Source organism: Tinamus guttatus, unplaced genomic scaffold, assembly GCF_059628265.1.
Source record: "Tinamus guttatus ecotype Peru unplaced genomic scaffold, ASM5962826v1 Tinamus_guttatus_pri_ptg000659l, whole genome shotgun sequence".
Classification (NCBI taxonomy): Eukaryota; Metazoa; Chordata; class Aves; order Tinamiformes; family Tinamidae; genus Tinamus; species Tinamus guttatus.
In genome coordinates, this window is record NW_028289193.1 from 2,932,945 (window position 1) to 3,005,033 (window position 72,089).

Here is a 72,089-nt window from a genome sequence, read left to right on the forward strand (position 1 = left end):
CATGAATGTACAAATATGGTCCAAATCCTTACTTATTGCTTAATGAGAACTCTTTAAAGTGGCTGGCAGTGCAGTACTTGTGTGTGCCACACAGTGTCAGACTCGCCCGCTGCTGCACATGAAACCTGTGCTGGGGCTGCCAAGGCTGATGGATGAGGCCCGGGATCTCACCAGGGCTCCAGACACCACGTCTGTCTCTGCCAGTCCCATCAAGGCTCTGTCCCAACGAGGAGCTGCTTTAATTGAGCTGCCGCTATCCCATTATGCAGCATGAACCATCATTCTTCGTGAATATGGGGTCAGCGAGGCAGGTCTCTAGTGCTGGGTTCCCAGGGGATTAGTGCAAACGGAGAGCAGAAGGAAACAAATGAGTTGACACTGGCAGAAGGTCTGGCAGAGCCCCAAAGAGTTGCATATATATTGGCTAATCTTATTTGTTTAACTACAGCTCTGTGCGTGAGGGAAATACGCGGCAGGTTAAGAACATAAATGCACAGAGGCTAGATAGTCTCTGCTCCTAGAAAATGAAGCAAAAGCCCTTCAAGACTCAGCTCATCTGAAAGACAAGAGGCATTTTTATCGCTCAAAAAGACTGGATTAATCAGTGGAATAGTATTTATCCCTTTGTTAACAGAGTGTGGAACTGCCCTAGAGATGAGTTTGGCCCTCTAGCACACAGATCACAGAGTCACAGAATGGCTGAGGTTGGAAGAGGCCTCTAGAGATCACCCAGTCCAAGCCCTGCTCCAGCAGGGACACCCAGAGCAGGGGCACAGGGTCCATCCAGGCGGGTTTGAAGATCTCCAGAGCAGGAGCCTCCACAGCCTCTCTGGGCAGCCTGTGCCAGGGCTCTGGCACCCTCACACCAAAGAAGTTCTTCCTCACATGGACATGGAGCTGCCTGGGGTTCAACTTCTCCCCTCCCCATTACCCCTTGTCCTGTCACTGGCCACCATCAAGAAGAGCTTAGCCCCATCCTCTTTACATTCTCCCTTCTTTTGTTTATACATATTGATCTGATTCCCTCTCAGTCTTCTCATCTCCAGGCTAAACAGGCCCAGCTCACTTCTTAGTCTTTTCTCACACAATAGATGCTCCAGTCCCTTAATCATCTTTGTGATGCAAAGATGTGATGCAATCTCCGCTGCACCCTCTCTGGAAGCTCAGGGTCCTCCCTGTCCTGGGGAGCCCAGAACTGCCCCCAATACTCCAGGTGCGGCCTCACCAGAGCTGAGGGGCAGGATCCCCTCCCTCCACCTGCTGCCAACGCTCCTCCTCATGCAGCCAGGAGCCCATGGGCCTTCTTGGCCACGAGGGCACATTGCTGCCTCATGGGCAACTTGGTATCAACCAGGACTCCCAAATCCCTCTCTGTGGAGCTGCTTTCTAGCAGGTCAGCCCCTAATCTGTCCTGGTGCCTGGGCTTACTCCTCCCCAGGTGCAGGACCCTGCACTTGTCCTTGTCGAACCTCGTGAGGTTCCTCTCTGCCCAACTCTCCATCCTGTTCAGGTCTCTCTGAATGGCAGCGCAGCCCTTGGGAGTGTCGGCCACGCCACACAGTTTGATATTGTCCACCAACTTGCTGAGGGTGCACTCCGTGCCCTCATCCAAGTCATTGATGACCAAGCTGAAGAGCACTGGGCCCAGTACTGACCGCTGCAGGACACCACTGGCCACAGGCCTTCAGCTAGACTCAGCCCCATTTATCACCACACTCTGAGCTCTGCTATCCAGACAGTTCTCAATCTACCTCAGTGTCCACTCATCCAACCTACACTTCCTGAGCTTCCACATGAGGATGTTATGGGATACAGTGTCAAAAGCCTTGCTGAAGTCAAGGTAGACAACATTCATGGCTCTCCCCTCATCCATCCAGACAGTCATCCCATCGTAGAAGGCTATCATGTTGATCAAACATGACTTCCAAACTCCATACACCTTGATTGGTCTTGCCTTGCTATTTCTTGAATGCTCCTTCTCTTCTGCTTCCTGTAACAAAATGCCAAACAGTCAAGCAATTTTTTCTTACCTATGCAGTCTTCTCACTATTGCCCTTACTTCCTTAAAATATGTCTCTATATCTCTCTACATATATCTTATGGCCCTAATGCTTCTTCCCTCTCAAAGATACTGCTGTCTGGGACAAGGTATTAAGTTCTTCTTTTGCTAAAACTGGTATTTTAGGAGCAAAATGTGAGTCCCCATGTTCATTCTTTTTTGCTTCACAGAATTCAATCTGCGCTCCTTGTGCAACGGTAAAAACTATAACCTGGAAACTGAACCTTCAGTGGGAGTGCAATGGGCTCAGAATAAAAAGCCAGCTAACTGAAAGAGCAATAAGAGGGGAAACGTTTTCCAGCTGGTGATAAAACATTTTTTGCCAATATGCAAATGTTGCTCCAACAGGTTTGGACACTCTTGCCTTGTGCCTGTAGCATTCTGCTATTTTGCCCCCTTCTTGGTGCTGGTGATTTGCTGCAGCCAAGTGGGTGCTCTGGGAGACAACACACTCTTGAACGAGGCAGGAGCCCTTCATGGTTATGTTGCGAGACCATCATCCATTTTGCAGCAGGTTTGCTTTTGGTGGGGAACTACCTGATAACTAGCACATTACTAAAGGTTAAGCAAAGCATGGCAAATGTTAACAAGAAAATCAGGCTCATTTTTGTCCTTAATTTCTATGTTTTTTTTTTTTTTTAAGAGTGACTTTTCTCAGTTTGCTTTTCCTCTGAAAATCTCCAGGAGGAGTCTTCCCAGCCTGCTCTTCACTGCTCTGCTCCAGCCTGTGCTCCACTGGTTGTGGATACCCTTCTAACCCAGTTGGCACAAATGGCTGGCTCAGGGCATCATTTTCTTTTACCACCTCTCGCTGCTACCTGTCAGTGTCCAGAGATGGGTCACATACATTTTCTGTTGGCTTCTTCCTCTCTCGGTAGCGATGGACAGTTGCAGATAGTGCATGGTTTTCGCTGGTACTACACAGAAATCTACTGGTATGTCCAAATACTTTTTTAAGGGAAGCACCAGTAATTTCTTCTCCTCTTCAGGCCCTTTGGAAAGGCAATGCAGCTGTCTCAGAAGTTCTTTGAAAATCCGAAACATCCATGAAATCTTGACAGCAGCCAAAGTCCCTTTCCACTAGCATGTGGGATTGCTGTGCTTGGCCATAGCCAGAAGATTCAGTCGCTGTCTCTGTTAAGTAGTTTTGGTCCAAACACTTCATGAAACTTTTTGGAGCTACAAAGGTACTGATCGCTCGCTCTACTGGACAGCTGCTTAGTCTTTCACAACAAGGTGTTGGGGATATGTCTTTACCTGTCGGAGAGTGCATGCTACCGGTGGGAGGGCTTGCAGGGCCTGTCCCAGACTGTTGCCTACATAGGCAGTGGGATGGCACCAGGGCCCCAAGGTCCTGACCAACCCTCATGTGCCCCTGAGTGGGTGCCAAAGGGAAACAGCCTGCCAGGATGCAGCAGATGTGATTTGGGTCTTGCTTGTGGGTGCTTTCCTTTCCTGATGTGCTTCTGCTGTGTGTATGTTCCCCGTTGTTCCAAGAGCTCCAGTTCCTGAGCTGTAGTTACAGATCAACACACTCTATTTCCCCACCCCAAAACCCCCATTAAAATGTGTCTGCACACAAAGACATGTAGGCTAACATTTATAAAATATCAAAGTATTGATACTGAGCAGCAAGAATCATTTGATGAACTGAAAACCTGCAGTTGACTGAGGTTCCTCTACTTCTTTCATTCTTGTTCCCCATGCATAAAATGAACCCACCGCAAGTCTCATGTATGGAATGATATTTCTCTGACTGCACTGAAAAGGCATTCCATTCTAAGGAGTATTGAGTCATCTTCAGCTAATTTCTAGCTGTATGAAGTTCAACTTTCCAAGCACTTTATTTATATTTGATACTAACAGTTGGAATTTGATTTTATAGCTTCACTGGATATCTTGTGTTTTTATTTCCTTAAGCAGGTGTATCTGGAGGAAAATCAAAATATCAATCTAAAGTAAAACTAAACATATTATCCATGAAAAGTGACATCACCTTATCCCTGTGAATGGTTTTAGACAGAAAAATTTGAAAAGAGGAAAACATGAGTGAAGAGAATTATACTTAGGGCATAGGAGCTTAAACTGAAGATCTCAAGCCTGCCCATGAAACTGCATAGAGTCATAAATTTGCACATACAGTTTGTGGCCATGAAATCTCTTTTGGGATGTCTTACACTTGGACCATGGACAACCAGAGTTGAAGAGTCACTTTCTGAAAGAGAGAGGAGAGGCCTCTCCACCACACCATGAGTTTCATCTCAAGGTGCAAAGGACAGGACACGCAGGAGAAGACTCAATGCAAGAGGAGCCACACTGGGTCAACCCGAGGCTGCACCCCAGAGCAGGTGTCTTGAAAGGACAACAGAAACAGGATACTCCATGATAGTTATTCAGAGTACTCTCCTCATCTGCAACGATTCACCTCTCTGGGGATCCCAGAGTTGCTTTGTCTTCCACAGATTTTGTCTTACAAATTTCATGCTAAAATATGAGTTTTCACTTGCAGCTGGTGTGAGACTTTAATGGGAGATGCTAATCAGGTTTGCAATAACACATGCATTTGAAGACCAGTCATCACCATCATCGCTAAAACAATGTCAGTAGATTGTGTGTACAAAACCACCTAACTCTGTCTCTACTACTTTTGTTTCTTCATGCTTTATAGGGGTGCTACAGCTTTCTCCCAATACTGTCAGAGCTTGAAATTAATATAACAACCTGTAGATCATCTTGAAGTAGGGAACGCTTCCTTCTTACGAGGTGAAAAACACCCCAGTTCTCAAAGGATGCGGTTTGAGTCCTCTGTAGAAGTGTGCCCAAATCTGAAGGAACTAAACCAAAAGACGTACGTGTACTCCTGAAGCTCAATGCCTCTTGGGTTCCTGGTCAACTAACCTCAGCTAGTATCTTTCTGAATTTATTTCTCTGAAAAAACTTGCTCTGAAATAAAAAAGGAATTCTTGAAGATGGTGAGGATTCCAGCCAAGAAATGAAGGTGATATTCATCAACAGAATTTGACCCAAGCCGTTATTGAGCCTCTTCTTAGGTGTAGGTGATACAGCAGGAAAACTTTCCAGAGAGCCATTCTCCATGACACTGTTTTTTCTCTCAGTTTTTCCATTAGCCAACTTCACCAATGCATTTCTATTTGGTGTAATGATTCTTATGGAAAAATCGGATTTTTTCCAAAAAAAAAAAAATTATAATTCTTTCAAATTTACTGAAATATTTCTGAGTTAGTTTTAAAAATTTATAAAATAGGAATATTCCTTTCTGAAGGAATATTTTCGAAAGCTTTCCTTTTATCCTCACCATAAGTTATTTCAGATGAGGGTAATGGAGTGCTCCTAAAACTTGGAACATGCATTTTAAAAGTTGTTTAAAGCAGGCCAGCCTCTGGTTAGTTTTTGCTGTTATTGTTTAATGCATATTAAAACACTCAATGCAAGTGTGTATTTGTGCCCATGTGTACATGTATATATATGCATGTAAGTGAAGCATGAATTAAAAATGCTCCTCGTCTGCTGCTTGCTGGACAACTTAAGTACTTCTGCGATACTGGAAATATAAATTTTCTGAGCATGTGAGAGCAGGAAAGTGAACTTGCCTGATAGAGAGGAAAAGATTCCCTGTTCATGAAGACACTGACATGGGAAAAGGATAATCCACTCTCTCTGTTAAGTTTGCTTAATTATAAGGTTTTCATCTCTTCAAAGAGAATCAAAGGTTATATTCAACAGGTAAAGGTTTTTAAATAGAATATTTTAGTTGATTTTATTTTATACAAATTTCCATTTGATTGAATTTCCATTTAGCATGATAAATACTGTTTAATATCGATTTCTTTATTCATTTTCATGTACAGAAAATAGAGATGAAAGATTAGTTTCTAGCGATCTGTGTCAAAATACAATTTGGCTAGAAGTGAAATGAGTTTGGATTTGGCTGCATCTCTTGGATAATTTTGCCGCAACAACAAATCTTCATAAAGTTAAGCTGTTTGTGTCCAAGGAGTGGAAGAGGAGTGTTTAGCTGAGCTGCAAAAGCTCATGCAGTTTCTGCCCTGTTTGAGTTTGTCTGCCTGGAGTCAGTGCCATCAGATCCTCAAAATGTAAAGGAATTTAGGATTTTAAAGTAAGATTATGGTAGCAGCTTTTCACGGTGTGATTATTTTATATTGGAGGCTGTTGACTGATGCATTTGGTGAGCTGATTGCTTTTCAGAGAGCATTAAAAGATTTAGTTGCTGCTGATTTCAAACATTTGGAAGTTTTAGTGTTGGGTTTGAAGGAAGCTCTGGAGCAGATCGTGTCTCTCCTCGTCTGCTATCAGCTTGTTTCCTTGGTAGCTTGGGCTGTGTGGAAGGAGTTGTGACAGAATGTAATTATTTTGGATTTAAGCTTTATTGTAACCCTGACTATGTTTTGTCTCGCAGATGTATGAAAAGCAATATGCGTTATTTTTCTTTTTTTTTTTAATTTGCAACGGTAAGTATTAATATAACATATTCCCTCTGCTCTGCCAGTGCCGCTTGCAGGGTTGGGTCCCAGCTCTCCACGAAGAAGGGCTAATCCCAAGCACACGGCTGTGGTCCGGAGTCATCCTCGCTGTGACAGTCACAGGGGTTCACCAAGGAGTGGGATCTCTGGTGGAACCACCACTCACAAGAAGGTGTCTAGATCCACCCCAGTGGATCAACAGGTTCTTAGAGGAACACAGGCGTGGAAATAACAACATAGGCAACCTCCATGAGTGCTCCAGCACGTCCCTGTTCCCTTCCTGGTCATCCCATTCTGTGGCAACAGCTGTAGGAGTTGCCGTCTGTCCTCCTCATTTCACTCGGTGAGGAAATATCATCGCATGTCCCAAGAGCAAACACTTCTATTTGCAAGAGAACAAAGATTGCACGAAAGGCATTTACAAAATGTTAACATCTTCTGAGGAGTGCAAAGGAGGACTGAGGCATTGTAAAAATATCTTCGCATCGAGCTGTCTTTGACCGACCCCTCCTTTCCAGAGCGACTGCAAATCGAAACTGCAGACGGGCCTCTCAGCAAATATAGTTTGCGTAGCTTCTGTCAGGACTGGCTTGTAATGAACTTGCTATAAAATAGGCAGGATTGCCTGTTAGTGAATAACTTAAAAATTCTTGTCAGCATTGTTTCCAGAGTTATTAGCTCTTTTACAATTTTCTTCTGTAATTGATACTCCCCCCCCCCCAAAAAAAAATCTATTTGGGGTTACCTCCATATGATATGAGAGCAGAAATTCATTACTGTCTGTGCTTCATGGGATACCTAAATGCAGTGCTCTGAAACAGTTTCCTCCAGGTGTATCCCCCAAAAGGTTGTGCAAAAATTCTGCCATATCTCCAACAAGATTTAGAGCGCTGTGGTAATAAATACCACCAGAGTGTTTCTGGATACCTTTTCCTGGCACAACCTGCTCTAACGTTCTTGCCTTGCTCGGGACGAGGTGAATGGGATCTCAGGATGGGGTGGCTGCATCTCAGCACCCAGGAGGTTCCTGGCGAAGCAGCATCCTTGTGCCAAGGCTCTCAGCATGGATGTGAACTCCTGAGAGCAGGGCACATCTGGAGGTGGCACAGGACACGCTTGGGAAGATCCCACTGTTCTCCTCACACCCAAGCATTTGATGAGGAACTTTGGGAATAAGGGGAAATTTTAAACCATCAGAGCGGTGAGGTCTGGACAGTTTTTCCTTAAAGTTCTGCTTCAGAAGATCCTAGTTTTTTGGATCCAGAAACAGTGCTGGCCTGTGGTTGCTGATGTCTGTCACTCTCAGTGCCCAGTGTGGGTATCTGGGCTGCTTGTGGAGCTCAGACTAACTGTTTCCACCCTAATGTCCCAGCATTTCCGTGTCCTTTTGCCACAATTTTCTTGTTATTTGGCTCTGGATCCTCCCTGTTGAAGGCTCAATTTTCATTGAGTGGTCTCACTACTCTTCCATGACATCCCATACAAAAAGGCTCTTGGTGCGGGGCTGATGCAGATTCTTTGCTTAGTGCAGTTGGCATGACCAAATTCAGAATCAGGGAGAACTTCCCCAGGCAGAGCTTCGACTTATGGAGAAGTTGCTGTATCTGAGACAGACCTTATCAAAACACGAAGGTCCATCAGAAATATCTGGGCCAAAACTGAACAAGATGAGCTGCAATTTGATTAATCTATGAAATGGGAGACAGAGGTGCAGCTCCTTCCAAGCTCAACTCCCATGATTTTCCTTTCAGCATAGTGTGGTGAAGTAGTGATTTATTTTAAGTTCACTTACCTGGGAGACAGGACCATATCATGGGGGCTGGTATTGCTCATACGGAGATTTTGATTGTATTATGCTTTTTTTTCTAGATAATTCATATTAATTTTACTCTCCCCTCTCTAAGGCTTTTTCACAGCGCTTCTGAAGAATCGAATTTCTTGCAAGCATTTCCTGTTGACTTCTGTAGCTAACAAATGATCAAGAGTTTTAGAAGCTGAAAACCAAAGTGTTGTTTCCCTCTTTTCTGTTTTAAAAAAAGTAGTTTCTGATGTGATTACTTCCTCTGACTGTGTGTTGTTTGCAGGAGTTGTCTGTTCTAGAGTGTCCAGAAGAACGTCTGGCAAAGCACAAGTGTCTGATGAGCCTTTTAAGGACAAAGTAAAAAATAGTTGTCCTGTCTATTTTTCTTCAGTTAGAAGTACCCCAACTCCAAAATACACATTTCTTGCTCCACAGGACACAGATAGCCATTCCACCAGTATACAAGGGGATAGAGGAGAGATGAAATTCCAAAACCATTTCTGGTTGTTTTGGATTCTGATGCTGAAACTTCATTAAATCCTCTTTCAGTGGAGATTTCTCTCACCAGGTCATAATAAAATAGTAAATCTAATATTTTCTTTGAATTTGATTCTGCTCGTATTTTCTGTTTCCCAAGTGGCTTTTTATGTTATGAAGACAATAGTCTGGTATGTATTTATAAGTTAATCTATTTACAAGTTAATCTCGTGACATTTCTCTGCATCTGGAGGAAAACACCCAGGACAATAATGCTGGCTAATAATATCAAACTGATGAGCAAAGAAATAGCACCCACATTCTCAGCTGATGATGTGGCAAAGATCAAGAAATTCTGCAAAGCTCAAACTAAAGTAAGTTATAAATTGCATTAATACTGGCTAATGGATAATGAGATTCCATTCTAATGTTGATAATGTGCAATGTAAGTGTTTCCTGTTTCTTAAATAGGATATCTTTGACCATTTAAGCAAGTCTTTAGCACCAAGTGTTCATGGCCATGAGTATATTAAAAAAGCCATTTTGTGTATGCTTCTTCGAGGTAATGAGAAGTTCTCAACAATGGGACACGCATTAAAGGAGACATCAATATCTTATTATTAGGTAAGAGCATGTAGAGTTAATAGCGCATTGATAAGTTATTTTATTATCCCCCCTCCTCATCATGCCAGTGTAATTCTGTTATGCAATATTAGCAAGAAAATAAAAGCCAAACCAGTACAAAGACTCATTTTGTCTTATATAAGAATGTTTGTTAGTGTCTTAGGATCAATTTATTTTATCCTTGGGCACATTTTTACAATTACTTCTGTTTTGTCCCACACTTCCCTATTTACTTGACATCTGTTCTATGTTTTCCAGCTAGTGCAGTCATGATGTGCAGCAGAGTCTAATCCTGCACTGCTTATTGAGGCGAAACACCCACTGATTCCACGAATGGGCTTGGGCACATCGCGCGGGTTGATGAACTATTCCACTTGTGTCACTTGTCGGCACGGTGGCTGCTCGGTTGTGACTTCATTTCTAAATACTTTGTTTTCAGAGCTCATCATTAAGTTACATTAACCTGATAATGCTAACCTGATGCACAAAAGCTCTTGGCAGAGGTATCAGCTTCCTTGCATAAATCGAGCTCTTCATTTCTACACTTCATTTCAGCTCTGTGCTGATCTGATCACATATTTGGTAGCTTGTTTTAGAAATGAGTTAGCCTGAAGCCCATTTCTTTTCAAAACCTTCTGTTTGAATATGTCCCTTTTCTTACGAAGGGGACAGCGTGCAAACTTTTGGGCAGTCCTGAAGCAATGCTTCATCTACACTGCACTATGTGCATATTTGCAAGTCAGATGGGACTTGTCATGATTTGTTACCCCGCAACCTCATGTTGAAAGAGCTTGCACACTAGCTCCAAATACCTTGCTGTGTATCAAAACAGAGTGTGTGAGGAGCCACGAAAATTCAAAGCAGTTGTATAATGGTGCATCAGTGACTTCCTAAGAGATCTGCTGGACTTTGGACCAAAGAGCTATCTGTTAAGTGGATCTTTCAATAGAATTAAAAGCTGGTAAAAGATTTTAAAGAAAAAGAGGGAAAATAAAGGATTCTTAAGAAAAACTCTAATAACGAAAGTATAGTTTGAAAATTTCCACCATATTTATTGAAATAGGAGGATTTCTGAGTATCTCTTTAAAACATACCTATCTTGGAATAACACCTGAAGATTGTCAAGCATGTAAAATACTGTAATTACATAGCTTTTTCTTAAAAAAAAAAAAAACACATATATACTTATATGTGCGTATGATATTTAACACTATTGACTTCAGAAACACCAACTTCTCTGTATCTTGTTTTTAGTTTGGGGCTGAAATGAATGATTGCAACATTTGTTATATACCCCCAACTGTTGGTGTGACCCTATCATGCAGCCAAGTTGTTAGGCAGTGCCTGGTGCTAGATTTTTAAATTTGCTAAGAACAGGGAGCATTCTGGGAGGAAAATGCTGGAATAAGAATTTAAAATTCTAAAATGCAGAGAGTTTCTTGCCAGATGCTGTGAACTCAGGGAACTTTAAAGCTTAAACCCATGTCTATCTGCAATGCTTTGTCTTGTTTCAATAGCTTTAGCTTGGGCTTTCAAATAACTGATCAAGCATGGGCAGTGTCTATACCTGAAATAATGTCAAGTATTAGTTTAATTTCCTCACATTTTTCACCTGCTCCAGAGTTAAATTGCATTTTATATACCTCCTGATAGTTATATGAAAGTTATAGCTCACAACTAGGTAACTTACAGTATAGAGGGACTACTAGAATAAACAGCACCATTGGGCTGCAAAAAGTTGGACTAGTGCAGAGCACTGGTGAATTGTCTGTTCTCCATCTGATTTGACAGCTATTTATTTTGCACTCTTATTCGGGCCTTCTAATAGCTCTGATTTTATTGTGTTTCCAATAAATTGAGGAAACTGATATCCCATGAGCGTTTGGGTGATTAGTTGTAAAAATGCTTTGTAAGGGTGAGAACATTTATTGGATTCAAGTTCATTCCTTCTAGAGACTGAAGGCACCAAGATCTGAGGATTTTTGAGCAATTAGCCCCTGATATTGTCAGCAAATATGTAATGACTGTTCTTAACTTTCAGCTCACGGATCCAGGGCTTCTTCCTGCTGCCGCGTGCTGAATACCATGATAGGAAAAATACAGACAGAACTTCCATATCGGTTACCTGGAATTTTTTTCCACTGCTCTAAGACCAGTCTGCAAGAGGTTTTGACTCTACAGTGGCAACTTGGCAAAGTAAGTGCTCTGCTCTCCCCTTTAAGAAATCTTTATACTGCAAAATACTCCTGGCCTGTTTCTGCTATCAGGAGGGGACTGCCTGCATCTCATCTGAGAGCAGATTAAGAAAGTGGTGCTCGGCCTTGCATTGCCAAGGAGGGTGAACTTGGTGTCCCCCAAGCTCTAAAACGGGGCTGTTGGGCGATGGGCTGGGCGGTGCGATTGGCCTAGTCCGCGTGTCCAAGCCCCTGTGCACTGCTGTGCTCTGCAAAAGATGCTTCTCCCATTTGACCTATGCTGTTAATAGGCTTTACTGCGAATTTAGCATCTCCTAAGCAGCCTGCGATTCATTGAGGCAGGTGACAAGAAGAAAGACCAGACCAGTGCGCTTTAATTAGACTGCAGCTTCATTAATTGAACTCTTCCGTGAGGCCGTTTGTGCTGGTATCTGTGTGCATGGGACAGGAGGACCTTGGCTTGGAGCCCAAAACTGAAGGAGCCCTCACCCTTGTCCCGGCCTCATCGCAGTCGATGTCTTCAGACCGCTCCATTTGCCTCGGGAGCTGCAGTCCCTGCAGAGCAGCATCTCCTGGAGCCTCTGCTCTCACCTGAGCTCATTGCTTGGCCCCGGGCTCTGCCTGGAGAGGCTGAGAGTTGCCCAGTGAGGTGGGTTTGCCTGGGAAATGCTAAACCTTCCCAATGGAAACGCTAAACCTTCCCAATGGAAACTCTCACTGGGGAAGAGTTTGGACGCAGCTGCTGCAAGGACAGGTTTGCATGGCCTAGGAGAACCTCAATAATGAACCTCAATAATATTGAATCTCAATAATATTGAACCTCAATAATATTTGTGGAATGGAAAAAAAAATCATTTTTACCTCAGCCCTGCTGCATCATCTCATCAAGATGCTGTGGGAAACGAGGCAGAAAACTAATATATAGGTCTGGCCTCAGACAATCTGGGCATGATCTGACTTTTCTGTGACATGTTTGTGCAACACAGATCTAAAACAAGGAAAGCAGAAGCCAAGAAACTTTTCTCATAAGAAAAAAAATGGCACCTCCTAATCTGGGTATTGAGACATGATGAAGACGCACATGAAGCATGTGTATGACCTCCCCCATGAGAAGACACTAGTGGTTTCCTCATTGGGATCCCAGCTTGCCCACCTAGTCAAAGACACTTTTGTGATCTTCCCAGTCACTCCAAAACATTGGAGGAAAAACATGAACTATCTGGTCTGCAATGACCTGGGAGCTCCACCAGTTCCTACAGCCAAGGCAAGTGAGAATCTTATTTACTGCCCTAGGCCACAGCTGACGGAGAAATGGGGGCAGTCCCAGGGATGGTGGTAGAGGCAGTGCTGTGGTGGGACCTGGGAAGGGGTGATGGCCACGGGCTTTTCTTCACTCCTTGGGCTTGCAATGACACATTCTGTTTTGTGTGGTGCTCGTGCCACTGCGTCCCTTGTTGTCATCCTAGCTGCAGGATTCCCAGGTTTCCCAAGGGAGAGCATCCCAAAAGGGCCCTGTGGTCGCAGGGAGCTTGCGTTGTTCCCGGCTGGCCTACACGGATGCGCCCGGCACGTTAGCGATGTGCAGTATGGTGCATTCTTACAGGTGGGTTTAAAATTGAGGAAAGAGCAGGGGATCAGTCCTACTGTGAGACCAGAGCCTATGGACAGCAAAGCAAATGGGCAGTGGAGCAAACGGATGGGCTCCTGAGCAGCAGGAATTGTTCACAGTTCCTGTTGGCAAAGGAGCAGCTACAGCAGAGCCTCTAGTCTGCTGTGCAATGAGCTACGGTGGGTATTTGCTATCTCTATTTTTTTTCTGAAAGGCCCCTTTTCTCTTAAGAAAGATAGTATTTTCTTGCCCCAAAGACTCACTTTCCCACTTCATCGCACACACGTTAAAACCTAAGCATGGTCACCCTCCTTTCAACCAAGTCAGACCCGTAGTTGCCCGTAGAGATGGTTCCTTAACCAGCTGAGACACGTTCATTTTCCCTGTACCAATCCCAGTTCCAGTGTTATTTTATGTAGCTTGTAATGCTCCATTCTGCATGAACAAACACCATGTACACGAGTGGTCTGCTTCCAAAACCCGAGTGCTCACAGCATGACAATGAGTAAGAAAAAAATCAATATCGCAGATGAAGAGCAAGACATGCTGCTGACAAGAGTTGATTTTTTTCCTTTTTTTTTGTAGCATAGGCTACATAGATCCAGATGGTGCTAAAAAAATCCCAGGAACGTGCATGTGCATAGAGCTCTGGAAGAAAAAGATGGCTCTTTCTAGTTACATATTAGCGACCTTTAAACAGAACAGCTGTCATTAAAATGCTAATCTAAATGTTCCATCTTTTTTTTTAAAGAGATAACATGTAAGTATGATGAATTGTACTTATCCTGCCCCCTCCCCATGAATACTGCCCTGAAATAGCAGAAATATGTATGTGCTGGGTGAGTCAGCGTTGCGAACTAGGGAAACAGCAAGGTTTGATTTTGTTCTTTTAGGTTCCAGCTATTCAAGTTAAACTTCTTTGACATTGTTCTGTTTTCACAATAGGCCAAGTCAAAGGTAGGGGCTGTTTCACCTCAAACAGAAGGAGTTTAAGGATTTATGAGCAAATGAAAACTGGAATGGAAATCTGTTTGCAGTGTGTATGATATGTGCCCTAGTGTGCTTGTAATTGACTTTGGCTTGAAAAACAAATGAAATGGTTCAAGATTTTTTCATGCATTTTGTGAAAGAAATACAGAAACAAGCAAAGAACAAAAAAAAGAAAGTAGACAATGGTTTTGAAGACATTTGATGCAAAATAAACTGATTCAGGAGTAACCCAGTGACACTCTTCTTTGTAATCCAGCAAATTCCTATTTTGTGGTGTGGGAGGGCTGATCAGTCTGAACTGCTGTTGTAATTTTCATTTTTAATCAGTTCATTCTGTTGGTGATCAGAAAGAGGAACAGACAAGGATAGCAGATGATTTATCATTTATCATGATTTATCAAAAGAATCTGTAATTTTCTTTCACAAAAAAAAAAAATTGAAATTTGGCTTTAGATACACTTTTTGTAATAAGCTAGTAGACATGTAGCTGAAAGAAGTGGGCAAATCAGCACTCTGGATTTAATTTCTTCATAAGTTCATAATGCAATCAGGGTAAAATAAAAATATTTTGCCATTACTGCATCAAAAACTATGGAAGTCTTTAAGCTCCAACTTTAAATTTGAGAAACAACAATTGACTACACGACTCCTCAAAAGCAACATTTCGTTACCTTGGTGGTTGTCTTCTCCTTTGGGCTGTCTGCCTTCCTGGCACTAAAAACAGCCTGAAAGAGCATTCCAAATGGACAGCAGAATAAGGGACAGTTTAAGAGAAACCAAATCTGCTTTGAATGAAGTGTTGCCATCAGACATGTGGTGTCTGTGTCTTAGCAAAGTGCCTGTTCTCTAGTAGTGGAAAATAGGAGATATTAGGAAAACAAGTTGGGCTTCTCTGTTCTGACCTCACAGACTCTTTGCACCTAAAAAATGGCAATTCGTGAGTCCTGCGTTGCACCCTGGAACTTTATTACCTGGTATTTGTAATACTAGACACCCGAAACATTTAGCTGAAACAAAATAGCCATCAATCAAACCAAAATAAGATCAATCCCTTTTCTGCATTTAAACTGAGAATTGCCAGACCGCATATTAGATATGATTTGGTTCTTCACTCCTTGTGCAACAGCTGATGGACAACAAAGTTGTTCTGCGTGATGCAAATAGCAGTGAAATTGTGTGCCTGTATGAGCAGGATGAAGCTGTGTCTACTGTATAGCAGGGACATTTAACGGCACATCTAGAAGACATATCTGCAATACTGAGATCCTTGGAAACAAAGAGAGAAAGAGATAAGAGAAAAACCTACTGTTTTTCCTTTCAAATCTGAGTCATTTCTTGATTGTTTGTTTTTTTTTTTTTAGGAGGGTTAACTCCATGCTGTAACTGCTGATAGAGTCACAGAAATAGACCTAAACACAAATCTGTGTTGCAGCATCTAACTTAAATCACTACAGCTGGGAGAGGAGTGGAAAAGAGGAGGCAGTTGGGGCAGGTTTAACACTGCTGGGGTTTAGTATCATCTTAGTATCTCAGAGATTTCACATACAGATGCTTTCAATAAAGGTTTTTATTAAAGTTTTCTGCAAATAAATCTAATTTAGGAAAGAAAAGCAATCAGCCAGTCTCTTAAATAGGACTACGACCTTCTGCATGGCTTTTAGACAGCCTGTTGTGGTAGCTGGATGTGATGAGAAGCTACCTCTAATGTTTCAAGTCTATGTCTCCCAATTTAAGCTATTTCACTAAAAATAATAGGCTCAGCCCTCACAACCATGTCGGAAAAATCTTCTCAAGGCCTGGTAGCCAGCTCCAGATGGGCGCTTTATGGGAATTTTCAGTGTTATTTTTACAGGAGGTGACCATTACTGAGGTGTTACAGCAGGAATCCAAGCAAAGCATATGCTCAGGAAGAAAACTCCAGAAACACAATGCTTCATTTTCCAAACCACCTATGTATTTTTAATCCCTCACTACATTCCTTGACAGAATAATACCAGTTGCTCTAAGCCAGTTGGGCTACGGCTTTTTGGGATGACCTTGTTTGCTCAGGAATTTGAGCTGGTAGTGTTGCATTTGTGATGTACAATAAAATGCACTCTAAAACCTGCCACAGCACTTCTTGAGTGATTTTTCTGTATTTAAAATTGAAACTAGCATTCCTCTTGAATATTTGTAGATGTTTTTAATGAAAGAAATAGGAGTCTTATTAAATGACCAGGTCGGTTCCTGATATTAATAAAACCTTTTAGCTCTGGGGAATCTGCACATCACTGCAAAGTGAATTGTTCTTATAAGGAAGGACCGTGCAGTTCATTTTGAGGAGCTCTTCACTGATTCCAGTTTGAGATGAGTAAGCAGAGACTTACGTTTTTCCATGGAAATTTTCCTTTTTGGGATACCCTACGGACTTGGTATCTTGGAAAGTATGTTGAAATATATCGTTCTGCATATTAAGCTTTCTCTTAATAACAGCACAAGAGAATTTAGACTTCAGGTAGCATTTACATTTCTGTTCATGCAATCAGGATTCCAGAAAGTATAAAAGTCCCTACAGTCACAAATAGTTAACACTGGAAATTATGAAATGTTCACTGTTTATAATTCCTAAACATTTTAGCCAGATTCAAGTTCATGAAATGGCCTCATTTATCTCTTCTTAACTCCATGTAAATCTATGTGCATATCTTAATAGAGTATTTGGAGGATTATTTGCATGAAAACCACTGATGAAGACATGTCAAAATAGGGAAGTTATTTTAAGACAGCTATCATAGTGTATCTTTCTATCCAGGATGTCTGTCAGCTTTGAAAAAAAAAAACAGTAATTTTGTCTATTTTCACAAATCTCTGGGTTCCAACAAAAGCCGATAAAATGAGCTATGAATGTTTTAAATATATTAACTACATTTCAGAGAATATAAACCAATGGAGTGCTACATATGTGATGTCAGTGCAGAACCACACACAGTTGTGCATTCAGAGGAAACTTGGTTCCTTCACCAAATTGCCATATATTTGCAGGCTCGAAGGACCTCTTGCACTTCTAGCTCCACGTCTCACCCATTCTCAACATCCCACTGGATTACAGCCTTAGTTAAGGGTGTCAAGGAAGCCCATGAAACCAGCGGAGCCCTGAACCTTAGGAAGATTCGTCCTTCCTGGCCTCTGGAGCCCAGCCTTGTGTGCTCTGACCTTCTGGATTGCTAAGGAGAAGGATGCACACGCTGACACATTCATTTCACAGCCCTTCTCCAACCACAGAGCCCTTGGCTATCACCGTGGGCTCTCAGGCCACCTCATAGCCATGCCCAGACCCTAGGGCCCCTACCTGGCCGTGGGGTCAGACCTTGAATCTTTCCAGGTGTGTCTCCTCCAGCTCATGGCTAGTCTAGCTTGGAGTTTCCAAGTACACTTATGCAGACAGAGAATTACATTCACTGGGGCAACATAAGCACACCCAGGTCTCTCCAGTTGCTGACAAATAGACCTAAAGCCCTGTGACCCGTGGTATCTTCTGCAGTTGCTGGTACCTAGACCTTCCAACACACATACAAACACACACCCCAGCACCTCCAGGCACTTGACCTGCAAGCCCCATGGCCCACAGTTCTTCCAGATATTCATCAACAGACTTCTGCACCCCAGCTGCTCTGGTTGCAGGTGCTGAGACCTACCTGCAGCTTCATCTCCACTTGCTGGCCCCCAGACTTATTTTCCACACTGATCTCTCCATTCGTGGGCTCCATTTTCCAATGCTTGTTCTTGTCCGCTCTACCCTGAACCTTCTCTTTCCCCACCTTTAGCCCTTTCCCCACCTTTAGCCCTTTCCCCATAGCTGGCTTTAGCACAGTATTTTATCCAAATGGTGCTTTATTTTGCATACTTTACAAACCTTTAGCATGATGACTGAGATAATGATAACAAGAAGATAACAAGAATGATACAGTTGTGGTCTTCCAGTCATGCCCATCCTGAGTCTTTGGTGCTTATTTTCAGTATCTTCAGAAGGATGTTTGTGTCTAAATGGGGAAGAAAAAATAAATAATATTGAGAGACAGGTGTGTGTGGAAGGGAAATATGTGTATCACATGAGAGCATTGCTTGGAAAGTAATCAAAATAATTCATTGAAAAGACAAAAAGTAACTGTTCTATGTATGTGGCAATGCACATACATATTGCAGACATACTGCATCTCAACAGAGCATCACACACGATTTTAGGACAAAATACAAAAAGGCAGGTAGAGAGGAATGGAAGGCAGCTGCTTTTCAACTCATTTACAAAATTCCTCCTGTGTCTTGCGACTCTACGTTATAACATTCTCGCTCTTCCAGGGATGATTGGAAATCAGAGAATTTAAAATAAGAGTTTGGGTGCCTGACACTTTTTAAAACCTCTTATGAAAAAACTGTCAAAATACATCTTACACTCACTATCTTCTGACTCAGACTCTGGAAGAGTTTTAACCTCTTACCTTCTACCTCTCCTTAGACCTTGATTTTTATGTCTACTTTGTTCCTTGCCAAAAGAATGGCCATTGAACAGAGAAACTGTTTTAAGATTCTATTTTTGTTTGAGGTCTGGGGATTTGTTCTGTTTTGCTTTGTGGGATTTATTTTTTACTGCTCTGCAATGACCCAGATGTCTTAAGGTGTGAGCTATAAAGTGTGAGTAATAGGTGAAATGCAAGTCCACTAAGCAAAACCCAGACTCAGTTAAAAATTGAAAATCAACACCTTGGCTCCCACGCTCCCTTTTAATCTGGGATGCCATCAGGGCAGGTACAATGGTGGAGGCACATTTGAATGGACTGGCTTTTTGTTGTTTTATGTTTAATAGAGTTTTTTAAATTCCTATGCCAGACTCACTCTTTCCTGATTTTGACTGTTCCTAATTTCCTAATACGAGAAATCAGTTCAGGAGGAGGTTGCTTGTATTTTTTTTTTTCAAAAGGACTTTCAGAAACTATCTATATCTTTGATGTAAGAGGCAAAATACTTACTGCTTCTAGAGCCAGGTTCTCTCTTTTTTCCTTTCTTTGGCTGTATTTCCTTTTAAGGCACACTACGCTTGTGATAGTGACAATAAGCATAACAACAAATACAGTCACAGTTGAAGAAACAGCAATTACAGTATTTTGTTGAGTTGAGCCTTTCCTCTCACACTTTTCTCCCATGTACCACCAATTATCACCTGCTGGACACCTACAAAATAAAATAATAAATTAAAAGTTAAAGGAATGAAGAAGTTTTGTTTTACCCCAGCATATTGTTTGCATAGTCTAAGCTACCATGAAATTATCTTAAAATGGACTTCTACTTCAAAATTGTCTTTAGCGACCCCCTCTCCCTATAGATGAGTATCTGGATTTGCTGCTTTCAGCTTCCCCATGGTCTACAGGTTGTCTCTATATAGGGACCCCCTGCAGGAGAACCCAAATCCTGGGTCCTTTTGCTGGTACTGTCACTAGAGCCCCTATCCCTGCAGTGTTTAATTGTATGAATGATTGTATTATTACCTTCTTATCCTGCTGCAGTTCTGCCTTTTATACAATGTCCTTCTATCTCCTCCACTCAGTCAATTTTAAAAAGCCTTTATGGTGAGGTGTTGAATAACATCCTAGTGGAACTGGTCCAGAAGTTTTACACTGCTGTTGTTATCCAGCCAACTCATATTTACCATCCTCTAGCAAAATTCAAACTTCTGTTTGCTCGTGTTTTTGTTAGTTTGTTTTGTTGTTTTTTTATTATTGTAGTTTCTTAAATTCTCAGCTCATCTTATGCAACAATTAAGCCTTTAAGGTAAATAGGATGGAGAGCACAGCCCAAACTCTCAAAGCATCCCTGACCAGGAGCTGCTGAACAGAACATTAGGTGGGAGAACTCCAACACCACCACCTTAATTGAGCTGAGAGGAATGCTGGATACGTTGGAGGAATCACGGTTTGGAGGTCATTTAATCCTGGAAACATCACACAGTGAGCAGTGATGGCCCCAAGGATCTAACTGTGCCATGCAGCTGAGTTCTCACCTATCTCCATCTTTTTAACACTGATTGTGCCTTATGTTACTCTTTTTCTACAGTTCCTGTCTACACCATTTAATCAAAACTGCATTCTCCACTCTGAAAATGAATTTATTATTTGCAGTGCACTCCAAGGCTGTTGGGGGACTTTGTGTGATCGGATTTAAACAAGGAGTTATATACCATATCCCATCTAGTTTTCCCAATAAGAAATCAGAGAGAAAACTGAGGTCAGAACTTCTTAATGAAGGAAAGGGGGGTCACATACGCACTAATGCCCAAAATACTTCAGAGATAGTAGAAAGCAACATTTTGTTTTCATAACTTTGAAATTAAGTATAATGTTCTGCATGGTATTTTGTTCTTCTTGGAAGAGCTTCCTGGCACTTTTATGACCTGTTTCCAGTGGGCAGTCGAAGCCCCCTTACAGAACTGTGTTTAAAGGTTTCTAAATAGGGAGCTATAGCACTTAACGAGTCATACTGAGTCTTGCTCTCTGCTTTTAGACATTTGCCTCGCAACACTGCCACAATCTACCCGCTTTGGCTCAGCTTCACTGTACGTCGTTGCTCTCTTCAGCCTCAGATTTCATCTGAGAGCTGGAAGGATACTATAAGGTATAAGGGAATCCACAGAGAATTAAATAAAAGTTGTTATTCGTTTTGTTGCACACCAAACAATCTTTTTAGTTCTCAGTCTTCATCACTCATTTCAAAGACAAGCAGCAACACTTTGGTAATTTGCTATCAATCATGATTGTCACTATGTGATATTTCTGAATCAAATTCTGAGCTAATGCCTTCGTTGATTTTCTGACTAAGACATGTTATGAAGTATTTTCCACTGATAAAAATGCCAATTCTTTAACTTGCATTTATTTTTAACTCTTATATCTTTTAACTTTGGCTGTAGGGATTTCTATAGTACAGTTTATAATATTGGATTGATACATTACTGAAAATAATAATAAAAAAAAACGAAAATAATGTTTTAGATATAATTTATAGGCAACTAAGCAAAATACTTCAAAACAGTCAAATGTCAAGTCTAGGAACTTCTGTGTTGCCTAGGCTGGTCATAAGCTTAGTCTCCTGTTGTAGTAGTTGGAAATGTTTGCCTTACGTAACTACAGTTTATCTTTCCTTTATTAGGAACAAAGATTCATTCTACTAAAAGCTTTCATTACTTTTCACCAAATCGTTTTTGAGAGGCAATAAAGACAGTTACCTGCACGCAGGTGCTTTATCTACAATAATGCAGATGCCGTCATTTTCACAAGGGTTGTCTGGACAGCGCTCTAGAATACCTGTCTCTGGGGTCAGCACAACAGAGGTTGTTGTGATAGATGATGTGGTGGTGGTAGTGGACTTGGTGGTGGTGGTGGTAGTGGACTTGGTGGTGGTAGTGGAGGTGGTGGTGGACTTGGCGGTGGTGGTGGTCGTAGACTTGGCAGTGGTGGTGGACTTGGCGGTGGTAGATGTGATGGTGGGGGTGATGGTGGAGGTAGGCCCGATGGTGTTGGCAATGGAAGTATTTGCAACAGAGGTGGGTGAAACACTTGACTGAAGAGGTAGTAGATGAGATATATCTGCATGAGAAAAGCAAAAAGATACAAGGTTTTCACTCTGCTATTATGCCTCTTATCCTATTGGTAAATTAGAATAATAAAGAGCAAAAGAACCTGTGAATTACTCTAAATTGTCTTCGCCTAGTATAATGAATATCTAGCATTTTTAGCTTTCAGGAGCATACTGTATAATGAAAATGGACATTTACATTTTTAAGAAATAGACTTTTTTCAGAATATTATATTAAAATACTTCATAGAGGAGTAGCATCACACTACATAGTTAGATTTTGACAGGAGATATTCACATTTCAGGCAACGCACAGATTTAGAAAAATGTGATTTGACTTTAGCATCATGAGAGGTCCTACTGACTCCTCAGGCTGTCCATATATAAATACATCGTGTATATTTGTATCTACAGCGCTAGTGACTTAGCAAGTGTGTCACACTGTGTATTTATTGTGTCACAAACAACAACGGCTGCCATCAAGGTGTTCATACCTTCTATTGTTAAAAGAATAAAAACTCCATCTTCTTTAATAAAGTTACGGCTCCTAAGTCTCTGATGAGTTAAGAACGCATTTGTTCCACTTCCTGGACCTCTCTTGAATGCAGTTCCATTGGGGAAATAAGCTGTTGATCCCACTTTATCTGGTCGATCCCAAGTGTAATTTGAGGTGGACTCTGGAAAAAATGAACTGCACGTGAATGTGGGGCCACTCATGATTTTTTTTAATAGTCCCGCTTTTCATAGATAATCTTTGCTACAGAGTAGAACTAAGACTTTTCTCAACAGCCAAGAAAGCCTGTGCGCTACTTTGCCTGCCTCTGCTTATTTGCTCATTGGTATCATGAACATGGAAAAGTGGACAAATTATGTGAAACACAGAAATTGGGAGCAATATTCCCTGGCACAGACAAGGGGAGGAAACTGCCTGCTCTAGTGTCTGTCCTGGTTAGAGTCGGAAGGTTCCACTTGGGACTCTAGGGCTACAGGAGAGTGAAAATAAACAAGGGAGAAGGAGCAGAGAGCAAACACAGTGCAAAGGCCAGGGTGTGAGGGAAGGGAAAGGGCTGAGCACTGCGGCCACAGCAGCACGGAGCATGGGGAGAACTCCAGCTCTCCGTGGGAGATGTGACCTTTCGCTGACAAGGAGGCCATTTAGTCATGCTACACTTTACCCACACTTTGCTTTTATTTGAAGACTGAGTGTCATAGAAAAATGAATGCAAATCTGCAAATCACAGGCTTTTTTTTTTTTTTTACTCATATAATACCATGACTTGGACATTTTGGTGCCTTCCTTCCTCTCTTAATGTCACTGTCTGAAAGCTTAGGAAACTGATTTAGTGATAGAGTCTGTTTCTTTTGGCAAAACTCTTCTATCAATGCACCAAGTGTTTCTAGCCTAGATCCAGTCTTCATACAGTGCTGAATATGGGGTTTCATTTTAATAAATACACAGATTCCTACCCTGTTCCCAGGGTTATATCTTTACCTGAACTGCCCCTTTCCGTGTTATTGTGGACAATTGCTCCTTATCTTGTCACACCTTGAACAAGTGCAGATTATGTAATGTGAATCAGTACTTTGTCCACGTGAAGATTAGTACTGACACAAGTGTTCCCTCTACCTTGAGCAAGGGAGTTTGTTTAATAACTATATTTTTATTTGGTATCAGCTGAGTATATTGTTAACTCAGTATTTTTATTTTTCAAGACTTCTAGAGAACCTTTATTCTCATTACAGTGCTTATAAATGCACCTTCATAGAGCCCAGGAAATAAATTTTAGGGGGGATGAGCCACCTGTTCCCTATGCAGATTACCTCTAAAATCCTAGCTTAACCTACTTATTGGTTCATTTATTTTCTTGTCCATAGATCAGTTGTATTGTTGCTGTGAGTGTAATTCCCCAGAAATATTAAAAAGCACACTAATTTACACAAACAGAAAATTTGACTGCGTGTCTATTTTGCCGTGTTTTACATATTGGAAGTCACATCTGTTTTTAACTAACCTGATACTTGTTGCAGAGGATCTGTTGTTACACTCCTCTGGTTGGACATGCGTTGACGAATGTCAGGGTGCTGGTCCAGCAGAATCATGGTACCTTGCAGCCATGCACAGGGCCACTGCAACCAGTCATCGTTGGCTCCAGAAATCAAGTGCAAGTAGATTGCTAAATTAGATGGGTTATCTTCAGTACCGTTCACATACAAGCCGACCTGAAAAGCATATCCTTCACGAGAGTAGAAAGGTGGACTATATATTTTTCCTGCGCTTCCTTCAGGACTTGTGTTGAGGAGATGTGTAAAATTTCTGATGTGCCAGGTGTGATGAGGACACTCTGTTTCTGACAAATTGATGTCATCGATCGAGAGGCCTCCGTTTGATAAGCCAATTCCTTTCACGCCTTGAAACACAACCCGAAATTTGCTTGTGACATTCAGAGAAACATGGTGGAGCTGCCAGTAATCCACAGGTGAACCTGAAAGGCAGGGATTGGGATTTCCAAGTCAGCAGCTCAATCAGATACTGTCTACGTCTCCAGAGCCTTTTCCAATGCTGTGTAAGAATTTCCCAGTTCCACCCCGTTTTCTGAGGTGATATTTCTTGAAACATTATAGAATCAGAGAATCATAGAATGCTTAAGGTTGGAAGGGATCTCTAGAGGTCATCTAGTCCAACCCCCTGCACACGCAGGGTCACCTAGAGCACGTGGCACAGGAAATGCAAGCTTGCATTTTTCACTGTTTCTATTTTTTTCTATTAGATTTAATGCTTACACCTAGCAGCTCTAGTTTGACCAAAAACAGCATTAATGGTTTTAAAGACTGTTTTGCATTTTGTAACTTTTAAAGAACATGGCATTAAATAAATCCTAATGCTGTGAAAATTAAACACATAAAGAAAAGATAGCTTTCACCCATGTAATTAAAAAGACAAAAATCAAAACAAGTTATATTCAAATAACTGAATAAACAACACGTCTCAAGAAGAAAAGCTGCAGAGGCTTCCAGGAGACTAGAACTGAAAGATTTGTTCATTCTGCTCTCAGATATTTAAATGGCTTGCTGGAAATTTGCCTTTGCAGAACTGCTACTCACACATTAAATGATTGAAGGTATTATGTTCAATTAAAGGCAGTCATTTACAAAATTTATTTCATACAACATAACCTTAATGCTGTCTCCATAAGGGCCTACACTAGGAAATTCCACTTGACTCTAAGAGTAAGTTTTACAAAAGCAAAGAGCTCTGTATAAGAGCCTTGTAAAGTAAATTAAAGTAGGACATCCTTTGTAAATAATATGTACAGTAAAACAACAGCTTTTGATGTCTAGTTTATGTTCACTTGCATGGAAGACCATCAGGAAGACCATAGAAGTCCATACATTTCTGGAACAAACAATGCCAAATATAGAATTCACATGTAAAGTTCCTAGCAATTCTAAACACAGTATGATGGATCTCTTCTACGAGTCTTAAATTCTGCCTTTTCTTCATTACTGTTTTTATAAACAGGAATAAAAAAAATAAAGTCAAAACCAAGAGCTGAAGCACACCACTATTTTCCGTTTGGAGGGTTCAGACTAAAATTAAATTTACCCTGCCATTAGCTGACCTGACAGCTATATTAAGGATTCCAAATGGCAAATAGGGATAAAAATAAAAAGAAAATAGGGGGAAAAAATAAAAAAGGTGTTAGGAGTAGCTGAGCCTCAAAGGACAAATAGAAGCAGAATCTGTTTTGTAAAAGAACTTGCTCCGATCCTTATGTAACCAGCAGATTGAATTATTTGTAGCTATAATGAAGATCAAGCAATGGTGTCAAGACCATTTAAGAATGTAGTTTGATACTAAGGCACCTTTGGCAATTCTAGCTTAAAGAGCTCTTTTCTACTGACTGACCTCCATGGCTCATTCCATAAACCATAGGCTCCTAACTCACACAGGAATGTAATATTCCTCAGGATCTAACTGAATTCTTCACATATGACAAGGTATATCAGCTAAGTCATATCTAACATTGCCCCAAAAGTAAGATGAGTTTTATTTATCTTTTTCAGGTTGGTATCTTAGGTGGCCCATGGCACTTGTGCTTTTCATTTCTCTTTTATTAATGCCGTATTCATCATAATTTACTCTAATGCCCAGCTAAATCTGTTGCTATTGATACCAGTAATTCTCAAACAGCTAAAATGTCTGCTTATGGAACTCTAGCTATTTTAGTGAGAGAAATATCTTGATAATGCAGGAGTGTGTAATTTGTGGCAATTGTTGGTAGTACAGAAAAATGCCTGACCGAGGATCTATCAAGCATAATTTCACCAAGAGAGAATCAATTGCATAGTTAGATAAGGACTCAAAGAATAAGATTAGGAGAGTCACTTTGGTATAACATATTTCTTCAATGCTTTGGACAGGATATTGAGTACGGATTAAGTCAGAACGCCGTTGCAACCCATACCTCTTATCTCTTCGATGAGTCTCAGGGTGCCATTGGGCTGGTCCTCCGTGTACTCCCGCACCCACACGTGGAGCTGGTCGCTCTCGTGCCCGCTGTTGTACAGGTAGAACTGCAAGCACTGGAAGCCCCTTCGCGGGTACAGAACCCGGCTCTCCAGGAGAGCCGAGCTCCCCTCTCCTGCAGCGCTCGTGTTGAAGTGCATGAAGTAGCCAGAACCTGCCCAAAGTAAAGGAGAAATGAGTGATGAAGGAGAGAGTGAGAGGATACATCTTTTCTCATGCACTTGTATTACTAAGCACTGTATTGAATTAATGCCGGAGGACGTAGTCAGGCTGGGGCTCCAGTAAGCTAGACCTTCTACAAATCCAGCCTCACCAGTTAAGGCCTGTCACCTGCTCACGTTCTTCAGAGGCAACAGTTTTCTCCTTGGACCAATTTTTCTTGTTTGGTGGTTTCAAGCAATTTGTATTCAAAATAAGAACTCCCTGGTTTAACTCCTTCCCTAATACCAATAATTTATATTTGGCATTCACTCTGGTGGACTGTTTTAGGCTCCAGAATTCATGAAGCTTTTTTTGATGACTTCAAAAATAATTTGTATTTATTCCAAAATAATTGTTCTCCTGTGCTCTGATTACATATATAATCTCTAAATTCTAATCCTTTCCAGACACTTACGGAGCAATTATTCAAGAATAAATGTCTTGTTATAGCAACGGTCTTTCTGGTGAAGCTGTACCATAGCTTAGAAAATTTTATGTTCTCGTGATGGTATTACATTAAGAACAGAAAACAGAACAAAAGAGATAAGAACATTCAATCTTCTTAAATAAGCAGAAAATAGAATGTGTCACATGATATGCTTAAGCATGTTTTATGTTGCTTAGTTAAAAAATTAACTGAAAGTTGTGAACAAATAAACTGAGACAAGGCCGAGATCAAAGTCAATTAGCATGCCTTTGCAGAAAATACTTCTCAGAGAGATAAGAACAGTATTTCTCATACCTTCGCATTCTCCCATATTGGTATGATCAGTATTTGGCCCAGCAGGGACCTGAGACAAACGCTGCCAATCGCTGTTATCATCTGAACTTTGAATCATGCCACATATATTTTCAAGTTCAAAACTGCATGTGTCCATGAAGCTTAAAGAGGAGGCTATAAAATACATATTAAAAAAAAAAAAAAGTGAATCCCTGTTAGATGATAGACTTTTAATTCTAGGCATGCAGAGCAAGGAGCAAAGATAGACTAGGAAACACAAACACACACACACACACAAAAGATCAATGGTTTCCAATACCATCAATATACACAGGTATAATGCTCAAGAACTCATCACATTTGGGTCTAACACTGAAGCTCAGTGTCAGAGCCATACCAGAGCACTCAACAGGCATGCAGGGGTGTTATCTAATTATCATATCACATTTTTAATTATTAAAGGAATGGCAATAACAGCCCCAGTCCAGCAGCCAACACACAGCCAAAGGGTTTGAGGGCTTCACATTTGCTCCTCTGCTTTCTTTGAGCTGGCTACAGATTTTGAGTTTCCCCAATAATTCCTCAGCAGCGTGATTTTTTGAAATACAGTAGGGCAGACCTGATTCACTGCAATGCGCAAGCCTTGGTTTTGAAAAGCTTATTTGAAAAAAAAAATAATAAATGTGTATTTGAGAGCAGCGGCTATCTCAGCTTGTACAAATTCTCAAGACCTCCCTTCCAGATAACCAAGAAGAAATTAATTGAAGGAAGGCTCTACAGCTGAGTAGTAAATGGCAAGTACATTGAAAAGGAACATTTTATATAAAATGTTTTATCTGTCTAAAGTTAAGTCTGGACGTGTAAAGGAAGCTACAGTCCAGGTTTGTCTCTATTCTTAGATTTGTCTCCCATGGGAGCCTGTTTGAGCTCTTTGCAACACCAAACATGATTTGAAAACACCTCCACTAACAAAATGCTTCATGGTTATTGCTTTTCAAACTATGTCTAAAATATTGTGGCAGGTTTAAAGGTATCATTGCACTTTACAAAGGGCCTTGACTATCACAAAAATCAACCTCTATGGCATGTCACATGCATTGCTTGCACAGGGAAGTGCTTAAGTATGAACAGCTGCCAAAAATCACTTAAACTGTTGAGATACTTTGTACTGTCTTCATAAAAATCTAACAGTCCTCTAGAGATTGTATGGTTATCCAAAGTGTTTTATAACTGATATATTTCAAGATATACCATTTATATGATTCTGAAAAAAAAATAAACAGGTATGAGGTCAGTGCAGCTTTCACAGTTAAAATGCAGTAAGAAAAAAACAGCTAGTGTCAGTCAGCCTTGCACAAGCAAAATGGTAAGCAAAAACAGAATTGCTAGAAGATAGAAATCAAATCTTTGAAATCAAACGAAATGCATTTTACTTTCTACTTCAATCAAAAAATGTCCTTGGTTATCTAATGTCTAACGATGAATTGAACGACAGAAGCAGAAGAGAAAAACAGGCACTAGTACTATATAGTGCAGTTCTTTGATTAATTAATGAGATAGGGAAAGGCAGCACTGAAGGGAGAACATTTTGAACTCCATCTGCTCTACAAGCCAGATAATTTCTAGGTATTTAGTAAAAGGCTTAAAAAAAAAATCTGGAAGTTGATACACGGTGTTTGAATGTTGCATCCTGACTTCCAATGGCTGAGGGGTATCCCACAGTCAGTTCTACTAAGTAATATGTTAAAAGGGAAAAATATTCGGAGATTACCTTTATCATGGTGAAATGAAAGACAATATTGAAGAAGATAACCATACAGATCTAAAGTTTTGCTCAGAAATGCATATGCACTCTAAGTGCAGTGGAAAAGCTAAGTTTCCAATTTTTAATGTCAATTCCTAACCATACAAGTTTTTAGCAGGAGTTCAGCTTAATCTTCTCTGTGATTAAGGTTTAAGAATAATAATCTGCATTTCTTTTAAGAAATCCTATTATAAATAATAATCTGCATTTCTAGGTCTCCCATTTTCATTCAAATTTTAAAAATAAAACTCACATGAGCAAAGTAATTCTTTTGACCATTGTTGTAAGAAACAGGGTTTGAAACTAAAACCAGATTTTAAAACGCTCATGTTTTCTTCAGAGAAACGTCCATAATCTGTTTGAACAAGCACACAGTCTGCCTCACAGACTGCATGAGATTTGAGTAGATATAACAGCCACACAGAAATATTAATTTCTGTAGTGTCCCCAGCAGGGGAATCGTGGCTGGGGGAGTGAAAGCTTGCACAGAAGTGTGCGTTTTGAACAGCCACCCAAGGGCAGAACAAAAATCAGCTCCTGAGTGAAGTTGGTTTTTAACTAAAGGTCAAATAAAATTGCACAGAAAACTCTGCTACTCAGCAGTGTTTCTGCAGGAGGGCTGTATTATTTCTCAATGCACCATTATTTCGGGTGTTTCTAACACAATTCATTTCTCTGAGCATGTTCTCATACGCTAACATCTCTTTTACTTGTGCCTGCGTGAGTCCAGCATGATGTATGCACCACCCTCGTTTCTTTCAAACACCAAGGGCAAAGAATTTCAAGGCAATGGAGAAACTCACAGCAGTTGTACAGCTTATTCAGTTTCTGGAGATCGTAGTCGCTGAAATCCATTCGCTGTCCGATCACATCCATGAATTCTGGTATGTTAGTTATGATGGTTGGTTCAGTCCCATTTCTGAATGCGGTTTTGCTATAGTGCAGCACAGAAGCGTAGTCATAGGGAACATTGAGGAAGTCTGATGTTTCATCATCATATTTATTGAAGTTATGTTCTCTACCTAAAAAGAAGAAGTCAAGATGACCACGTCTTTACACACAGGCTTTAAATGACAGAGAATCCATCAGATCCCCAAGTATATTTGAGTAATCATGTGCTTGTGCTTACTCCATAAAACTATTCTATTTTAATTTGAATTTATTTAGCTTCCTCTTTCAGCCATTGGAGCCTGATATGACTTCCAGGAGATGAAAGAAAGCATTTTTTGGTGTCAGAAATCTTTTTCCCATGAAACTTCTCATAAACTTTGATCAGCTTTTGATATCTCCTCCTTTTGAAACAAAATAGATGAAACTTCACCTCAGCTTGTTATCATTTCTATTACTCTTCTCTGTTTTTAGCTTGCTAGCATATCTTTGTGGGTATGGATACTCGAGTGGACTGTTTCAGGCCTCTGTTGCATCTGCAGCAAAGCCTCTCTAACTTTGTTTTACTCCCTGACAGACACAGTTGGTCACAAAAAAAATGAAGAAACAGTTTTCAACAGCAGTCCTGAGGAACCCCATGCAAGCCGCCAAGCTTGTGTGAAATACTCTAAGATTTAAATTCAAAAGCTGCATTGCCCAAGTAACTGCTCGTGAGACAGAGACCTTCAGAGAGCCGTTCCACCCTCTGCATCGCGCTTAGAAGCAGGGATCAGCTCTCCGTGGAGATTTTCCAATGGCTTTGGTTGCATTGGCTTTTTCAGGGTGGGATTTTTTGTTTGCTTGTTCTTATTACTTTTGTTTTGTAGAAAGCATCTGCTATAAAACTGCTTTTAGAGACATTTCAAGAAATGAAATTATTCTCTTCTCTTGTTGCACTGCACAACATTTAGTGTAATGGGACTCAGATCTCCAGTTAAGCCTCTGGAAATGGCCATGATACAAGTAATAACAATAGCCACCAAAAAAAAAAAAAAAAAGGGGGGGGCGGGTTTCTGCCCCAAATAGATATCACTTGATATTTAATTTATTGATACACTATGTTGTGGAAAAGTAAGTCAAGGTGAGAGAATATTCTAAACTGTTGAAGTATGGCTGAAATTGGCTCAAGAGTCACAACGAGTAAGAGTGTGAAAGGAAAGGAAGGGGAAGGACTTACCAGACAGAATCCTGTCCCACACTATTGACACGTAGTCGTCCCGGTCGGACCGCGACTGCTCGTGCCAGAACCCCAGGGCGTGCAGGAACTCGTGCTCGATCGTCCCAATTCTGTCACAGTTGGCTCCAATCGAGAGTTGCTGCAGCCCCTGCTGGCGGTTCCCTACTGAGGACCAGCAGCTAATATTGAAATATAATGAAAGACAGACCCGTGAAATGCATACCATCCCCACATGAACTCCAGAATCCATCTATTCAATAGGTATATTTTAAAATTGAATGTTAAAAGTTATGTTTTGCTGCAGAGAGCACTTTTTTATTGATCCATTCCTTACTGGATCTTTTCCTCCTGTGTTTAATGTTGTTCTGATGAATAAGCAGATCATCAGCTCTTGCTTTTAATGGCCTGTCTTTACCAGAAAAATGTTGAACTACATGTGACAGAAATAACTTATGAGGATTTCCACTGATACCCAGTGAAACATCAAAGGCTGCGGATACATAATTTAAGACAACCAAATGACTGTAAATTCACTAAATGCTGCTCCTCACTGGGCCACTTTGAGGTTATCTCCATTTTAAGGCTAAAATAATGTTAGCATAAATTCTCATCTCTGCCATCGTGTCTCTCTATATTTTTTGAACTTTTGTTTAGTGTCTGCTTGGGTCAAACCAAGTACCCTTTTGAGTACCTATGCCCACTTTGTGGATGGTTGCCAGATTTGACGATGCTTTCCATAAGTTCTTTTCTTTCTAGATATTCACAGGTTGTTGTGCTGGAGTGCTTGTTGACCTCTCACTTGCAAGGAAATGGAAAACCACAGCTATGTTGGAAGTTTTATTAAAGAATAATAGCATTCAGTGAGCTATCTGCACAGACTAATAAAATGGCACCCCATGTCCACAAACTAGCAGGCACAGAGAGTTACATTTAAATTGATATTTTATGCAGCAAATAAATCAACACCTACCCAATGAAGTCTATAAAATTAATCAGGCATAAAATATCCCATAGGATTTGCAATCCTATCACCCCAGAAGCTGAAAAAATAAACACACCAGGCACTTCAGAGCCCTGTAACTTATTAGTGCAACATATTCCAAAGTATTTCTCTTGTCACAAAGCCACATGGGCCTTAGCTATTGATTACTCATTAAAATCACAACATGTGGTCTGGAAGGGAACACATCTGGCATTGATATTTTTGCTGGCTTTCCCTGAACAAGGACTTGTATCGATTATTCCGTTCTTTCTGGTTGTGCAACCATGGAAAGATCCCACAAGAGCACTGAGTCCACTTGATACTCAAGTCCTTGCACCTGGCTTCACAGTTGTCATGTAGAGCACGGGATGTCCACAGGGACATCCAGGACACTTGGCCAAATTAGCATCCAGGATGATGGAGGGATGCAGCTTCCCACTGCCCTCCCTCTACCAAATGCTTAGGAAATCATCTTTATGCAACCACGGAGGGAGTAAATGCATATTCTGTGTACCTCAGCACCGAGAATAAAACTATGTAAGAGGGATGCGGCACTCAAAGCACTGGACTTATGTTAGCAATATGGACTCATATGTTAGCAATGTCTTTAGGAGCAGATAAAAGACAGGAAAAAAAAGGCTCACTTTCTCCAAGCACATCAGAGTCATATCTCCTCAGATTCAAGGTTTTCCACATCGGTAGCTGCTCTACCAGACCTTGCAGAAGCAAGAAACAGCATCTGCTCTGGTAACACTCACAAACCTTCTTGGAATGCACACTGTACGTATATACATGGTATCAGTAAATCCCCATGTCCAGAAATCCCCCTTCCTACGTCACCATTATTTCAAGCACTTCTGATATCCTGCAAGTAAATAAAGTCCCCACAAAAGATTTGATGCACTAGCATGAAGCTGGTTAGCCAGGGATCTGTATAGATTCATCTCCATATGGATTCCCTTAACCATGGATCAGAGTGATAAAGAACTGGTGTGATCCCCCAGGAGAGCTCCATGAAAATCCAACTTCCCTTTGAGAAATCCCAGAGCCAAAGTTCGTTTGCCTTGGTATGCCAACTATATGGTTCAACCACGCCATGCTAGTTTTCCTGTTGAATGTGTCCTGCTCTTCATGTGAAGAAGAGGGAGGAAATGACACACACACTGCAGTTTCCCAAACAGTTCCATGTGCTTTGCAGGCACCTGCCACGTCTGATGATCTTGTCATTTCTGTAATCCAAATCATCCCTCATATATATTGTTTAGCCCATAGGCTGAAGTCAAGAAAAGGTCTTTAAATAAATCTGTGGCTTGGCCTCTGCTGCAAGTTCATAGAGCTGGACAGAGAGCTGAAGCAAAAGGCTGAACATAATGGTGGGTAAAGAGAATCTCTGATCTTTTGGGTTATTCAGGAATGACCTCCTCTCTCGTTGGGGCAGATGACACTGGCTATATCAGAGGCTGCACACTTACTTTTACACAGAGTGGTCAACACACACAAAAAATCACAGCTGGCTTCTTTTCTAGGTCACTTCTGAACTCAAAAGGATAACCCAGACAAGGACTGTAGGGCCAACTACAAATCTTCAACATGGGGCATATCCACCTCCCTGTGTATGTTTTACAAATGCTGGCCAAGCTCAAAAAGGCAAAGAGGATTTATTGACTTTTTGTTTGTGTGATAAAACTTTATGAGTCTGTCTAATGTCTGTGGGAACTTTGTGCTTCTGCACACACTGTACTGTCTAGTTTGGGTCCTGCGGTCCTATGAGATTTAGTTGAAACAATTAAAAAAAAAAGTTGGGTAGGGCAGAGTGGAAATTGGCTGGTTTACCCCAGTTTACTTTGTCACATTATATCAGAACACAGCAATGGAGGGAAATGAAAGGCACTTTGTGTGGGATCGGGTCTGAAAATCACACAGAATCACAGAATCACAGAATGGTTGAGGTTGGAAGGGACCTCTAGAAATCATCTAGTCCAACCCCCCTGAAATCCCTTTGTTAAGTTTCAAAACAGGCTCCTGAAACTGGTCACCCGCTCTGGGGACACTGTGGAGAGTTGCTCCAGTCTTCTAGAAACACTCTTGATGATGAAGAGTTTACAGGTATGTCAGCTGGAATAAGAGGAACCCTTGAGTGCAAGCAACATGTTGGGCGGTGGAGGGAAGGTGCCACCCATCTGGAGTGACTCTTGATCACCACGACCCCTCTATTTCTAATAGAGAGACAAAGCGAAACACTCTGTAGAAGCCTCTTAATTAGCACATGCTACTTGTTGGGGTTGTTTTCAAGATACAATTTCTAGTAAATTCAATGAATGCTTTTGTGTGACTATGGGCTCTGGAATTGAGCCCCGTGTGTTTTCCGTTCAGCTCAGAGGGACAACTGCCCTGGTAGGCTCCACATTTGCAGCATTCAGGGCTGCATTTCCATGTCTACTTCAGAAAGAGCAGGATATACAAAAAGCCAGAAACTGAAGACATTTTGAAGCAATTATCTGCTACAGATACCTCAGAACAAGCTAAAGGGAAAGGGGGACATTTCTATTATTCAAAAATCATCTTTCATCTATGCATGCAGCCCTGCCTAGAGAAGGAAATTATTTTCTAGAAGTAAATTTCCCGACCAGACCCACCAAGATATCCTCCATCTCTTTTTCTAACAAGAAAGAAATGGTTCAACATAGAGTGGAGACTATATTTGTTCTTGAGACCCTGGTTTGATGCAAGTTTGACTTCATTACTGAAATATTATTTTGTAAAATTTCAGGTGGAATAACATAACAATTCAACAAAGGAGGCAAATAAATGGAAATCCCTGTAAAATGTCTCAGTGTTGTGCAGCATTTAGGAATATTATGATTACTCAGTGCTGATGTGACACTATTCAGATGAAATTTTATTTGTTGTAGTTCAACAAGTTCATTGTCCCTCAGTTAAAACACATTCCTACTATAGGAACTTAATTTCTAAAAAAAAATGTATGTTCAGAATAGCCATGTGAAAGTAACATTCCACATAGGCAAAGGCCAGGCAGAAGAATTATGTTTTTTTAGAGATATTTTTGCTTACGCTAAGAACATTAATTCTTTAAAGACTTTCTTACATCTCGTAATTAAAAGCAAATGTCAGGAACCAGTAGTTGCCAAGACAATACCTGATTTGGAAGCTACTACAGTTCCTAGGAAAGGAATAATGGACAAAGCAAAATTTAAAATTATAATCAGATATATGAGTTTAAGAGCAAATATAGGCCATGATAATAGTCTGTAGCCAAAGAGAATAAGAGCTATTTTACAGTACTCCTCTTACCCACTTCCTTTGAACACAGATATATAATTCTCCTCTCCATCCCAAGGCTTGAAGTCGATACAGGTTTTTAGTCGATACTGTTCAAATGCCTTGAGGATGAGTCCCTTAGCATTCATTTCTGCAAGAGCAAACAGTTTTCTTGTCAATACCGAGCCAATAGGACTGTGTTGTTACCACTATGGAACAAGTCCTAAGGGTAGGTCTTGCTCCAACAATCTTTAATTAAAATAAGTAGGTTTTTTGCTAGATTAAGACCTGGATAAGTACCTCAAAATCATAAATTAAGTTGTTGTAATATTTTATCTTTGTTTTGTTTCAACGTTTGGTACTTATACATAAAAAATATGAGTTTATGAGCATATAATATATGATAGTGCATGAGTCTTACTTCTCTAAATGCTCTCATTTACTTTACTGAATTTTATCTTAGCGACCATTAGATCAACAATGAAAAAAGAAGGCATCAGATTCCATCTAGTGCAACCTACAAGGTCCAGATCTTTTAGAGATCTTTTCAGGCCTTGAACTGCTAATTCCTGGATTATCTCCTGTAAGAGACAAGCTTGGTTTCAAGTCTTTCAAAGGGTTAGCTCCTAGTCCCACCAGAGCTGCTGGAGGGCAAGGTCAGAAGCACCTGTGAAAGGTGAGACCCCAGCACCATCATGAAGATGATACAGGCTGCTTTTGCAAACCCAGAGCTAATCCTCTGTGCAGAATGTCCTGCTATGGATGCAGAGTGTGGTTGTGGGGAGAGGAAGGGATACCATACGCTCTCGGCATTTTACAAACCTATTTTGCAAAACTTCAATCAAAATGACATATAGATACTCTCAAGGGCAAATACTATACCCAGGCTGTCCTCGAGGACGTAGGGAACAGTGTGGGGCCACCGATACTCGTCGCCGATGATGGAGTTTCGTTCCTGCATCTGGAAAAGAAAACAAGTAGGCAGTCCTCAGTAAAAAATGATGTAGGATCAGGGAGTAAAACAGCTCATCAGTGCTAAGTGTGCTAACCCATATAAGATACATAAAAACACAAAGAGTTCAATATCCCTCAGAGCTAAGGTCTGGGTTGGAAATGCCTGTACTCCCCACTACCAGGGCTTCCCCTTTCCGCAGCACTTTCTCCATGTAGATTAACTAAATTTTGATGGATGGGTGAGGAGAGTTTCCGTTTCAGTAGGAAAGTGAAAACACTTTTCAGTTTAGAACCTAAAGAGTTGAAATGAGCATAGGCATTAACAACTTGGCAGCTTTTCATACATGCAAGGATCTGTTTCTGTGTCCTTAACAACTGTTTTTCTTGTCACCAATATGCCCAAGCAGAAGCAGTTCACCAAAAGAGGGTATAAAACACTATTGGCTTTCAGGGAAATAAGCTGAAACTGCTTTTTTGGATTTCTACTAGGAATCATTGAGTTATAATTTGCTTTGTAAATATTTTATTTTATGGAGTGGATGGGGTACTGGACAGGTGCTCTAAAATGTGATATAATTTGCAGATTTAATTTTCCTTTGGCTTTAGTGAATCTGCTTACACAACAAAGATGTTTTTGCAGCCCTCTTCCGTAAGTTTCATTGGCTGAAAATAAATATTGTTCAGATAAATTAAGAAACTTCAGTATAAATCTCTCTAGATGAGATGAATGCTGCTGAATCTCTTGAAAGTACAAACATAAAAGCCACGGTAAAGGAAACAAGATATTCATAATATTGAACTTAATGGCTGAGCTGATCTTACTCTGGATAATGTTCCTGCAAATGTACCTGACTCCTTCAGTGTCTGTGGCATTTTGTAGAAATCCATATCCAAATATTTCAGTTTATTGTAATAACAATAAACCACATTTATTGTTAGTACAAGCAGGTTGCATTAATCATTTTCATGCCAGTAAGACCTCACATGGCATAAGTCATTTACACAGTTCTGGTTTTATATTTATATTTGCACTTACCCCATCAAGCTTGATGTCTCCCTCAAAAAGGTTCAGTCCTAAAGCTAAAGGGAAAAGGAGATTAATGTTCCACCACAGCCACTATGTGGCTACTGTAATGAAAATTAGGCAACATTTAAAAGAAAAACTGAATTAAAAAAAGAGAAAACCTTCATTGATTTCAAAGATGTCTTGATCAATTCCTCCATCTACGTCTATTTCTGAAAAATAAAAAGACAAATGAGATAGGGCACGAGCCTTTGGTGGTATCTTTATGAAGTGTGAAAATTAATGCAATAACAGTACCAGTAATTATAAATCAGTGCTTGACCTGTGTTTATGAGTAACTGGTTTTGCTGCCTGCCTTCTGTGCATGCAAACCGAACTCCAAGCTGAACTTACCAATTGTCTCTGCAGTAGGCTGGCAATTGGGGAGAAAAAAGAAGGATATTATTAGGAAGCACATAATGAAAAGTGGCTAATACAACTTTCTTCACGGTATTAGAGACACATTTTCCACTCAGCTAACAGGATTTAGTGCGTTGTGTCCTGTCAGTGTGACTGGACCCATTTTTTCTCATTTAACTAGAAATGTTTAGTTGCTTGTGCCCGTTTTTGCCCTCCCACATGAGGCTGCCCAAGTTGGGTACACACTGGTAAAGACCAAGTCCCCCACTGCTGCCTCTGTAAAGCTTTTGCAGTTGTTTTTCTCCCTTAATTTGGGCACTGCCGAGTGCTCTTTTACCAATTGGAAAAAGAAGTTTTGGATTGGAGCAAGACCATAATGAAATACCCATTGCACAGGCTTCCTTGTCTCAACATGCCCATGGAATATAATCTATATTCCTTCATTAGGCTAGACACTTCATGCAACATTAAGCAACTATATCTCATGCAGTGAGTAAAATCATAAAACACCTTTCTAAGCAATTATTTATATATTTTTTCTCCCCTTTCTCACCAGAAGTCCTGTTCTCCTGTATCTGAAAAGAAGCACACGAACTGAAGGTTTTTTAAAAAAAAAACTCAGATTTTAAGCTCTGGCAATAGAAGGTACAGATCTATTAAATGGTAGCATATAGCAGCAATTCTGCAAAGTAGGATTGGATTTTTAGTTTTATTTTTACTCTAGGGCGCTTTTTTTTCTCTCCCAAGTTGTTTTTCTTTCTCCTCATAAATAATTTCTTATCTTTCCTACATGCAGTTTTGTGTGCAATATTTCTGAGACCTTTTTTTAATCAGGTGAACCATATGCAACAACAATTAGCAGTGATAAACATTAGAAGATCACCATATTCAAAAACCTTAAAAATAAAGTCAACGCACTCCACAACAATATTGATTTTTGTCAGTTCTACCATCCGCATAATGGATAAGAAAATATGTGGCCAAAAATTTCAACAGAGACTAAGAACATATAAGGTAAAGGTGGATATCTCTAGAGGTAGATATCTCTAGATATCTCACCCAGCCTGGACATTTATATTTGAGGATGTGATAAATCATCCAACGAAAATTTCCCTCTTTCACCAGAGGCTTCAGTCAATCAGCCTAGGTGCCCTGGGTGAGATACCCTAATTTAGCAGTATTTTCTCTAGACCATACCACTTCTGGTCTCAGCATCCAGAAACACAAAAGAAATTCTTCCTGGCAATAATGCATGGACACTAAGTGACTAGTCCTGGTGACCAAGAGCCACTTTATCACCCATGGGCTAGTTGATAGGAGTCAGCTCAAGGGTGACACCTTGTAGATGTTGGCAGCCTACCACGTGCTTTACAAACGCCTTGCAGAGGAAAGGAAACAAAGTGGAGACCAGAGTTTCCAAGAAGCTGGAGAGAATTCCCGAGAAGACAGGAACAGGGAGCTGTGGCAGGCAGCAGCCACGGAGAAAAATAGGATATTGGGGAATGAGGATATAGGAGAACTATGGGAAAGCTGGAGATACAGGATTGCACTCTTGACTGTGGATGAGTATCTGCAGGTGCAGAGGAGGAGGAGATGTCTGCCACATCATTACTGGAGCTGGATTCATAGGATTAAGTTGCATAAATTAAAATAGATAAGGCTATTCCATTTAAAGTAATGACACAATATGTAATACCTTACTCTGCAAATTATCCTAAAGCTATTAACAGCAGAAATGAACTTTCAACAATCTACTGAGTTTTGTTCTACAAGTTAATTATATTGTATAATAACACCCAAATTCCTGGCAACTACAGTGAATTACTACATCAGCAAAATACTACATTTCCCCACAAAAGATAAGAAATATAAATTCTCAAAATTCTCATTGTTACTTTTCATAACCCAATAGCTCAGCTGGATTGGAGGAACAGAGAGTAGATTCATGAAAAAGCATATGCAGTAGCTATAAAGATGCAAATTTCAATATCAGATATACCTAAAAAATATACAAATCTTTGTGGGAAACTTTACTCTGAATACTAGGAGAAATTTTGCTTAGATGGAAATGCAAGATGAGGTCTCCTGAGGTACAGCTGAACCTATTAAAACAACAGCGCTAAGATTTCCTTTGTCTTCCACCCAGCCATTAAACAGAATTCTTATTTCTGCAATAGCGACATACTTAGTCTTTTCTTCTCAATCTCATTTTGAGCTACATTGCACTTCTCCACATGAAGAATATACATTCTTGGGTTTCTTACCTGACTACAGACCACCTGAAGAAGCAGCCAAGCTAGGAGGGCAGACACAGGAAAACAGCCCATGTTGATATCCAGGCAGCATTTCAGAGCAACGTGATATTTAAGGCAGTAAATGTCATAAATTGAAACCTTTGTCCTTCCATCAACGATTAACTTACCTACCTTTTCTTGTCTTAAAACTCCAGTAAGTCCACTTCACTATATTAAGATAATTAACATACAGTGTATTTTAAATATTTATAGAGTCCTGTGAGAGAAAAAAAAACAAAAAGATCTAAATGGATATAGAGGGGGACACAAGAAAGTGAAAATACAGGAGGAAATGGATGCAGATAAGAATACAAGAACAATATACCAGAACAAGAATACAAGAACAAAATACAAGAACTTCAATTTAAACATAAGAAAAAGCTTTTTTACTCTTATGGTGGTTAAACAGGTTAACCAGGAATGAGTTGCTCAGGAAGGCTGTGAAGCCTCCAACCTTGGATATACACAAATCTGACTGGACGCAGTCCTGCAAAACCTGCTTTGAACAGGGAAGTTGTACCAGGAGATCTCGAGAGGCCCCTTCCAACCTCAGCAATCCTGTGACTCTGTGAATAAAGCTGTCAAATGAGCAAAAGCAGATCAGACTTTCAAGTGGTAAGAAATTAGTGTATTTGTATTTACATGTGATATTTTTTCACAAAAAGGGAATGTGGTAAATGCGTCCACATAAAAAATATCTGCCAAAATTTCAGAAGCTTTGTATTAAAAAAGTCAATGCCACTTCTATTGTTACAGCATACTGTACTTGGCAGTAGATCAGACCATGGTATTCTTCCAGATTATTGATAAATTCAGTACAAATTAATTCTTAAAAATGTCAAGAGCATTGTGCTATTTACATTGTCTATTGTTTGGATTTTTATTGTGCTTCAAACTTCAGTCATCTTCTCTATTTGCTACTGTCAAAAAGTGGAAAATGCCATAGGTTCTTATTAGACTTAAATTGAAGGTACTTGTGGCAATTGTATGATAAGACTTGGCGAAGATTTACCTTTCCTGATCAGTTATTTGGTTAGGATTTTATAAAAGCTATAATGATATTTAGGTTTTGTATTGTAAACAGATACTTCCTTGGAGAACAGAATCCAAAATTATAACACTACAGTTAATAACGTTTCTTATAGTGTTTAAACTATGGGGAATGATGAAAAGGACTGATTGATTCTAAGTGGTGGCAGCTAGACTGCATTAGGGGAGGACCTGAAGTACATATTCCGGTTTAGATTCATGCAAAAGAAATTCAGTTCATGTGCTCTGAAACTGCTCTGTGACATGCACTAAAGCCTAAGTGCATGATTCTTAAAAATAGATTCCTGATCCAAGCTAGCTTAGCTGCCGCCCTTATTCCTTGTTTATAACACATTACAGGTGTGATGGTGGAAAATGATTAACTCCAAAGGACTAGTGTATCTTTTAATCTGACCGGTTAGTTTTGGAAGGAAGCTTAGAAACTGGTTTGCTTGTTCGTTTGTTTTGTTCTTGTTGTTTCCTCATTCTTTGGCCCTTCACCATGTCAGGAAAATCTGCTCCTCAGTTTCCACAGTCTCACGAGATGCATCAGCCAGTACTGAGACCCCTCATCCAGCCTGTCTGCAACAGAAGATTTGAGGATGATCCTCCCGTCACAAGCAGAGGCTGCAACAAACCTCTGTCCCATGACTACTCGTGCTCTGAGGGCTGGATGCAAAGTTATCTAAAGAAAACACTACAAACCATTGCGATTTAGTATATGGTGATGCCAAACAGTGAAGGTACTGGAAGAAAATATACACATTATGTCTTTGTTTCTCAGTTAGCTACACACAGATCAGCCAAAAGTAGCACAGGTCCTTTCTTTGTGTGATTTGGGACTTCGTGCTGTCCTATGAACCAAGGATGTTCATTCCATGACCAACCTGCTCTGCAGAGAGAGGCCCACAGTGTTCTGGCCCATGCTGTGTATTTGAGAAAAAGCAAAAACATTAAACACAGAGCAGAGGGAGCAGGTCTTTAGCTGGTTGATTACTTTCCCACTTCTTATAATTCTTTGCCTTGCACATGTTTCACAACTTTTATGGGTGCTAAGCTGTCTAACGAGCCCTGAGTAACTATAAGAGACACCTGCAAAGTCTGAGCTTTTGCCAGTCAATTAGATTTCTTTCCCCATAGACCCTCATGCTTCCCCGCTGCTAGTACAAGCAATAGAAAGGAAAGGCATCAAAACCTGACATGGTGGTTGATGCAGATCCCCTGCAATGGCCATGGCTGGAGGTAATGAAGAAATAACAGAGGAAATAATAATACAGCCCCTATTTTTCTTGGAAATGCTGTTTTTAAAAGCTAAGGAAACTAAATTTCAAAATGGAAACCCAAACCATAAAACTGTGGGTCTATACTGACGAGGATTTTCTAGCACGTTTGCTTTGTATTCGTCTGATGGGCTTTGTTGCTCTTCTGTATTTTAGCACAGATGCTTTGATAATTTTGGGATCAGTATGTTGCTCAGTGAACTAATGTGATTCATGATGGCTTGTTGACATTTGGGTGGGACTTGGCTGAATCATGAGCTTTGATGTGAATTTCAAGTGATAGGAATTAATTAAAAGCCTTAAAGTGCTGGCTTTTAAAGCATGATGTACCCCACTTAGCAGTGCTTATAGACCAACTGTCAAGTGGGAGGATAGTCAAATGGTCTGTGCATTATTTTCAGACAGTAGTTTGTTCCTTGCACTGTCTCAAACTTCCTGTGCAATCTTGTCCAAATTAGTTTCACTTTTTTTTCTTTTTTTCTTTTTTTAAATTCATCTCCCAAGCGCTGATAACATTGCAATAGTAACCCCTTAACTGAGTGGAGAACGGCATCAATGGGGTGTCTAGACAGGGGCTCTCAGATAAACTGGAAAGATTGTGAGTTTCTCAATCAAGTTCAAAATGTTTCATTTTGGACACCTAAATATTTCAAGCCAGGACCCACAAACCTGGACATTAGCAATATAACTAAGTTGAAAATTGTAACAGATATCAAAGCTTGGGTGGGTAACAGTGCATCCCTTTCTGCCCACTGTCGCTTCAGCCACGTGCTTTAACCATTATCTTCACCTCCGTGTGATAGTCCTTCACGAATTAGTTATCTGGAATAGGATTGCAGCTCTCCCACTGGAATTGAACCATGCCTGACATCTTTGGAACAGGGATACTTTCTGGCGAACATTAATCAGGCTGAGGTGTGGAGAACACCTGCAGTTTAACCACCACGTCTCGTGTCCCTGCGGGGGACGCTCCAGGACACTCAGCTCCTCGTGCTCCTTAGCCAGGAGAGCCTCTCTGCGTTCCAGAGGCCTGTAGCAAGCCCAGAGCACCGCGTGCAGGAGCGGGTGGTTACGAGGCCTCCGCATCCCCTTTGTGGCGGTCCCCAGGTGCCCCCCTTGCGCCTCCTCCGCGGGTGACATCCGCACGGCTCGGAAGGGAGCCCCCTAAAAGGCGCCCTGGGGGCAGGAAGGGGCTCGCAGGAGCCCGGTACCTGCTGCGCTCGCGCTCGGTGGGGCCCGGGGCAGCCCTGGGTGAACGCGACCCTACCTGCCGCAGGTAGCAGAACGCAGCAATAAACCCTCAGTTTGGACCTTTAAAGCACATCAACGCGTTCTTACCAGCAGCTTCGATGGATTCCGGGAATAAGCGATGTCCAAAAAAACCCAACTGCAAACATTACGTTATATTAAATATTCAGGGAGAGATATCTCATATGTAGAAGTGTCTCGGGGCACCACTTTTCAGTAGATTAACATTCTTAACTGTTATATTTACTTAGAGACAAAACAAAAATATTCACTGCCACCCTTGTGGCTTGAATTATGAATGAAAATATTCACGAGAAAGCTATTGAAGTTTGAGCCGTTCCACAGCTGAGGTGACACATTGGGCTGGATCTCCTGAAAGACTCTCTCATCCACAACCTGCAAATGCCCAGAAAATCTGAAACTTTTTTTTTTTCTCCTGAGAAACATCTGTTCTGATGTGTTCTGAAAAACATCGGAAACTTTGAATCTAAGATGCGACTGATCAAGTTCAGGTTTTTCAAACTGCAAATACAATGAGAACACAAGCTCCTGCAGCCACCTCTGAGAGCCAGCAGTGCTAAATTCCTTAATTTAGTCCAGAGGCCCCTCAGACCAAAGATATTAAGGGCAGAGCTAGAACTCACAATACAAGTAACAGATGATAACTTAGTTACTAAGTAAATATATTCTTAGTTAATTGCTGATTTCTTTAGAAGACAGAAGAGGCAGAGAGAGGCAAATTTAGAGAAGGAAACTGGTGAGAATTGCTGCAGAGAGCATAGAGAGAAAGCCAGAAGGAAAATATAAAGTAAGTTAGAAACACTGGGCTCAGTTACTGTTTTTATGAATTTGTTTATAAGGACACTTAGTATCCTGTCACTGAGCCCTGGGAAGGGACCAGAGGCTTCTTGCGAGCAGGGAATGCATCCTAAACACGCACGGGGATCTCAGGTTCAGAATTGGAGAAGGTGCTTTTGGACAGAACTCACGAGCAGGGGCTACCAAACAAAAGCAAGAGATACTCTGCAAGATCGTGGCTTAGTCCATGGCCCCACAAATAGAGGTATGCGACTGTGGAGAAAATTAGGCTGTTTTAGCGCTTCCCTTTCAAAAATTAGACAAAGGTTGATCCTTCCCAAGACACGATCTGTACTTTAAGCAGAGCAGGAAACAGCACAGAGCAGCCTCATCCAGGGGAGGGCACACACCACCCCTACAGAAGTCTAGTAATTCAGCAGCAAGGGGCTTTCTCTAGATACTTCTGAAAGGCACAGGGCAAAACAGTGCTGACCCAAAACACAGCAGGCCCAAATCCACCAGCTCTGGTTGATTCTTACCTTTCCTCACAAAAAATACTAACTTCAAATAATGAATGCCAGTGACCCTAAATGTTACATACTTAACATACTGTAACTGGTTTAGGCAGAGCAGTGTTATTTTTGCTTCTGATTATCTTTTTGCCTCATGGCAGTGATCTTGTGACATGATGCAAGATAACTTGCCAGCTCCTGAGAGGAGAAGTTAGTGCTACCTCATCAGTTCCCGATGCCCTTTGCATCGTTTAAGTTGTGACCACAAACCTTTATGGAAGGCCTGGAAGTTCAGGAAGGGCCGGGAAAGGACAAAGTAACATCAGAGGGACTGATCATCTTTATTATATAAAGAGACAAATAGAAAATAAAAATACTTTAATATGAGGAAAAAAACAGAAGATACAATTTGAACATAATATACCAGACTGAAACCATAAACAATGGAACATGAAAACACTGTTCAACAGCAAACTTTCAGTGAGCTGCATGTTGGAAGTACAAGCATCACCCATCACAAATACACAACTCTGTGCACATCCGAGCTTCCGTGAGAAAGATCATGAACAGCAGCAGCATATTTAATCAGATTGATTCATTTTCATTAAATTCTTACCTAGTAGATGTACTGGATGCTATCGCTTCAAACTAGAATAATAAAATATTAGGCAAGGCAATGCCTGCCAATACAGATTGGATGCAAAATACAGAAGTAAAAAAAAAAAAAGGATAAAACATTTTCCAGATATGAAATTCATTTTTTTATATATATATTGCATTTACACACATTTGTTGCTTCAAACGTGCATTCAAGTCTCAAGATCTAAACATAGCTAAAATGTTATTTCAGCAACGACGCATCAAGTGACAACTAATTATTGCTATAGAAAAATTTGGTTTCCCAGAGTGATGCAATTTCATCTACGATTCTTAAGGTATGTTCAAGTAACAGGAATAACTAGTTCCAGTGTCAATTCAGGTGCTCTAAATCTGTATTGGCTGTAGGCAGTTATTGCCACATCATATAAATAGTTTATTAAATCTAAAAAAAGTGAACTAAACATATATAACTATTAAATTCCTCAGAAAAATGTATACAGTAATAAAATCACCATGGTACGTGTTATTTTAAAAAGTTAAGAGTCGACTATCAGGTTACCTTGAAATTCCCTTTTGTCTAAGGGCACTATCTCATAGCTGGCTTTATAGAGGAAAAGAGAAAATAAAGAATCCAAACAAATTTTCAGCTGCGTCAGTGAAACACTGCAGATCAGTATGTGGTCACACAAGCACCGCAGCTGACGCATGAAAAGACACAGACAAAAATATGGGGGAAAACATGGAAGGAGTGCAAAAAAAATATAGACAGATAGATAGATAGCAGGCCACCATTTTGGTCAGTAACAAAGTATTGGGCATGTTGTTATATTAAAAAAAAAAAAAAAGAAAGTTTAAATACAACTCTAAGACATCTTTGAAAAGTTGATTTTCTGTTTTCAGCCACTCTTAAAAATAAAGGATAGAAACCTAACATACACATGTATAATGTATTAGTGCTTTAGTTCCAACATTCACAACATATTATCAAGATTCAGTTTGAGAACCCATTATATTGCGGGCTGATGTGTTTCAATCTTGCCACTTTTGGAATATGAGATATTAGCATATTTAAATAGTAACCCAAGCTTTTGTTTGGAGAGCAAAGAGGAGCCATGTCACAAAAGCAGACTGTACTTCTGCTATAAGGGTATTGCTACTACTATAGCAGTTACTTATGTGTAGGTGAAGTCCTGGGTATGTTCTTCACCCACACAATACCCATTAAGAGTAACAGCTTGACAAGGGGTGACAGTGCTGTGGGATGAAGAGTCAATCCCAGAGCACACACTCAGAACAGGTCATTCTTTCTTACCACACGTAGAAAGTCTCTGGGCTCAATAAAAGCCAATCTGAAAAAACATACACCTGCACATGCACACAAACATACAGAATAGCTCACTGACTCTTTGCAACTTTCTTTCCCCTTTCCTCCATCAGTATTAGACAGTGAAAAAAAAAAAAAGTCTAAAGAGTCTTTTAAAACAGATTAACAGATTTCTGGTTTAAACTAAAATTGCAGAAATTTCATTTTACAGAGGGTCTTGCTGAGAATGTGGAAACCTAGGAGAGGAACTCAAAGTATGAAGTTAACTATTTTAAGGCAAGTTTTTCTCTTCAACTGTTTTTCAGGCTTTTAGATGCAGCAGATGTCCATGTTTTAAACAGTCTTAGTGAAACAAAGAAGCTCATGTCTGAATGTTGGTAGGTCTTGGACCAATTTTTTTTCTAGCTTCCGTGAAAGAAGAAAAAGATCAAGACTTGAATTCCTGATGCAACAGAAAATCTTAGAGAAGTTTAAATAACATGAACTGATGACAAAAAAGTATATATTTCTATATTTGCATGTCATTTGACTTGTTCAGAAAAGAACTAACTCAGGGCAATTCTCTTCCCTGAGAGCTGGGAGCACAGGGAAAACTTCTCATGCGCTCATTTAGCATGCAAGTGTCCTATTCTGAACTACTGAGCTATAGAAAACAAATACTTTGACTTTGGAAGTTGGACCCATTTATTTTCATTCACACAATAATGGTTTAAAAAAATCACCATCTCAGAGCTATCTTAGCAGATGGAAACTAAACTTAAATAGTGCAATAGAGCATCTTTGTATCAACTTCTAAAAGGTATTTTCAAAGTGGTCATTGCTGAATTGAAACATCTGACATTAATAAAAAAGAAATTTATATAATTAACAGAGTAGTAAAGTTAAGGACAATCAAGACTGAAGTTTCAAAAAAGTCCCTATTTCTATAGGGACAGATAGCAGTAAAAACATGAGTTAAAATATTTAAGAAAATTCCTTATTAGTGTGAAAAATTAAACCTGAAAACTACTTACTGAATTCCATTTTTATTAATATACATTTCATATTACCAACAGAATTCATGTAGTTTTTCCCCTCAGATAATCAGTAGGTTGAAGGGGATCTACACTTCAAAAGTTCACATGACAGGATTCCTGAACCGCATTTTGGTACTGGGCTTCTTCATCAAGTTGAAGATTCTGAACAAAAAAACATCAAAAACAGATAAACGTTGAAGGTGCAGCATCCTTAGTTTTGTTGTACACATCCCACGTTTTTACATACGAAACTGCAGGTAGATGAAGGCCCTCCATTTATATATTTATTAGACTACTATCTATATTACCCAGTTTCTTTTATTTAACCAAGTACCAAGAGACCGAAGAAACAGGAGAAGAATCAGACGAGTGGAACGAGGCTCATTAAACAGAAAGGTCCATCTTCTCTCCCAGGCTCAATTATGTTACAGAGAGTCAGCTCAGGAGAACAGAATGTGTCTTGCAATTCTAGCAACAGGACTTCCGACCAGCCATAACCCCTTCTATCAATAAAACAAAACCCAATCCCAAGACAACAGTAATCAAAGACTGTGGAGAATATGCTGCTGAAAACGAAGGCAAACATCACAGCAGATGAGTGGTTAACCTTGCTACTTTTGAAGAGCTACATTCCCAAACGTTAATACATCAGGATACACCTTTTTAGCTCGATTCTGGTAGCTTCCCCAAACTGAATTCCACTCATCAGTTCTACACTCTCAAACATACAAGATTGACTTGTGTTGGAGCCCAGTCTCTTATATTGATCTCCAAGTTCTTCATTCCTTTACCACAGGGTACTGGACATGCAGAAAAAAAAAGTGTACATCCTCTGTACTTCCCTTATGTACTGCAAGGCTGCCTATGCTTTACACACCATGCATCTCCTATGAAGCTCAAACAGGGTACCCTGCTTCCTGCCAAACACTCCAGAAAACACAGCACAAACCCGCCAGCTCTCTGACCCTGTGCCCAAAACTCATTGGCCTGGCTTCCAATCCACCCAACAACTACATCTGTGTATGTAGTTTTACAATTACTACAGCATCATTTACTCAAAGTGGGCTTGAAGGAAAGCAACCAAAACAACCATTTAAGACCACATTTAATTCCCCCACAAGACAAAGAAAAAGCTTACCACAAATTCTCCGTAGTCAAACTGGTGTCTTAGATTTAAATGGCTGACAAGATTTCTAGTAACCTGGTTAGAATCTGCCCAAGGAAGAGATACACAAATAGGACAGATCTAAATGTGGAAGATGAGGGGAAAGAGAGAATAAAAAGTTAATTGCAATACAAAATGCATTGAAGACATATTTGTCTACTCTGTTACTCATCTGCTAATACAGTAGAAATGTTTACTTAAAAATCATAAAGTGCTCTTTTCCTTCAAACATGTAACATTCAAAAAACTACATTTCAGAGTGTTGAATACATTAGTATATCTGCTGGGTGTGGTAGATTATCACACCTGCACATGCACTCTTTTAGCCAATTTCTGTTGTTCTAAACATAGAAGTGAAAGTGATTTTGTACCCTAGTTTGTGTTCGCATGAAGCCTCCTCTCTTCTTATTTGATCACAATTATGTAAAAATATATAAATAAATAACACCACCCAACATCCAAGTGAAAACAAAACCAAAAATAAGCTTTTTCTCCTCCAGTCTTTTGATTTTTAGTAACCACAGGCTTCATGGGAAACAATAGTTTGATTACAAACAGAACTGTCTAGTAATTCAAATCTCTGGTACTAACTGAAGAGCAAGAGTAATCGTCAAACTCAATAAGTGAGTTTGCTTCAACTCAAGATAAACGAGGCAGCTATGTCAAAAATGCCTTACAACCAACAAGAAGCTTTGCAGCTATGGCTGACAAGTATTTTCAGAGGAAAGTCACTCCTCAATCTAAACATACTGAATTAAGTAATTTCAGTCTCAGTGACCTTTCCAGGTATAGAATAGCTACTGCACATGGTTTAAAATCCTCCCACTATTCCAAATAATTTAAATAAAATTTGTTTAAGAAGCATACAGTTAGCAACTGTACTTACTACAGGAACTATCTGATAAAGGTGTCTATTATTACAGTGGTCCAGCAAGCGCTGTCTAGTAAAATTGGCTTCCTGACACAAGGGGCACTTGAAGGTTGGATGTCCACTGTAAATAGAAAAATATATGATTAAACAGGAAAGATTTTCAGAAGAAGTGTTGGAGAAGTGACAAGATAACAAATGATTTATTTTTTCCCCTTATTTTGATAACAATCCCCCGCTCCAGAAGCCTTTGTTATTATGGCAGCACTACTAGAGCTTCACTGATACTTCTGAAGTAGAATTTTAAAGAATTTAATACTTGTATGTCAACACACAGTCTTTTGAGACTTTGATTTTTAAAAAAAATCTTCTGCTCTTATTACCTTTCATGCCATTTTTATTTACCAGCAGTATGCTTTAGTTCAAATCCTTCAGTTTGAACTGCAAAAGAACTAAATTTGGTGCTGAGGAATCCAATTCTAATTGACATAAATATAGAAGAAACAACTTTAAGTTAAAATTTGTAGTAACTTCTTATCCGTTAGTAGAAATTTATAGTATGATTCACTAGGTCTGCTTAAGTAATAGCTGAGAAAAAATAAGCAGCTTACCTTGTATCTCCCTGAAGCATCTGATTGCTTGCCCTCTCTCCATTATCAGATACTGTATCACTCCTGTTACTTTATATAAAGAACAAGAAGAAAGGAAATCTATGTTAATAGTAGCAGGAAAAAAATATCCATCGAGTTCCACAAATTAAGGCGAAATATATAATATTACATATTTAACACATATTTTAACCTGCACTACTGTTCAAGCTGATCTTTCAAATTAAGTTACTTCTCAGCATTCAGTTACCATGGTGATTCTTAGTAAAATACCATGCAATTTAATAGGGAAGTGATACATAATACAATGGCTACTTAATCAACACGAATGATGGGGAAGATTACGGATGCATAAATCAAAAACTGTGTGCATTTTCTAAGCTTTTTGATTTAGAAAGTAAATTTGTCCTCCATGTACCTCCAGCTAAGCCATCAACTGTTTGGTATGCTGATAAACCTAAAAGTGTAAATATTTACAATCACAGATCTGGCTATGGACCTATACAGAAAGGCACTGTGATGTTACAAGAAGTCCACTGGGGCATACTCAGTGGGTAGCTATATAACAATATCCAGATACTGCAGACAAACATCACAGCAACTAGTTCTGACAACAGCTCAAAATTCCATTTTCAGCATATTGTTGGGTTGAAACCACAAACATGCAAAAGTTCAGCCTGCCAAAACAAAACAAAAATAGCAACACGTAGCAAATAAAGCATAAGCTATACATAACAAAGCTCTGTGAAACTTATATGTAAAATAAGGTCTTCATAAAAACAAAGAAAAAGCAATCCTAGAAATGTATCAGTCAGAAAGCATCAAGAACAGAGTTCTTCAGCTTTATAGTCTGAAAACAAATGGGTAAGTGGCATTTGATTTTATGATATATAACTTCCTGGATTTCCTTACACATTTCATGAAAGATTGGTTTGAAGTAAATTCAGTCTGAAATCAAAAGTTTGCACAGTAGTGGTTTGCAACAGGATACCTGCTAAAACAGATTTGGAAGGGGGAGGGAAGGGGATAAAGGGAGAAGAAGGAAACTTCCCTGGTGCTAAATACAATGAAATCTGTATTCCAAAGCAAACTGCTCAAATGCTGTGGAAGCAAGGAGAAGAAAAAAATGGTGGAAATATTATAGAATCTTTAGAAGATTCCCTAGAAGATTCTCCAAACCACCATCCGGAAAAGTTTTCTTCTGTATGCCAAGAGGGAGGAAGGATCTGGAAAAATTGTCATTTGTTGACACATCGAAGTACAGACAATAATTATTGGAGGGGGGAGGAGGGGGTGAAAAGGTATGTCCTGGAAAATAAAACACTTTCCTTTTAGGAAAAGGAAAAAAAAAAAAAAAGGAAGATACTTTGCTATACATAAAACACCCTGATTACCTGTTCCCTGATGAATCTTGCGAAATCTGTAAGTTTGGTATAATAGAAGAAGCACCATATTCATCCTGATACTTCTTACACGTTTTATAATGCTGCCTCATCCACGAAAATCTAACCTGCAAACGAAATGTCAAATTAATGAAATTATACTAAGCAATCCAAGGATAGGAAGAAGCAAATCTGCCAACAGAAAACAACGCATGCAGGGCTCTTTTTAGACATCACACACAGCAGAAGTTAGGACTGATGTCTCCCTCTCTGGACGAGCACTTTCTTCCCAAACAAGGAATTTTTAATTCCTTTTTCTGCAGGCTCTACCACTGTGTAAAAACAAAGAACACTAAACGGCCAAGCAGCAGAGAGTTCTGCCTCCATAGCCGAAACAAAAAAAAAGTGTTTAAAATCCATTTGACTGAAAAGTCATGGCAACTTCACCTCCTGCTTACAGGGCAAGTAACTGATGAGCTCTGGGCACAAGAAGGTAGGTTTGGAGAGTGGGATAAGCACCCGTGCTCCCTCAGTGTTCTCTAGGATGCTCTTGCTGTGTGCAGAGACCAGTCTCTCTGCATTGGGAGTGTTCTCAGAATATGTAACTTAAAGGGGCCGGGGTAGAGCCAGTGACACGAGACTGAGCTGCTCAGATCACCCAGACACAGCTGCCCTGGACAGGCCCCTGATCAGAATTTCAGGTCCAATCGCACTGTCAGACAGTGCCTGTGGGTCTAGAAGCCATCTGGACAAGACCCCATCTTATTGGTTTGCACCTAAAATCTATTCAAATTCTTTTGGGGACCTGTTTTGTTCATCCTTCCCATTTACCAACTTGTTACTGTTTCTTTCTCCAAGCTTTTCCATCCTCATGGGTGAAGTGAAACAAAGGAGCTCTGTTTTCATTCATTTTTCTCATTGCTTTGGAGGAATTTTGACATTCCACTAACCAACAGTAGTAAGTGCAGTTATAGACAAGCCACTATTCTCCTTCAGCTTAGACCTGTTGGAGAGGCCTGGTAGGCATTGCATGCCTAGTACAGGCACAAACCATGCAAAGCAAAATCTGCAAACTGCTATAGACTGGCATGAAAGACACCTAAGTGAGTGCAGAATCAGGTCAAATGAAAGAAATATTTGCTCAACCGTTTATAAAGTTTTACTCTACCTGCTTTTCACAGCATCTACATCCCCCCGAAGCTTTCTTCATATTGTTTTCAACATCTAGAGCCCTTTTGGGATATGATCTTTCCTTTTTAGTCACACTCCCCCGGCAGAGAGGACAATGTGTTCCACTTTCTCTGATAGCTGTCAAGAAGCACTTCCTGCAAAACCTACATTGAAAAGTCATCACAAACGCAGATTAGCAAAGTGAAAAGAGCTGGATACTCTGTGTTTAAAGAGAGCTGCATGATTATTATGAAAAAAAAATACATTTTAGAGATCCGTGGAATGTAAAACCTTATAAAAATATAGGCAAAGTAAAACAGTAGCATTTACAAAGACTTAATTCCTTTACTGAAATTAGGGAAGCTTGGCAAAGCATTTTAGGCAGATCTTACTATTTACTGTCTACTATCTTTAACCTGCATACCAGATTGATCATTAATGAGATATTAAACGGTGTAGCTGGCACGTGATCCTGCAAAAATTTTATCAGTAACCACTGTTTGTTGTCCTTGAGCAGAGTCAAAAATAATGCAAAGCTGCATTTAAGTGTTCCTGCCGACTTCGCTTCGGAAGCTTTGGCATTTCCCCTTACCAGCAGGCAGACAGACCATTTTCTTTTCCTTAAGGAGTGTGCAAGAACAACTGCCAAAGCTATTTTTAAAACAGCAAAAAAAAAAAAAAAGGAAAAATTGTTTGTAATTAAACGTTCCTCTGGGAAATAAAATCCTTTTTCACTGTGAGCATAGAAACTGAAAAAGAAAACAGCCAAACTATGGACGGTTAAAAAAAAATCAGGAAGCTGTTAAATAAAGTTAAAAATGCAAGTTTGGTTAGATTTGTAAGATGTTTTCCAGCACGGCGATCATTTACAGGCCTGCCAAAGATAAGATACGGCTTTAAAAACACATATATTTATATGATTAGTCCTCATCCACTACAAAAGGAAGGGGTAAGTGCCTAAGGGGAGGAATGCGGGAATCAGCGGGACTCTGCGGGGAGGCCGGGCCGGGCCGCGGCGGCGCAGACGACGTGCGGGCCGCGCCGGGCCGGGCCGTGCCGTGCCGTGCCGGGATACCCACACGTGCTGGCAGTTGGCCGTCCTCACGGGCGTTTTGAACACCTCCTGGCACACGGGGCAGTAGAAGTCGTCCTCGCTGAAGCGCAACGCGGCGGCCTCCGCGGCCATGGCGGGCCGAGAAGCTGCGGGGGCGAGAGACGTCCGTAAATACATCGCGAGGCGACCGGGCGAGCGCGCGCGCGGCGCCGGGGGCGGCGGAAGATGGCGGGGGCAGCCGGCGCCCCCCGCCCCGCGCGCGCGCGGGCGCCGCCTCCTCCGCGGCCGCCCCGGTCCCCGCCGGCCTCTACCTGGCGCCGCCGCCGGGGCCGCTGCGAGGCCGCGCTGCGCCCGGGCCCCGCCGCTCTCCCGGGGCGCAGGGGCGGGACCGGGGCCTGGGGCGGGACCGCGTTGCCATGGCGAGCGCCGCCCGGCCCGCCGGGGCTGTTGTGACACCACGGCCCGGCCCGGGAGCAGGAGGGGCGGGGCCCGGCCCGGCCCGGCTCGGCTCGGCCCGGCTCGGCTCGGTCTGGCCCGGGGGAAGGCGGGACGGGCGCGGAAGGGGAAGAGGGCGGCTGGCACGGGCCCCGCCACTCGGTATATCGTGGAGTACTGAACAGGAACGGGGCTGCCGAGCTGGAGCCGGGGCCAGGCCGCGGCTGGCGGTCGGGAGCGGCGGTCATGGAGCGGGATGGGGCCTCTGCAGCGCTGGCACGGGAAGCTCAGGTGCCGAGCGTCGGGCAGGGGGTGGTGAGTGTCGGTGGAACGGGAATTGGCCGATATATCCGCGTAGGAAGGGCTCAAGCTGAGGACTTGGGTCCAGAAATCCTGCTGATGGAATTGTGCCCATAGCAGTACGCCTATCTGTTCCCATTTCTCTCTCTCTCTCTCTCTCTCTTTTTTTTTTTTTTTTTTTTTTTTTTCTCCCGGGAATGAGGGTTTTCCCATTTGTAACCTGGGAACAGCTTTTAATGATTATAAAGGGTTGTTACAGCCTTTAGTTAATTATTGCAGGTAGAGAGGGCTTGGTGTTAAACACCGAGGTGTTAAACAAAGTGAGGCGAATGTTAGACAAAGGCTTAAGATTTATGTTAAACAAAGGCTTAAGATTTATTACTAAAAGAACATGACAAGTGCATTTGAACTTTGTTGAGGAGACCGCAATATTTATTGATCAGTAGCTTTTGGCAGGGGGAGAAATTGTGCTGGTGACCTCAAGGAAGTAAACTAGGAGAAGATGTGTGTGAAGACATCCATGCTGCTGCGGGAACGTTGTTGTAAATCCGGGTCCTTTAATAAAGCTGTGACCTTGGAGTCAACAACCCGTATGGCAATATACGGCATGGGACCAGTCTTATAAATCTCGTGTAATTTTTGCCATCAAGATAGACAGCATGTAAAAAGAAATCGGGCTGCTGAAATTTATTGCATACACAACCGAAAAGCACATTCCTGAGGCAGTAACTTACTAAGAAGTACACACAAAAAAATCCAAGGGAATTTTGGGTGTGCAGGGAGCCATAAAGCTAACAATTTACATATTAATGTGTGACCCCTTGACTTCTGAGAGAACAGAATTTTTTAGTTGCTCCAAAAATAAAACGTTCCCATAAGTTCCACACTTTGCACCAGCTCTGTCCATCTTTCTCATTGAGAAGTTTTCATTTTCATTCAATGACAGATCTTAATGAGAAAGGACAGAGGATTTCCCAGCGCATGAAGCGCATCTTTCTGTTTCCCAAACAGAAGACCTTCTGATTTCAACAGGAACGAGTCAAGACCCAAAATCTGCCAGGCATTTCCTGTTAACAGATTCCCAATAAGGTGCTTTAATCAGTGTACGTACATTCTTCTATGCAAGAATGTAAATTTTAATTTCTTACAGATCAACTGCATCATAGAAAATAAAATGTAAATATATTTAAAAACTATTAATTTTATAATCTTACAAAAATTATATAAAGCTAACTCACACAGCAAGAGAATACAAGTTAGTTAAAAGACCTCTTCAAAAGGTTTTAATAATTATTTACTCCTTGTTTTTTCCCAAGATGGCTTTTACTTACCAGCTTTGCTAATGATGGCCCTCATCCTGCAGACACAGGAGATGAAATAATGCACATTCATATGGGGTTAGTAATACTGTTTTTAATACTAGGTGCTCTTATTTTTAAAAACATTTTTGGACTACAAAATTGAAATTTAATTAAAAATAATTAAGAAAAAACAAAGCACTGCTTAAGTAAAAATGTTTTTAGATATAAGCAGGTTGCTGACACCACCTAATCACAAAGCTAGAGTTCAGTGCCGTGGTTAACTGCAGAGCATCATCTTCCATCCTTCTCCAAGACTCCTTACGGGCTGTTTGGATGATTTACACACACGTGTTCAAGGAATGGCCTGTCTAGAACCTCTTCAATGATGTTTATGTCCTGAAAGAAGGAAAGAAAGATACTTTACTGAATAGCAAGATACCAATTAATGTGTTAATAGAAAGACATTTTTGACTGCTTAGCCTAAAAATCAACAAAAATAAAGTTTTTTGTAGGTTTTCACCAATGTTTGAAGTTTATTATTCATTACTCTTTGCCTAACTTTCTAATCTTTTCTTTAGCGCTAACTGCAATGTAAAGCAAGATAAATTTACTTAAAATAAGTAAAGGAGAATGTCAAATACAGACAGGTGGATGAACTGATTATGCAGAAAACAATAATTCTGATGCTATTTATTAAAGAGTCCAATTCCGGTGATATATTATTACATATATAGCTAAATGCTCAAGCTATACTTCATGAAGACAGATGTGTGAGCTATCATTACAACGTGGCCATCCATACAGCTATTTCTCTTATGTGCATGAACTATGAGTCAAAATTATAACGATGCTTCTTCACTGCCCCCCTTTTTGTCCAATTAAAAAAAACTGAAAGGTTTATATCTTTATTTAGGATCTTGTCCAGGTAGGCCTCAAACACATAAAGGGGAGTATTAACTGGTGCTCCTGAGAGGCTCCAACAGTGTGCTGATACCTGTGATGCATTTTCTGAGTTACAGTCTGTTAAGGTAACAAATAGGTTCAGCAACTTTCAGGATTCAATTAAATCTGTGTTGTCTTAAGTTCTTGCAGAATAAAAATGGGTTGTTTAAACATCCTGAAGTATATGGAGTCATTTGGTATTTGTTTTTTTCACTAAATAGATGTTTTATTAGGTAAGAACAGAACTGAGGACAGAATCTATGTGTTGGCTCCTCTGAGTACCAGACTATGCTGTTTCCATAATTGTCTGCTACGCTTTGCAACTTCTCAGCGCACCTTAAGCGTGATATTCTGGTTACCTATTCCATTTTTTATGATTTCTCAATTGTAAAAGATGTGGAGGAATCAGTAGGTTGCAAATATCATTGCTCACTAGTAGTCGTATGTAGAATAGAATGTGGGTCTTAGCTGAAGATGCCTTAAAAAATTTCTGCTGCGACAGCTTGGATCTCTCCCAGGTGTTAGGCAACAAATTGGACAATACTATAAATAAAGGGAAGGAGGTAAATACTGAGTTTTTTCTTGGAAAATATTGTGTATTTTTTAAAAAACAGAATATGAAGTAAGTGGAGCCATTTTGGCAAGCTCTGAATGAGCAACATGGATCCTGTTAGGCACAATGTCATAGAATCCCAGAATCGTTAAGGTTGGAAGGGACCTCTAGAGATCATCTAGTCCAACCCCCTGCACACGCAGGGTCACCTAGAGCACGTGGCACAGGACTGCGTCCAAGCGGGTTTGAAGATCTCCAGAGAAGGAGACTCCACAACCTCTCTGGGCAGCCTGTTCCAGGGCTCTGGCACCCTCACTGATAGGAAAATTTTCCGCAAGTTCCTGTGGAACCTTTGATGCTTCAGTTTGTGGCCGTTTCCTCTAGTTCTGTCGGTGGCCACCACTGAAAAGAGGCCAGCACCATCCTCCTCACTGCCTCCCTTGAGGTACTTCTAGACACTGCTCAGGTCCCCTCTCAGCCTTCTCTTCTCCAGCTGAACAGGCCCAGCTCCCTCAGCCTCTCCTCATAGGGCAGATGTTCCAGGCCCCTGATCATCCTTGTGGCCCTGCGCTGGACTCTCTCCAGCAGCTCCACATCCCTCTTGTCCTGTGGAGCCCAGAACTGGACACAATACTCCAGATGTGGCCTCACCAGGGCTGAGTAGAGGGGCAGGATCCCCTCCCTCGACCTGCTGGAGACGCTTTTCTTAATGCACCCCAGGATCCCATTGGCCTTCTTGGCCTGGAGGGCAACTGCTGCCTCATGGTCACCTTGTCGTCCACCATGACACCCAGGTCTTTCTCCGCAGAGCTGCTCTCCAGAAGGTCGGTCCCCAGCCTGTACTGGTGTCTGGGGTTATTCCTCCCCAGGTGCAGAACCTTGCACTTGGAAGTCCTTGCAGTCCGACTGTCACTCATGCTAATCTCAGCAGTGTAGCTCGTGTTTGCAGACCCCCAAAGAGTGTCAGTCTCCACGCACCCCACAGGTAACTCATTCCCTTCCAGCAGCTAACACGAGAGTGATCATGCCAGAGCCTGTGTGGAGTCCCCAAGCAACATCTTGGGGATCATAGACTGCTTCGGGAACACGTACAGGATTGCGCTGGTCATCGATGACAAATTCATTCATCTGTGCACCTAAAACAAAAGCAGCCTACAACACTTTATCAGAAGAAAATCTAAATTACTTTCTGTCAGTGGATTCTCTGTAGTATAAATAAAAGTTGCAATTGCTGTAACATTTGTTTCCTCAAGCAATATCATGAGAACACTATGCGTATACTAAAAAGACAATTACTGTGAAATAATACCATGTGTGAATATACTTGTGTATAATCAAATCAACCTTATGGCCCACTGTGATAACAAACAATACACCAAGAAATCCTCTGCCTTTCTTAAAATTAACAGAATTATCCATTCATTTAAGCATTTGTTTTGACATTTGGAGGAAGAGGATGAAACAGCCAGCAAGAATCACTTTATAGCCTAAATCAGATTCACTGAAACAGGGTTAAACATATCAAAACTTAAATACACCCAGAAGAGATTTTAGAATTAAAGGGAGGAGTCAGCGAGCCACAGAAGACAAGTGCTCCTCACAGTGTTCTCACTGCTCACTATGTGTTCATGGGCTGGTGTCTATACGTTATATACCAACTGAAGGCAGATTTAACTCACGTAGGTATGGTACAGCAGGAATTAGGGATCACCTTTTCAGTTCCTGGCTTCTGATTTTTTACATTATTTATAGGCAAACACAGTTCTGACTCTTGGTTTTTGCATTAGGTTGCAAAGAAATGTGCCACAGAAAGAGCATAAGCCTATATATACACAACTCTAGAGTTTTAAGTTTTTCTAAGTTTTAAGGCTTGAATAAATCTCTGGCATTAGTTAATAGTGTTCAGGGTTGCAAACCTGTGTTTTGCATTCTGTGCGATTTTCGGTATATGCCCTTGGCATATATACAGGAGCAACAGAAAGTGTAAAGGGGAATGATGCTATTTTGATGCTGATCAACTTAGTTGTGTGCTAAATTCCTCAGTAATGTTTTTTATTTTCAGTTCTTTATGGATAAACCTCTAGACTTGGTTGAGTGTTGCATCTTCGCTATAAAACTGCATGCTACTGAAGAGCACAATGTTTGGCTTGAAAACAACACGCAGTTTGACTTTATATTTGATGTCACCTATGGCATTAACCTATATACAAGTTACCCTACCTGGGAAGGATGGCAGGAATACAATGCAGACTCTGGAAATGAGCAAGTGGTTTGGTGAGTTAATATGAATAATTCCCTTAAAATGTCAGCCTAGCGCTCTGCATCCCAGAAAGGCAAACAGCCTCACAAGCACAGAGCAAAACAAGCATCGCCAATACAGGAATCCTTGGCACCTAGAGAAAACATATGTGAGGCAGTGCTGATCTCCCCTCCTCCAAAGATGTACACAGTGGAGTCTGAAAAAGCAGAGGGGTGCATCGGAGAGAAGGAACTTTTGAAGAGCAAATATGAAGCAGATGATAACCTGAAACTGGAGTAAATGGCGCATTAAAGGAGGAATAGCAGCTAGGTGGATAGGGAAAGGTTGCTTACTGTTACTGAAACTCAGCTAGATGGCACCAAATCCCCCCCGTGGCTGCGCTGAGGAAGGCTCTCGTGGTATCCACGAGCTGATCCATAACCGATATTCCTGCCGCGAGCTGATCCATAACCGATATTCCTGCCGGAGCCCGAGGCCAGGACGAAGGAGCCGCCGGTGCAGCGGGTTCCCGCCTTGGCGCGCTGGCCGGGCACGGCGCCGTGTTCTGCAAGGAGCAGAGGAGGAAGCAGTGTAAGTTCAGTGAGAGACCTGGATGCAACCACAGAGCCCAGATCCTGCCCGGACTCAAAATCCAAGCGCAGAGCGTAGGAGGATGCGGGTGAAGGGGGTACTTCCCCACACAGGAGATGCATTCTGCTTCGAATCTGGGTGGGAAGGAGAGGCAAGGAAGGAAAGACTAAGGGGCTCAGAGAGAGTTAGAAAAGGATATCAGCCCAGCAGGATAAATTCACTTACGACAGGATATTATTTACTGCAATATTGAATTGGAGTTTTCAGACTGGAAAATGACAGAGAAAGATGTGCAAGGAGGTAGCGTGGCAGTGCATTGAAACACCGGCCTGGCCGGAGCTGGGAGTCACTTTGGCATATTTACAATCTAGGTATTAACGTGAACTGGATGTAGAGGTATCATGTCACAAGGTTATCAAAAGACCTAAAAAGTCTTCAGGATGCGTTGTTTAAAAGATTCCAGTTATTGTTCCTGCAGTCCCTACCTCTGTTAAAAAAGAGTACTGAAACCAGCAGACAAGCTGAGCTAATTTCCACTGAAATCTATGCAGCTCTTATTACTCATTTCAGAGCAGAAATGAGGAACTTGTTCCCCATGGGCCAGATAAAGCCTGCAGTATATGATTTCAAAACTTGCCCTAACAGTAATTAGTCACAATTTCTGTTATTGGTGGATGTCACAAATAAGCATATTAATAAACAGCTTACTGCAAGGTTTCCTTAGCCCAGTTACAATACTCCATGCCACTCTTTAGAAGGAAAATAATTTAGTTTGTTGAGATTAGCAAATTTCTCAAATACGTGAAGAAATCAGGACTCTGGCAGTTACACTCTGAAGTTCTTAGCAGGGGCAGCCACATACAAGTGTCGTATCAGCCAGCTTTGTGGACAAGCCTCATAAACAGCAAGTGTGTCAGAGACTCCCTCCGAGATGGTATGAAATACACTGAGGTATTTTGTTTTCTCTAGAGTTGCTCTAGCAAAAATCTGTGTAAAAGCTGCCTGTATTTTCCTCAAATCTTCCTCCCACTCTGTGAAATAGGTTCTAGGAACCCCCAAAAGTAGAAGGTGGAAACATATCTGGCATGCGGCCTGTCAATGTGCAACACATGGCTTGTTCACATAGTCTCCATTTGCCAAATAAAGGCTCTGAGCTCCAAATAACTATCTTGGTCAATATTTAGTTCAAATAAATAAATATGTTTAATATATCTTTTAAATTAGAAGACTACATGGTCTCCAACTAGGTCTGACCGACTTGGTCAGATGGGTTATATTTAGGAATCCAAGGGAACATACAAGCAAAAAGACTGACACAATAAAGTACATAGCTGTTGTCCAAAGAGGAAAAAAAGGTCAAATCTACCAGTTGGTTACAGCTTTGCTAGCAAAGCCGCAATCTTCAAGGCAAGTGAAAAAGCAATTGCAAGAAATTGGGAACTGTGACTTCTTTCTAATTGCCCTGTGGTTCAAGTATGGGTTTGCAAAGATATAAAGCTCCACCAGTGTTCCAAAAATAATTATGTTTGGAAGTAATTGAAGATAAATTCAGTAATGTGTGTTTTCTTTCTGAGTAGACAAAGCATAAATGGTTCTCTGATCTAGTTATCATGTGGCTTGGACTAGATAAGGGAATACTTTCCTCTGGGAATGTTTTAGCCACTTCAGTACTCTGGTTTTAGCAATAAAAGCAGATTTGATTAGCAGTTACTGCAGCTGCTTTGAAAGCTTTTTGTCAGTTAGGGATATGACAGATGAGCCCTGGTGAATCTTCCTGTAGAGACTTAGGACATGACTGTCCTTTGCTGTCCAAGTGCAAGTGCAGAGCCCCGGTGCTAATGGATGGAAGGGTGCACAAATCCAGCCGCACAAATGCAAAATGTCGCTTAAACAAACCAGTGACTTAGCACTGAAACAGATAGGGAGCAGGGACACGTTCTGTTTTGCCAGCTCTGCATGGAGATTTAAACGCAGTGGCTTCTAGCAGGGAGACACATAAATCACTCAGTAGTTTTCCTGTCCCTCAGGCCAGCCTGGTGGACCTAGTGCTGCGCCAGTCTGGGCTGCTGCCGCTCTGCTGTCCTGTGCTGCCCCTCTCTGCAGGCTACAGCGTCGCTCGTGTCTCCTCTCCCAGCCTGCAGGGTCACCTGCTTGTTGCTCAGCTGGGCATTTTAGCGCAAATCCACCTTCTCTACCAGCTAGGGCTAGTGTTGGCAGCAGGTCGAGGGAGGGGATCCTGCCCCTCTGCTCAGCTCTGGGGAGGCCACACCTGGAGTATTGGGGGCAGTTGTGGGCTCCCCAGAGCAAGAGGGACGTGGAGCTTCTGGAGAGGGTCCAGTGGAGAGACATGGAGATGGTTAAGGGACTGAAGCTTCTGAGGAAAGACTAAGTGAGCTGGACCTGTTTAGTCTAGAGAAGAGAAAATTGAGAGGGCATCTGATCAATATGTACAAGTACCTGAGGTGAGAATACAGGGAGATGGGGCCAAACTCTTCTTAGTGGTGGCCAGTGACATGACAAGGGGTCATGAGTAAACTGAAATATGGGCAGTTCCATCTCCATGTGAGGAAGAACTTCTTTGGTGTGAGGGTGCCAGAGCCCTGGCACAGGCTGCCCAGAGAGGCTGTGGAGGCTCCTGCTCTGGAGATCTCCAAACCCGCCTGGATGGACCCTGTGCCCCTGCTCTGGGTGTCCCTGCTGGAGCAGGGCTTGGACTGGGTGATCTCTAGAGGTCCCTGCCAACCTCAGCCATTCTGTGAGTCTGTGATTAAGCTCAAATGCCAACCTCTGCCCCGGGATTCCAAGTCACACACCCACATTCCCCATGTGCCAGCCCTGCTGGGCACACAGCAGCTCCAGCACAGGGATGGAGCTGCAAACCGGGGCAAAGGCACCTTAAGCCTCTATAAAACCTGCTAACGCTGGCCTGCCGGTGCGCTTAGCAGCAGCTTTCTAACGTGCTTAGCATCAATCTGTAGCAGGATCCCAAATTCCTTGGTCAGTATCGGAAGCCCTCCTCAAACCGCCTCCTGGCGTCATGCAGAATGCAATCAAATTGCAATTCAGATAGAAGGAGTATTTTGAAGTTACTTCTTGCAAGTAAAGTGCAAAGAGAGTACAGCTAAGACCCAACATGCCTTCTGTCCAAGGATAAACTCCGAATTGTTACACATGATTTGCCCACAGGCAGGTTTTAACTTGGTTATTCCTGTGCTTCAGACAGAGTTGAAAATGTTTCCTTGTTCCCCTGACAAACAGAACACTCTCTGAACACCCTGAACGCAGTTCACAGACGGTTTCTGAGAGCCTCCTCTTTTAATGACACAAAGTATAAACCCCAATTACCCTTCGCCAGTTTGTTTGCTCTCACCATAAAATTGTCAGTAGAAGCAAAAAAGGCAAAAAAGATGATATATGAGATATAAGAATAGATGAAGAATATTTCCACCCAATCAGCTATATTCGCTCGGGAATCCTAAAGGATGTAAACAAACACGTTGGAACAGTTCAGATGGATAAGAAAAAGGCTGAACACCTCAGGATATTGTCCCTGGACATTGCTGGGCTCTATTTTCCCCTTTCCATGTTGCCTCTGAACAGTTCACTGAAAATTCTAGTTAAAGGCTGTATATACACCCCTCAGGACCAATTCAAGTTAACAGTTAACTAATAATAATACTAGAGTTAATAGTTCTTGAAGATACTGAAGGTTCTGTATAATTCAACAAGGAATCAACATCTTGAGCCTCATTAAATAGTTGCATTTTCAGACATACATTAGACATACATATGTGGGTATTACACAGATTGGGAGCACAGTATCATAAATGCTAATATGTACTCTTATATCTCAGTATATGTGTGCATATTCCAGGGTCCAATGTATTTTCTTTAGCTTAATATTTTTACAGATTCAAAATCACGTAGGACTCACCTCCAAGTAAGAAATAAAAGGGAAATGCAGTAGATCTAGTAACTCCAAAGCATCTGCAGCTTGGTGTTTTTCATCTAGTCTGCAGTAAAACTAGTCATCTCCTGTCAATGTGATTTTCTTGGAAATTTCCATCACAGATTTGTTTCTGGAGGAAGATATCAGCATTTTCTGGGCTCATACTCAGTAGTAATGATCCTCTCTGGTGAACATTTAAATGTAAACAGCTTTTTCTAGTCATGTTAGTTACTTGCCAAATCAAATATGTAATGAAAATATTTCCTGTTCACTTACTATTTGCTCTTATGTTACCCTGCTGCTGAATAATAAAAGCAAACGTAAGAAGAATTATTTTTCTTTTTTGGAAAAAAAAAAAAAAGCATGCATTTCTATAGGAACTGCAGCAAAATATGACCTAGCATACTTGAGATCATGCAAGTCAAAATCAAGTCAACATATTTCACTTAGTCAGTTACTATTTTTCTTTAGAATCCACTTTAAGTCAAGGAAAATTGTAGTGCCAGGCAGCTGTGGTTATATCTGTGTTACATTTGGTATCACTTGGGTAAGATTTAGATCTCAGTTATACTCACTTAAATTCAATTTCGATCATTGCATTAATGACATAATGTCATAAAATGTCATTAGCCACTGTAAGGTAATTAAGTATAAAGGCTATGCAAGAACATCAAACTGATGAAAATTATTTTTTCTGGTAAATCACACTTATGCTCGATTACAACCTGACTTAATGTAAATATGAATAATGTATAGAAAACATCACTCATGAAAGATAAAAACAATTTTTAAAAAGCATGAAAAAGCAAAAAAAAAAAAAAAGAAAAAGAAATGTAAGCGACTGCCATGTAGAAATAAAAAGGGTGCTGTCATAGTTGATTAATGTAGAACAGAAGTCTCCTATAGACAGTGGTAAAACTGCATTAGAGTTTTTTGTAATGATCAATAACCCTTTTCTGGTCCCAAGTTTGCTGCATTCACATCAACCTGCCTGAGACGGGTAAAGTTGCATGGTCATAACTAAGAATATCAATTAAAGACAGACAAAATACAGGGCTCAGCCAGTATCTTGTACATGTGCACAGGCTTATGGATGGTATTCAGGTATGTTTATGCATTTGTTTTTAGGTGCACATACGCAAATATACTGTCGGCATCTGCTTGATGAGTTTCCTAGAGTGCAGAAAAACGGCAAATGTATGATAGGAAAAACCCATGAAATTTTACTCATGAAAAACAGAATGTGTATGAGAAAACCATTGGATGACAAGCGTTCCACGGTATGTTGTAGGTTCAATAACTTTTATTAAAAGCTCTTTGGGGAAAAGGAAGGAAAGATATTAGTTAGAAATAGATAGCATCCGAACAAAAATATGGTAGCAAAAATTACAAAGCAAAGACAAAGGAAATTCAAGCCCAGTAGAGCTAAGGACAATAGGAGGAATTTTAAAGCATAAACAAACAAGCAAACAGAGACTTGCTAAGTCTCACTACTTCATTGATAGAAAAGTGTTAATCATGCAAAGAGGAAAAGCTTGAGTTAGTTATGGTATTTGGTAAAGAGCAGAAAGATGCATTCATATCCGATCAGGATAACGGATAATTTTCCAGCCCATAATGACAAAGTGAATATTAAACCACATTTCTTAGGAATTAATATTTTAAAAGAGAAGGCAGAGAGAGCCATCAACTGGGAATGCTGAAAATGCTGGTTGGGGAATTCTCTGTCTTGGTGATAATTATTTTTAATAATTCTAAGCACACTGTGGAAATCCAAAAGTGGACTCAAACAACAAGGCTGCTCTATATATAGGACATATATAGATGATGGGTATAATTAACCATAGTTATATGATGATCTGATATAATCAATAAGAAAATATAAAAAAGTAGGTCCAGTGAATAAAAATTTAACAGTGCTCATTAACATGGATTTAGAAAAGGGTCTTGCCAAGCTGAACACAGTTTGTTCTCTGATGAACTTACAAATGTAATTTGTATTGGTAACTATTAAAAAGTAAACTTTTGCAAAGTCTGCTCAGTACCTCATGGTCTTTAAACTAAAATAAATAAACCTCATATAATACTAATAGGCATATGAGAAATAGGAAATGCTAAATCACAGATCTTACATAGCAGCATCGCTAAGTAAAATCATACACATCTGATCTTGAGTAATATTTTTAATGAATAATCTGCAGATGTCCAAGCTCTGATGAGATGCTAAATCATGAAGACAAGACATCACACAATGTGATTTGGATTCTGTGATAAACTTGACCCAATCAAGGAAAATGATTTCTCATATAGATCATACATCTTTGAATAATGATAATAATGATAATAATATCATAATATCTTCCAGAACAGTAATTAGTGACTGAAAAGAGATGAGCAGCAGGATGTGCAAACAGCCTGTACCTGCCTGGTAGCACCGTTATCGGTGAGGGGGGATGAATTCTACTGGGGTAGCAATTAGGTGTTAGGTCCGGTATCCGAATTGACAGGGAGAGAGAGACAACCACCATAGATATATTGTCTTTTATTAATAGAAGAAAGATAATAAGTATTACCAGCTAGCTGGGGTCCGGGCTTTCCCACGCAGGGGTCACACCACGGACCTCGACCACTTCGAGCGTCCCTCTTTTATACCGTTCTTACCCAAGAGTGTTCCCCCTCCCGTTTTCCTGTTTTGCATTCTTGTTAATGTTATCTATTTTGCTGAATTAAAACATCTGGATAAGCAGCCCCCCTATCATCCTGATTGAGGGCAGGGCACCCTAACCCCGCCACCTATCAAGGGTCCAGACCTTGCCATGAGCAGGGCATCCTGACCCTGCCATCTATCAAGGGTTCTGCCCCTGCCATGAGCAAGACATCCGGACTCTGCCAGTTATCATGGGTCCTTGTGCTCTAAGACTCAGCTTATTCTACATTAGCTATTTAACCCCTACCTTCCCTGCTAATGCACCCTACATTCCCCCCTTTTTCTTTTGCTAATATCAGAGAATCCTTTCTCGATCTTTCTGAGTTTGTCGCATGAACATTATGTGCATAGAATTAACTCGATTTGTAGCTTTTTCCATTACCCCCATTACACATTTCCACATTATACAGATACACAGTAACAGTAATAACAAAATTACAAATACGCGTAATCCTTCTTTTATCAGTCCTGATATCCACCCAGGTAACCCTCCAAACAATGACTCTAGCCATCCGTCCATCAGTCCTTCTTCCTGTGTTATCTTCTGAGTGTGTTCCTTGAGCCAGCGCAATTGTTGTTGAATCGATTGGCTATGGTCCGACAGGTTAAAACAACATAGTCCTTCAAACTCCTCACATCCCTGTCCATGGGCGAGGAGCAAGAAGTCTATAGCCGCTCTGTCCTGTAGTAGTGCGTGTCGCAGGCTGTTCTGATCGAGCAGGAGTTGTTCCAATACCTCGGTTGTCGCATTTGCTTGCTTCTCACTCCAACAGGCTAACTTCGAAAGCTCCCTTAATGCATTTCCTGCTGCAGCTCCTGGCACAAAGATAGCTAAGGCGACCCGCGCGGTTACAGATATTAATTGTACATTATCATCACATTCCGGTGTTAAACCAAGGGAACGCTTTTGCCTTCTTTGTTCCTGCTTCATAGTTAACAACTTAGCTTTAGACGGGGCTATCATTGCCAGTTGCCCTAAATAACACGGTCCCCCATAGGCATTCTTAGGTATTCCCTGCCATGCTCTATCCCCACAAATTAGAAACACTCCATCTGGCAAGGCCTTAGCGGTATCATTATTCCATAGTAAATCTGTCCTATTATGTACCTGTCCTGATGGATCCCCCCCATATGCTCCTAAGGGTAATCCTGCAGGGTACCGTTCTTGTAACCCATCGACTGTCCCATTTATCCCACAGAATGTCCCGTTTGCATATATGGGACCGAAGGTTCCATCTCCTCCTATGGTCTTACGCCAGTCGAATATTGGGTCGGGAGATACATCAGTCCAACCCGAAGCATTCCACCATTGGGGCCTAGGGCCTCCTTTAATTATAATGTTCCATTGTGCCAGGAGTCTCACTCCTCCCTTTTCTCCAAAAAACTTGTCCCCAAACATAAAACACGTTTGGGTCCAATTATTGGAACTATTTCCAATTGCTTGTGCCCCCATCAAATTGAGCTCTTGGGGGTCCCAAGGCAATGAGATATTTAATCCCTTAATTAGCCTTACGGCACATTCCGAGGCACTTACTACCCCTGAGCAGTTTCCCGTAGATACCTTTTTAAAACTGTTGTCATCAAATCCCGGCTTCCCAAACAAGCAGGTTCTGAATGGATTACTAGCGGTGGTGAGGGACAGGCAGAATTCCTGATTCCCTGTGTTATTTGCCCAAGTCACCCACATATTACTTCTCTCTTCTATGTTGTATATCCCATTAGAACACCTCAGAATCATAATTAGCAGGACCATAATTACCCAAATTGTGTTACTGTACATTTTTCCTAATTAATTTCAATTTCAGAGGATTGTTACTATTCCTTCGGACCTCCCACTCCTCTGCTTTCTTCCGCTCTTCTTTGTTTAGCTTCCGGACGTGGGAATGGTGAATCCAATGTCCTATTCCATCGACCTTAACGGCAGTGGGTGTTACTAAAATTACTACATAAGGTCCCTTCCATCTGCTTTCTAATGTTTTTGGGTTATGCCTTTTTACCCACACCCAATCTCCAGGTTCGATATCCATTTCTGACCCCTTCTGATTTCTTTTATACCAGTTTTGTAGTAATGGGAATAACTCATCTTGTATTTCTTTTAAGATCTGCATCTCTTTCCTCATTCCTGAGTTTTTAGTTATTCCCTTCCTTATCTCTAACGGATATACTGGGGGTAGGGTCCCAAACATTATTTCAAATGGTGTAAAGTCTAGTACATATGGAGTTATCCGAACCCGGTATAGGGCAAAAGGTAGCATTGTTACCCAGTTCTCTTCAGTCTCTTTTACTAGCTTAGCAAGGGTTTCCTTTAGGGTTCTGTTCATCCTTTCCACCTGACCCGAACTTTGAGGATTATAGGCACAATGCAATTTCCAGTTGGTTCCCAGTGCTCGGGCTAATTCCTGTGTAACCCTTGCCACAAAAGCTGGTCCATTATCAGACCCGATGCTCACCGGTATCCCATATCTGGGGATTATTTCTTCCAAAAGTTTTTTCGCTACCACCTGGGCTGTTTCTTGCTTAGTGGGAAAGGCCTCCACCCACCCTGAAAAGGTGTCTACTAATACCAACAGATATCTATATCCGTATTTACCTGGTTTTATTTCTGTAAAGTCTACTTCCCAATGCCTTCCAGGCTCACCACCCCTTTCCCTTATACCTTCATGTACCTTCCTGACCCTCGATGGTTTCATTTCCTGGCATGCTTGACATTCCTCTATTATCCCTCTTAATATTTTCCTCTGATCTTGGAATCTCAACCCAAACTTTTCTATTAACAGTCCCATTTTTCTTTCCCCCAAGTGTGTGGTACTGTGTAACTGTTGCACCATCTTCTGTCCCAACCGCTTAGGAATTAACATTCTTCCTTCTGTATCGTAATGTCCTTCTCCTGCACTTTGCTTTTCTGCGACCTTTTGAATCCACTCCCTCTCCTCTGGGGTGTATTCATCCTCTCCAATTTCCTCTTCTTCTCTTAAAGTGTTGTGAGTCAGGGCTAGTACCCTTTGTATTTGTCCTTCTAACGCAGCTCGCCGGGCTGCACTATCTGCAGCTGCATTCCCTCTACTTATCGTATCGGTTTTCTTCTGATGTCCTAAGGTATGCACAATTGCCACTGCTTTTGGTTTCTGCAAAGCTGACAGCAAGTGCAAAACCTCTTCTTTGTTTCGGATTTCTTTTCCTGCGGAGGTAAGAAATCCCCTTTCTCTGTATATTGCTCCGTGTATATGCACTGTCCCATATGCGTAGCGACTATCTGTATAAATCGTCACTCGCTCTCCTTCTGCCATTTCTAGTGCCTTAGCCAAGGCTATCAGTTCCGCTCTCTGAGCCGAAGTGCCATCTGGTAAACGCTGGCTCCAAACTATTTCTCCCTTCTGATTTACCACTGCAGCTCCCGCCCTTCTTTTTCCTTGCTCGACCAAGCTACTTCCATCTGTAAACCACACTTTTCCCCCTTGCAGCGGCTCATCCTTTAAATCTTCCCGCACCGTCGCAGTTTCAGCTAACACCTCCTGACAATTATGCACAGGTGTTTCATATTCTGGGTTAGGTAGGAGAGTGGCTGGATTTAAAGTCGTTGGGGACGTATACATAATCCTTTCTGGGTTTAAAAGTAAGGCTTGGTAATGAGTCAGCCTAGCATTTGTTATCCATCTTTCAGGCGGTTGTTTGAGTAATGCCTCTACGTAATGGGGAGCTGTTACATACAGTTTTTGCCCAAACGTGAGTTTGTCTGCATCCTTAACCATCATTGCCACGGCTGCAATGATTTTAAGGCACGAGGGCCACCCTGCGGCGACTGGGTCTAATTTCTTTGATAAGTACGCCACTATCCTTTTCCAAGGTCCTTGTTTTTGAGTTAGCACTCCCTTAGCAATTCCCGCTCTTTCGCTCACATATAAATGGAAATCCTTGGCTGGGTCCGGGAGTGCAAGTGCAGGGGCCTCTAGCAGGGCTAATCTCAGTTCCTCAAAAGATTTTCTCATAGCTTCTGTCCACTGCCAGTCTGGTTTCTCTCGACTCGCCTCATACAGAGGTTTCGCTTTCTCTGCAAATCCAGGTATCCACAAACGGCAGTATCCTACTGTCCCCAAGAATTCTCGAACCTCCCTTGGAGATCTGGGCTCCTGAATCCGAAGAACAGTCTCTTTCATGGCATCAGTTAGCCATCTCCTACCATCTCGTATCTTATATCCCAGATATGTTACTTCAGGACTACATAGCTGAGCTTTCTTAGCACTTACTCGGTAGCCTAGTTTATTCAATTCTTGCAACAACTTCCTCGTACCTTCCTCGCACTCCTCTTTCGTTCTTGCTGCTAGCAGCAGATCATCCACATACTGAAGCAATTTCACACTAGGATTCTGTCTCCTGAATTCACTCAAATCTTCCTGCAGTATTTCATTAAACAAAGTCGGTGAATTTTTGAACCCTTGTGGTAATCGGGTCCAAGTTAACTGACCCTTATATCCACTCTCGGGATCTTCCCATTCAAAAGCAAACATTTCCTGGCTCTGTTTTGTCAGGGGGATGGTAAAGAAGGCATCCTTTAAGTCTAAAACTGTATACCATCCCATATCTGGTGGCATCGTACTTAACAGAGTGTATGGATTCGGGACTGTAGGATGCACATCCTCCACTCTTTTATTAACTTCTCTCAGATCTTGAACTGGCCTGAAATCTCCTCCGGGCTTCTTTACTGGCAGTAGAGGAGTATTCCAAGGAGATTTGCATTTACGCAGAATGCCAGCTTCCAGTAACCTTTTAATGTGCTTTGCTATCCCTTGTCGAGCTTCAGGGGTCATTGGGTACTGTTTAACCCTAATCGGGTGAGCTCCTGGTTTTAATTCCACGACCAGAGGAGTTTTC

At 41.1% G+C, this 72,089-nt stretch overlaps 2 protein-coding genes across 3 annotated transcripts; both read right to left on the bottom strand.

Annotated features, from left to right (window-relative positions):
* Nucleotides 1–19,189: 19,189 nt before the first annotated feature.
* MEP1B (meprin A subunit beta) lies at nucleotides 19,190–40,182 on the bottom strand. Its single transcript, XM_088536338.1, has 14 exons — nucleotides 40,120–40,182; nucleotides 37,850–37,868; nucleotides 37,618–37,668; nucleotides 37,469–37,512; nucleotides 36,361–36,433; nucleotides 35,512–35,629; nucleotides 31,214–31,396; nucleotides 29,917–30,131; nucleotides 27,331–27,483; nucleotides 26,326–26,541; nucleotides 23,872–24,342; nucleotides 22,354–22,536; nucleotides 21,510–21,870; nucleotides 19,190–19,462 (listed from the first exon to the last, which is right to left on the bottom strand). The coding sequence occupies exons 1-14, from the start codon at nucleotides 40,180–40,182 to the stop codon at nucleotides 19,228–19,230; spliced, it is 2,385 nt and encodes a 794-aa protein (XP_088392464.1). The 3' UTR covers nucleotides 19,190–19,227.
* Nucleotides 40,183–47,949: 7,767 nt separating this feature from the next.
* On the bottom strand, nucleotides 47,950–54,383 carry RNF138 (ring finger protein 138). Of its 2 annotated transcripts, none has more exons than XM_088536355.1 (7): nucleotides 54,229–54,383; nucleotides 53,148–53,313; nucleotides 51,992–52,107; nucleotides 50,601–50,669; nucleotides 50,008–50,113; nucleotides 49,095–49,168; nucleotides 47,950–48,118 (listed from the first exon to the last, which is right to left on the bottom strand). In XM_088536355.1, exons 1-6 carry the CDS (start codon nucleotides 54,378–54,380, stop codon nucleotides 49,130–49,132), a joined length of 648 nt encoding a protein of 215 aa, XP_088392481.1. In that variant the 5' UTR covers nucleotides 54,381–54,383; the 3' UTR covers nucleotides 47,950–48,118; nucleotides 49,095–49,129. The 2 variants fall into 2 exon arrangements, with proteins under 2 accessions (XP_088392481.1, XP_088392480.1); XM_088536354.1 differs by having other exon boundaries at nucleotides 49,095–49,202.
* Nucleotides 54,384–72,089: the final 17,706 nt, after the last annotated feature.

Coding starts and splice junctions, on each gene's coding strand:
- RNF138 (XM_088536354.1), bottom strand. CDS start 54,380: ATGTATTTACGGACGTCTCTCGCCCCCGCAGCTTCTCGGCCCGCCATG. Junction 53,314..54,228: donor ACGGCCAACTGCCAGCACGT/GTGGGTATCCCG, acceptor TTTTCAATGTAG/GTTTTGCAGGAAGTGCTTCT. Junction 48,119..49,094: donor TTGACTACGGAGAATTTGTG/GTAAGCTTTTTC, acceptor TTTTTTGTTCAG/AATCTTCAACTTGATGAAGA.
- MEP1B (XM_088536338.1), bottom strand. CDS start 40,182: ATGGGCTGTTTTCCTGTGTCTGCCCTCCTAGCTTGGCTGCTTCTTCAG. Junction 35,630..36,360: donor CGTCCTCGAGGACAGCCTGG/GTATAGTATTTG, acceptor TTGCTCTTGCAG/AAATGAATGCTAAGGGACTC. Junction 27,484..29,916: donor GAATAAGCTGTACAACTGCT/GTGAGTTTCTCC, acceptor TGTATTTTATAG/CCTCCTCTTTAAGCTTCATG.